The following is a 72089-nucleotide window of genomic DNA, read 5'->3' as shown; positions in this document are numbered from 1 at the left end:
CAAAATCCTTTACTGTTGCATCTGTATGCCACTTTGTGACAAAAGTTTTCCTGAAGAGTGCAAATTCAGGGGCACACATCTGGACTATTTTAAGATTGTTTTGATGCATGACTTTATGAAGGGTATGGCTCAGTGGTTTTACACATGAGCGTCCACATTTGCAAATCTGAGTGGATTTAAATTGTAAGCGTGGTGTTTTGCGTGTGTGTGTGTGGGTGGGTGTGCATTTGTGTGTGTTTGAAAATATGTGTGCTAAGCTGCTCTTGTCAGTGGGATCTTTTGTCTCAGGGAGCCTGTTCGTCCTTTCCTAATCTCCCCTTGATGCTGCCTTTACCCATAATCCTTTCTTTCATTAACTGCCCTCCTCGTACAGCGCCACCTTTATTGCAGTCTTTCACTTTCTAATTGCACCGAGGCAAGCGCAGGGGAGGTATGTGCGTCTATGTTGAGGGGGGGCTGCATCTTTTATATGAAGTTGTGTTTGTGGAGGCCAGGCCACAATCACAGGCAAAGGGGAAGGGCAGAGATTGGGCGTGGGGTGGGCTTTGTGCTTGATTGCTCAAATAATTTCACATGTTGAAAAGGGTTTAAAGAAAGACATTTTAATCTGGGTATATGACAGAGATAAATGGGTCATTGCTTTGGAAATTATGGACTGAATTGTTTTTATTAAAAAAAAAAGAAAAAGAAGAGAGAATAAAAGAGGGGGGAAATTTGACTGTACATATTTATACCACTCTTGTCAATCAAGCCTGACCAGAATTTATGATTACTTTGTAAAGACATCATTTTACATTAGACGTCTCCCTTTTGAGATTTACCAGAAGAAGAAAGATGGGATAAAATTAGGAACGTTCCCAAAACCACCACTGATGGGTTCAATTTTAAAAAATGTTGTTTCTGTGTTATGAATACCAAGTGTAAGCTTGAGAAAGGGAACAAGTTCAATTTGGAATACACTCCTAAGCGTTGCATAATGTATGAGTTTGCGTCACAAATGCACTTTATGATAAGGCAAATAATTCACAGAGCACATCACAAACATCAATTTAACATATTCTATAAGCAGAGTTAAATGCCTTGTTTGCCGATGCCATTCCACAATAACCCATCCGACAATACACACACACACACACACACACACACACACACACACACATTCAGTTCTTTCCATCCTCCCCACCTGCTTCCTCGGACATGTCTCCTTGTTCCACCAATGAACAGCAGCCTTAGAGAGGCCGAATACTTTGTTACACACTGGCCCCTATTGGCCAACATGTCACTTGGTCAAATCAGGCACATAGAACAATTGAATTTCTACAAATGGTTAAGCTTCTTTTTCCGTTTAAAATCGATTATTTACAAATGTACTTTAAACGAAATGAAATAATTATTTTCTGTCAGAGCCTTTTACCAAAAAGAAAATGAGAGGCAAATGTAACCAAATTATTGCAGCTGCAGTTATTAATAATTGTGCATTTGTTTTTTGTTAAAGGCCTTTACATGTCTAATTCATCTTTTTTTCCCTTTGCATTCAGACAGAAACATTAGTTCAGGTCTGGTGGCATAAATATTTCTGTCAGAAAACATGGAAATTGACCCCAGCTGTAATATCCCTTAATTAATGTTGGGAGTTTTCTTTTTCCAGGGAGAAAGAGCCCGTCTGTACATTTTTTGCAGCTAAATACATGATTACACTTAAACCCTCTGTAGTTACCAGCATTCAATTTCCACACATGAGCACAAGGTCACTCTGAGGAACGGTAAAATGGAGGACAGAATAAAGAATGGATGAATTTAGACACAGTTTAGCGCAACAAGATTTTTGCTACATTTTGAAGAGTAGGGTTTAAAAGCAGGATCCTTTTTTTTGTTGTTAGAAGATCTTTAGAGGTTTGTGCTAAAATGAATCAAATAGCACAAGAAAATTATTGAATTGACGTTATAATATATAAATGCCTAAATGTATTTATTTGTGCTTCAAATCAAATGCCCGAGCAAGTCACAGATTGTCTACTATGGCTCATAGATAGGCCCAGGGTTCTCAATCCTAACCCTGAATGAATAATTGAAAGTCATCATATATTTAGCCAGATAAATTTTAACTTCTTATCCAACCATTGTATACATTAAATGAATCGAAAGATATAAAAGCATAATGTTGACAGGACAAAATTCCCTTAATTGTATGTATTAAATTACTGAAATTACTTTCTCATTGTTTTAAATCCATCTTTTAACTCTCAATATGCCATTTTAATTTGTCATGACAAAAAAAAAATGCAACCAAGACTTTTTTTGCAGTCAAAACGGTAAGATGGAATCTGCCATCTCACATGTACACATTTATCGTGACTCTCAAAAAAATCATCAAACAAATACATCAATGCAGTCATTTGTTTGGTTAACTCTGACATCTTTTCAGGTGTTACTCTTCCCTATGTAAATGAGCTTACTCACTCCTCCTCCTCAAGTGATATAAACTGCCGAATATAAATGATGGGGAGGGGGGGAGTGATTGATAGACCATTGCACTTCCCGTCCTGCAAGACAGATTGAAATTCGGATGCACAAATTCATCCTTCTTCCCTTACGTATCTTTTTGTCTGTCTACCTCGTTTGCACAGCCACACCATGCTAAATCCAATCAGTACTTAATCACCCATAAATTAGAACCAATACTCTTTTGAGTCAATTATAAAAAATGGCATTTTATGATCAGGCCAGGTTTTAAACTGAAGCTTTGAGTGTAATAATAATTTTAAAAAATGTATGCAAAAATTTGAAATGTGTTCTGTTCTATTCTTGCCAAATTGAATTGAATCATTGATGACGTCACATTCCCTGAGAAATTGTAGATGGACAGAAGTTGATCAGGCTCCAAGAATACGTGGTTTCAAGAGGACCGTTCCACTTCCAATAAGTTACTCCAGCCATTTTAAATTCCTCCAGGTGTCTGTCACCTCTTCTCCAACACCTAATTTGAGCATGTGACAAGCCTCTGCAGAAGATTCCAGCTAACTAACAACCAGTGCAATGTGCTGATTGACAGCACAGCTCACCTGCATGTTAGCAATGGACTGCAACACGCAATGAAGAGACACGTATAAGAAGGCCACTCGGACTCAAACAGTGGTGACAAAGAATGACAATAACAATTGCAGTCCGAAACGAAGTAAAAAAATAATGCGGAAGGATAGGAATAAAATAATGGGCTATATGACAGGTCAAGGCAGAAAAATAACAAAATACAAAGGAACGTATTTACCGGGCTGATTCCATCCGTTTGCCTCTCCCTAGTCTCCGTCTGGCCAGGTGTGTGTATATCAGTGTATGTGAGCTTCTGTGTGCTATTTCTTTCAGACGGAAGACTGAAAATGGGGTAGAAGCCATTACGCTGGAAGAATAACCCAGAGCACCCCGAAATGAGGGGCAGGGGCCTGTCAGTAAGCGAGCATGTGTGTCTGCTTGTATGTGTATGTGTGTGTGTTTGGCAGCAGAAAGGGCCCAGCCTTTGTGACCTTCTTCAGGATGAACCCCCCCACAACACCCCCAAATGATTTATTTACTCTGCCGTTATCCAACCTCTCCTTGCACAAACCCATATAATAATCAAATGTTGAAGAGATGAGGTAGAATCAGCAAAAAAACAACTTTTGTTTGACTCAAGATAGGAAAAGACAGACAGGAGAAAATGGCACTTGGTACAAGGCGAACAGATCTCCCACCCCATCTTGCTATGTCGCAGCGTCTTATTTTCCCCTCCATTTCGCTGCTCACTTGAGCTCCATCTCCTGAGCCAATATGTCTACCTCACACCTTCATCCTTGCCTTACACGTCTTGATACAAGCCACACTGGTGAGGATAGATGCCTTCCCCTTTCTCTGTCTTTTCTTCTCCTCTGTGTTTCTCTGCTCACTTGGTCAATATGGAAGGGTGGGGTGAATAGCCGTTGTGGAGGAAGATGAATTACTGATTGCTGTCTGGTCGCAATGTAAAGCTCTCATTGGTCAAAGGCAAAACCATGAGAAAGACCTTTTTTTTTCCTTCTTATTGGTGGCATATGACCATAATTGCACCCTTTCTATTTCTCCCCTTGGTTTCCAAGTCTAAGCAGAGCAGCAGGAGGTTATAATTTGAACCACCAGAGCCAATTATGCATATTAGCTTGCCCCAGGTTTGACCAATGACCTTCTCCCCATTTTTACAATTGCTTACAATACAGAAATTACATCTAGGTTAAAAATAAATGCATCAGGTGTCAAAACAGCTTTGGACTAACACAGTAAAACCTCAGAATTGCCTCACCCTTTACTCGCATTTGAAGAAACAGAGTACGAAACAACACAACGGATACTGTTGTGTTCTTAACTTCAGCTCCCAACTCAACCCACCAATGTAAAATGTGACACTTGCTCCTAATTCTCTACATCCTATTCTCCAATGTCCCCCAATTGCTATCTTTCACTATGCTTCGCCTGTTGGTGTAGAGAAGCAGGCTGGTCTGTCTAATTAGCCGTGTGGTTTACCTTGGCTCAGTGGGGCCGGGCTGCCTTAGCTGGGTTTAAACAGGGAGATGGACGCTGTAACCGTAGACTGTAATTAGAGACAGGCTCACTGAGGGCACAGCACTGCTGACACATAGCCTCTTTTCCACCACACATACACACAGGCACAAATACATACAAGCTTTAAATGCATGAAGACAAAAGGTTTGCACATCAAGTGCTCCCATCCATGACATAGTCACTGGAATAAAGCCTACAAACATGTGCAGTAGTTGCATTTGTGTGGCTTTTTTTTTGCAGCAAGATGTCCCCAAACAAAGTAGCAATTATGTCCTTTCCCCTCACCTCATCTATTCTTACTGTCTCTTCTCAAAGTCTTTTTTTAAACACCGCCTTTTGCTTTTCCACATAATGCTGTCCCATGATTTATTACTTCTTTCTTCGAATTTCAGATCTCATTTTTTCATTACCATTGTTAGTTTTGCGGCAGGGCCTATTTCTATTTAGGACATACCATATAGCATTTGCCAAAAACAACACGCATCATCAGTGGCATTCAACACTGCAAATGCAAGTTTAGCTGTTTGCTCGTGGCAAAGTTAACTTCATCAAAGTAAGAAACAAAAAGACGGAGCTAATCAATGAAATTCGTTAATGAAAGAAGAAATGCATTTTATTCGTTTCTAATTACACGCATTGTAGCTCATAATTGAGTGGGGGGTGCTGAGATTAGTGCATAATTGCACGTTGATACTGTGTCTATGTGTGTGTGTGTACATGCTTTGTTTTACTGTATGTGAATGTATGCCTAAGCAGTGAGGAATACAAAAATGGATGTTAAAAAATAAGAGGCAGAAGATAAAATTGAAATGATCTGTAGAAAAAGCATTCTTGCATGGTATTACACTGCCCCCCTATGGTATTCAAGCAAACTTCATTGAGTTTCACTAACGCAATTGTGGGCATGAGGCCTTTTGTCCCATATCTTTAAAACAAACCACATTCGCACATCCCCAAACAAGCGAACTGAGTTAAAAAAGACATGCATAACTTTGATTGGAGTTCATTGTTAGTTAGTTCTGACAAGTTATGACTTTCCTGGCATCCCAAGGGAGAGATTTTTGCAGCGAGTTCAATAGCAAAGACAAGTGTTGTCACTGAAGACAAACATGTGAAATCGAAGAAGAATTGACTTGATTTTTCCTTCCGTTTTATCTATCAGGGAAAAAATGCATTGTTTTTTTCGTGAATGCATGTCAGCACAAGAGTTCAGTTGCAAAACGTCGATTGTAGTTGTTGACATCAGAACGGAGAGTGACAAAGAGTGCCTACATACATATGTGAGTGTTATTATCTCTTTTGACAACAGTGCCATCAACACTGAGGTTGAACACAGTATTGATCAAGTGCATATTCAAAGCTTCAGCTAAGAAAGACAGAACTTCAAGAAGGCCCAACATTTGGATATGCATCACATTATACCCCTTTATAATCATATTTACACAGCCTGTGAAACATGGTTGTTTTCACTTTAAATAGAATGGGTGTCTTATGATTATCTTCCTTTAAAAGGTCCACTATAGCCTCAGGGGGTACTTTACTGAATTCGATAGATTGAACTTCAGTGAGCCACAACCCATAATCCTTTTTTTGTTGCAAAATATACCAAAAAAAGCAAAATACAGTTGTATTCCCATTTCACCGTTGACCAGGAAGCCAGAGTCTGTCACCAGAAGTGATGCGTTGAAAGGTAGACACCTTTGCACACTGGACACTGTAAAATCTCTTCCAAAATCAAAATCATATTCTTAACAAATTACTTCCTCCTCTGACCAACTTTCAATATTGTAGTTTGACTGGTCACACAACAGGGATGCTACTCCACTCCAGTTTTCCACTGAGTCAAACGTCCTCTGCCAGAATCCTTGTCTTCAATTACACCACCGGTTTCAACTATGCAGAGGCAAACCGTTCAAGATTTTGTCTTTATTGTACAATTTCAATAGTTAGGGATCTGCAAAAATACATGGTAATAATCGATTTTGTAATAATCTTTGACAAGATTGTATAATTTAATTAGCAGTATGTAAAAAAATCATGATCAAGGTACTTAAAGGTTAGTACAGCTGCAGTAACAGACAGACAAGTGACAGTTTCTCTGTCATTGTGTAAAGAATTATTACCGGAAAGCTTGGATAAAAGCCTTAAACCTGAAACATTAGACTCAATGCTTTCTTGTTGTAATGTAGGGTTGTGTTTTTTGGTTTGTTAGGTTGTGATTTGTTATTGTACAAGTATGATACTTTTGGTGATGATTGTGCTTGCAAATGGTTGTTTGCTTCTTTGTGTAACCTACGATTGACTGCAGGCCAGTCCACGTTTCATCCCGAATCAGCTGGGATAGTCCCCAGAAGTGACCCTGACCAGGATACACGGTGTTGAAAATTAATGAATGGACATCTAAAATAGGATTTAGAAAAGCAGTGTGCGATCGATTGATTTATTTAACTGCAACAAAATAATCATTGTGCTTGAATTACTTAGATTTTGTCACCAATGCATATTTTAATCTTCTCTCTAATTCCATATATATCTGAGATTAGCCATCAAACTCTCTGTCACACCTTCACTCCCTGCCATCATGTTTGTGACTTCTCGCCACACTACCAACTGCAACTACACCATAAATACGATATCCCAGTAAGATCTTCCTTTTCTCTTCCTGTGCGCAAACACCATGCAGTGTTCTTATAAAGGAGAGCTGCCGGAGTGGAAAAAAACATGAGTAACACTGGAGTGGTTGTAAACCGAAGATGCCAACCAAAAAAAATGAAAATCAAGGTATAGAGTAAATATCCTCTTCACTAGAAAAACATATTGAAGAAAGGAAAGTCAAGTAAGTGCATGATAGGTGGTGTGTGCGCCTCAGTATGGACGAAATGTTTTTCATCTATCTAACCGGTGCTAACCGCGCCTTAGTAACAAATGTTCCACCTATATGATCGAACAATTAAAAGCAGCAGGGGTACTGCACCAACCACCGAATGTGCAACATCTATCATATGAAACAACCGGCCTCAGTGATTGAGTATATTGGATATGTGTGTGTGTGATGTGTTGGTGAGTGTCATGCCTATTTTTGTGTGTGGACTGCTGTAACCCAAGGCTGCTTTGTAGACTGAACTTCTATGAGTCATAATGCTCCATTACATCTAGCTTACAAATTGTAGCTCTCTTCAGAACAACACACAGTTGGTACTTTAGAATGAGAGTTTATCACTAGCTCATTTTGCCTTTCTCACCGCCAATAACATGTTTTTTTTAATTTAAATTATTTGGAGAGGAATTATTTTCACTCTGAATACACTACTAAAAGTATTTAATTTTTTTTAAGTTATAGATTATATTGATTATATACATTCCAGTCTTTTCATATGCCTATTACTGTAACATTTAATACACTTCTTGATAATTGTACCTTCATTTTTGTATAGGTGCGAAAACATATAGTATGGTAGTAATAAGGGCTGATCCTACTTAGTGGTTTTTCGATTATCACGGCCATGTCTGGTCTATCCGTGAAATTCAAGGGATTACACTAGTCTGCCTTTTGCCCGAAGTCAGCTGGGATGGGATAGGCTCCAGCAAACTCTACTCATAGCTTGGGCTCTGGTACCACTGCCTTCGAAGAAGGTCGGAAACTGGAAATCTCGAAATCCGGACTCACCCACAGTAAGAAGTAACGAGCAGGTATCAGCATACTAATTGCTCAGTGTCTGTACATTGGGTTTCACCCTGATAGATGAGAAGTTAGCATCCCTCCACCTTCATGTGGTGTGATAAGACCTGACTGTTGTATTTGCTTACAAAGGGGTGCTAGAGAGTACCCCTCCTCGGGACTCCATCATTCTTTTGGTCAGTGGTAAGGAATACCATCAGACTGAAGGAGTCCTAGCGGGCCATTTTGGTCCCCGGGACCTTGGGGGTAGCTGACGGGTACCGGTTGGGCACGCGGCTTACTTCCGGGTGGCTTCAAGGAAATTTTCGTCTAACATTCGACATCTCATTCTTGTTTCATGCCACAACATGCTTTTAAAACTTGTGTTCCTAAAACTCGATTACAGCAACAATTAATTTATAAGAATGTCTATCCGTTAAAGAGTAATTTTATATTTAAAATGTACTGTGGTTGTTTCTTAAAACAGAGTTCTAGGGGTTTTATTCATTGTATGTCCGTTCAACTTCTTGCATTTCCTGACAAGTGATTGCACTAACACATTTCTTAAAGGCTATTTTCAACAAAATAGCCTTTCTAGGGAATATTTACTTTTTATTTTGGTGTTTTCTAAACAAATTAATTTTTCTAATTAAGTGGAGAAAAGATGAGAGCATTTGCAATAATTAGCAATTAATATAGATATGGTAATTGGGATATAAAAAATGCCAAGAGATAAAAGTTTTATCACATTTTTTATTTAATTGTTGTTAATATTTTTTTATTCATGAAATGTGTATGATTTTATTCATTCAGCTATTATCCGTACTTCTTGTACTCACAGAGATTGTATTGCCTATTTCCGCTGGTCCTGGGCAGAAGGTGATGTATACCACTTACTTTCCAGGCAATTGGAAGAAAACTGCATTCTCAACATTAAAAAAAGCAATACATTGATTATCAATTTTGACCAAAGTTGACAAAACATGAAGCGAACAATAACTTAATTCCCATCCCTCGTTGAAACAAGAATATATTTCACAACAACAAAAATAATTTGCTGCATATGCTACAACAGACCCCTTTGCCATCAGGTTCAGAAGATCATTGACCTGGCAAGCATACACCATTCTGGATAGAAAATAGATAAGAATCACTCACAAATAACAAGGTGTGTTGCTTTTAAACCAGATTTAATTATTGACACTTCCTGTCAAAAGTGTCCCTGGAGAGACAACATCCCCCACCTGCAAGAATCAAAGCAGAATGCACAGCACTTGAGTGACAATCGTTGCTCTCTCGAGTGACAGGGTGACATTGAAAAAAGTCCGACCCCAGACTGACATTCAGCACTTAACTATGCAGCACAAAACTAGATTTAAAAAAAAAAAGATTTATCCAACAACTTGGAAAGTAGCTGACTTGATGTTTTAAACGTTATATCTGTCCTCTCTCATTATTAATTGCTTTTGTTTCATTAATAATTTTTGGCGTTGTTATGACTTGATGCAAACTCATAATATACATAGTTGGGTCTTGACTGTGTTGACATTGCATGCTTGCGTGGATTTTCTCCGGGTACTCCCGTTTCCTCCCGCATCCCAAAACATGCAGTGTAGGCTAGTTGACCACTCTAAATTGCCCCTAGGTATGGGTGTGTCCATGAATGTGTCCCTCTCCTCAAATGCCCTGCAATTGGCTGGCCACTGATTCAGGGTGTCCCCAGCCTGGTGCCCAAATTTGGCTGGGATAGATTCCAGCACCCCCACAAACCTTGTCGAGGAATAGTGGTTTGGAAAATGATTGAATGAATATTTGATCATGTTTACTCCCACCTAATTGATTGTATTTTAACAGCTAAAGATGTAATATCTATACTGTACATATGAAAGTGTTCATGTCCTATACGTCATACAAAAAACATATCATAATTACACATGTGAAATTAGTTTTTAACATTAAATATCAAATTCCTAAATAACCACGTGACTTATTGACAACAGATTTGCAGAAAAATCTAACATTGCTGTCAACAGTGTTCGCAGAGAATGATGAAGAATCTGAAATTAGTGCATTTGATCATCCAAACTTCTTTGACCAAGGGAAAAAACTGTCACAGTAAATGGGTGAGCCTTATTATAGGACTAAAAAAATAAGCAGAAAACCATGATGATGTGAGCCTATACGACTAATTTGACAAGTTTTATGTGTCTCTTTGGTATGCAAAATATGTACTATATTTAAATGAAGAGAAAAAGTTTTCCAGATACGCACTGGAAAGAAGCTAGGCATCAAAGTGGTGCCTTATTCTTAGCTGTTGATTGTCTAAGAGCATAATTAATACAGCAGCTAATCCAACATGCCATCTAGCCAACCTAGAAATGTCCAATCAAATTTAACATTTGCGCAGAGTCCACAGCTGAGGAGCTTTAAGACCACGAAATGAGCCACCAACCATGACACTATTAACTAGAAAAACACTTGGAATTAGTCACAAGAGGGGGAAAAGTTGTGATTTTCACAGCACTTTTGTTTCGTTAATTCCCAGTTGACAGCAAAGCGCTCTACTTGCCCTGAGAAACTTCATAGCATGGGAAAGATTACTTTTTTTTTTTATCCCTAATTAAGGCAGCTTATTTGCATAGCTCACCAAGTCATAATATATGCTAATGTACATTTACATTGGAGATTGCTTCATGGGCATTTAATGTGGCCTAAATATGTCCATAAATGCATGTTAATGGTAATTTAAGCTCTGATAGTCCATCTTCATTGGTCAGTTTAACTCAAAAAGTCTTTGAGTGTGGTCACATGTATACAAACAAAAAATATTACAACAACACTAACAAAATGTGATGCACGTAAAAATAATGTTTTTCAGAAAACTGATTATATACATAGATTTTGTTTTTATTCATATTACAATTTTGAGTCAATCCATTAATTGAATTTGGCAAGTTCAAAAACAAAATGGAAATCCAGCAATAGCACCATATCACATTAGTAGCAAATGGTGATCTATTTTATGCCCTTTTAGTTGAGGGCAATCATATATATGAGGCACGCAAGTTGGTGGAAAATCCATAAAAAGAGCTACCTTTCTAAATTAAAAAGAGGCAGCTGAGAATTGCAGGTTGGTGATACTAATTGACTCATTCTATTGCTCCCTCATCTTGGATTGTGGCTGCAGCAAAATGCATGTGAGGTCTATGATCTTTCACTTCTCTCTCTGGTCATTTGCAAGCCTCACTTATCCTTCCAGCCAGTGATTTCATTTGGCTTGAAGTGCTTTTTTTGAGAGGAGAATATCACCAGATGAGGTCAGGCTAAAAAACCATGAGCTTCAGAATTGCATGTGCTTCTTATGGATTTTAAGTGCAGTGATGTAAAACAAGCAAGGCTCTCGACATCCACTGCCAACGGTAAAAGCCGGGGGTCTCCATTTTTGTTGTCATACAATGAGAAAGAAATTCAGAACCAGATAGTGGCAAATGTTCTACAAAAAAAACAATAAGCACTTTTCTTTCAATGTGAGCTCATGTTAGAGTGGCTTTCTTCAAAAAGGGTTTTACAAAGAAAGTAAGATTAAAGAATCTAAAAAAGCCCATTGAGACATAATAACATTAGCCTTGAATTTTTTCCGTAAGTGGCCTCTTGTTTGATTATCCTGACTACTCTTTCACTTGTGAATTTCTCTAACTTGGTTGTGTAAGGATGTGGAATCTGCTTACAAATTCAGTTTAAACTTTTTGAAAGCAAAAGCAATTCTAAAACACAGAACGGCAACAGGAATCATGACTTTCATTAGAATGTTCTTGGCTGCTCGAACATCATGCCAAATGGATTTCCAAATGCAGGTGCACAATTTCTTCTTAAAGTCATTACATTTTGGGTTCACATTTTGGGTAACATTTTGGGATCAGTCACCGAGTGGTTTGCTTGTACAGATTTGAGAAAGAAACTTTGAAATAAAACCAAAGGGCCTTCTCACAAAACTTAAGAGATTAAGAAGGTCAAATGAGAGATTTTGTTCACAGTTCCACACATGGCAGCAAGCAAGTGTTAAGCAATATTCCGACAATCTGCTGATCGTGGCTGTTACTATGCAACCCAAAATCTTTAACTTTGCCAACATAAATACTAAATATAACAAGGAATAATGTACTAACATTACCAGGTGAAGCTGGGACAATCAAACTTTACTTTGCACTAAACCACATGTTCTCTAAGGAGAGAAAGGACTCCACCGCCTCAGCAGTTACAATCACAGGTAGCCACGGGAGTCAAAGTCAGGAATCAAGACAAAGCAAGTCAGCAAACCAACCTGAACTGACAAACAAAAAAGGTTTAAATAAGGACATGAAGTGAATCTTGATTGGAGGAGGAATGATGGGAAAGTAGTCCCAGCTTTGTTGGCCTGGGCAGGGCTTTGTCACAGGGGTGGAGCCACAGCTCCATGTACCTGTGTAGAAGAAAAAGAACCACACCCCTCCTACATAGTGTGTGTCCAGGCTGCCAGCAGGTAACAGTGGCAGTTGTCCTTAAATACCTTAAGCTTAATCAGCTGGCATACTATGCGTGTAAACGTTCACATTGATGTAATGAGCCATTTTGGTTTTGCATGCCATCTAAAATGTCGGACTATGTTGAAAAAGAGGGTGTTGCACGACTGGCTTGCTTACCTTTTAGGCGTTTTATATCCCTAGTGTGTGAAAAAAAACTACATACACATATTCCCACCAATGCTTAATTTAATGGCTTTAAATAACCTCAAAAGTGGGAGGAACTGTGGGATACCTTAGGAAAGCCATGCAAGGAGAATATGTTAACTCTACATGGGAAGACCACAGAACCTTGGAATTGCAAGACCAGCATAGCTTCCGCTAGCTCACAAAAGCTGTATTACAACTGTGTAAAAAAATGTAATGAATCAATGCATCTTTTTTTTAAAATGCAAGAAATATTATACTTAAATTACAACAAGAATACCATTTTCAGTTGCTGGATTTTTTGCATTATTGTACAATAGCCCAATTAATTAAAAAAAGGCTATTCTGGTCAGTGTCAAGTGTACTGACACAAATTCATGTTACAACCTGGCCGTAATTGAGCGTGATGTCCTGCCGCCACAGTCACATCACAGAAACACTGTCTCCTAATTAACTACAGATCTCCTGACAGCTTGGTGCCACCTCCATCTGGGCCCCACTTAAAAGGAGCTCTAAAACCTGAAGGTTCCTGCCAAGCCCACTGCTCTGTGCATGGTGGACTATGTCCCTCTTTGACATCACCATCTTCCTCTGATCAAGCACAAGAAGTCAGGAAGAGCCAGTGAAGAGACGGATAGAGTATGAGCTACAACAAGCATATGAAAAAAGATGGCCTACTGGAAAAATTAACAGGAAAGGATTTTATAACACTGTTGCTTCAGTTTCCTTGTTCTGCTTTATTATCTTGCCCAGATTATAGAGTATGTCTTCCAACAGAGTGAGAGAGGTGACCTAACACATATATCGTATCTTATTACAAACACATAATTAACTCTTCTCAAACGTGACAACATAAGGTCCTTGAAAAGGGGGTCTTTTATTTGTATACTATAACAATTGTGAAGATGGTAACAAGGCCTTTGCGAAGTCATGGTGTGGGGCTAAAAGGTTTTTTCAATTTAAAAAAAACATTCAAATCTTGAAAAGGTTGACACTAATATTTTTACCAGTAAATGTCTGACCTGTCGACATAGTGGAGGAGTGGTAAGCACCTCCGCCTTACAGTTCTGTGATCGAGGGTTCAATCAATGGTGATTTCCAAACTTCCTGTGTGGTATTCCAGTTTAATCCGACATTCCAAAAACATACATGGGAGGTTGGTTGAAGACTCAAAATTGTCCTTACGTATGAGTGAGCATGAATAATTGTTTGTTATGCCGGTGATTGGCTAAAAACCAATACAGAGTGTCTCAAGCCTATTGCCTAAAGATGGCAGCACCCCATCTGAGGATAAGCAGAATTGAACACAGATGAAGAAATGTCTGACCTATAAGAATGTTGCATGGTTAATTAATCTTTGTTAAAGCGTTACAACTTTGAGTATCTCAGATCACATTGTCTAAGATCACAATTTCAATTAAATTGCAAAGCATTCATCCATAATTGACTGAGTAGTCAAAACTCTTTCGGAATGCATAATTTTAATCAACTCATTATTAGCTTGTCTTTTTTTTTCAGGTCAAATTTTAAATTTGCAACTTTACTGTTCATATGTTTTTTTAATGTTTCTACCTGCCTTGGTGATCTCTGGTGGGTGGAGTGTTATTTGTTAATTCCTCTCCGCTGCGCCTACATCAAACAGATTTTGTTTGATTTTTACTTTAGTCCCATATTTTGCATTTGTAAGTTTATTTCCATTATTTGCCATGCTCATTTGGTCATAAATTGTGAGCTTTGTGTTTATTAAGTTTTTATTCAATCCCCATTGATGTTGTCTGCTGAAGGATAAACACGTATGTGCTGCACACTCTTTGCAAATCTAAACTTGCTCATTAAAAAAATACTCATACCCACAATCATAAAGGCATCACGACAGGCTTAAACATAGACATATTTGAAACTGAGTACAATTCTACCATAAACCGCATACAGCCTATAATTCTAAACACATTTTAAAAGACTTTTGTCCTTGTTGAAAGCTAACCTGTCAATTACACTTCACTAAACCTTGGATTTACATGAGGACACCAAACTGCAGTGATATCCTGCAAGAAGGGAGGTATTTAGTGTGTTGCACTAAATCTCTGGGCCTCACCACGGGATCTGTCTTGTTTTGTGAGGTGCGTCACAATCAGGCTAATTGGACAGGTGTTTGCTGCCATTATGAAGTAAAATCCACATGTCAGAAAAAGACCCCAAAAACAGCGTGATACCTCAAAAGACCTGCTAAAGGATTAGCTGAGTGTGTTGGATGGGCGGGAAAGCTTTTGCATGTCATAGTTAAAAGAAATTTAAATGGAGGTTAAAAGAGAAAGAGGGGGCGCTAGATTAAAGAGGAGTAGCGAACACAGTATGTGGTAAGCGGGAGTCATCTCTTGTCAGCCACCCCTGTTGGGCTATGAGCCCCATACAGAGAAACTGAGACAGACACTGATGTGCTTTCCACCTCACAACGACACTCATTTACCCAAGGAAAAGGAATATAGCGCAAAAACAGCGGGAAACTGGCACTTGCTCCTTTTAAGTTAATACCATGCAACTCCAAGATGTCAAACAGACCTCTAAAAGAGGGGAAAAGGGCAAAAACACAACAACTTTCCTAATGTTTGATTAGATGGGACATAATAGGGTTGAAGTGAGACGTGTCTATTGATTTCACCTTAACTATGAGAACCTGCTGGGCCACTCGTTCATAGCTCTATCTACTTTGTGAGCACTCATACCAAACGCAAATCGCACATCTCTATTCTTAAACCTAACACATGAGCATACACATGCTGCCGAACACTTGAACCTCTCGTAAATGACCTCAAGAGTAAAGTGATGGTCATAAGATTACTACAAGGTGACAACAGTGCACAGCATTCTCTCTTTGAAAGGTCGACAGCACCCAAAGGTCAATAAGCGGGTGTTCTTTGCTGGGTGGCATGTGATGAGGCACCCTGGATGAGTTTACACATGTTCTCTTACCAATTATTATGGAATAGAGTATAATCATTCTTTAGCCTGGATTTTTATTGCAGAAATGTCACTATCCATTCATGATCATTAAAACTGTTACTATTCAATTAAATTGTTCTTCGCCGTTCATGGAAGCTCTTTTTGTTGCGCTTCTGCTCATTGACAAAAATGCTCAATGATCATTTTTCTTGCACAAAAATCTGTACATAAATATGATCGAAATTGTAATAGACATCCATTTCTTCTTGCTTGTTTTTCGGCCAGGTCACAACTGGCCCATCACTAATCAGTAAATCTACTACCTGGTTACAGTTGGTGTAAACCCAACTAAACTATATGTTCAAAAAGAAAGTACAATAAACAAATAGTATGCATGTATAAATGCTTATTTTTCTTTAAATCAGATTTTTATGAATTATTTTTTTTGTATATTTATAGTCCACTGTGTTTTCGAGGGGGCTCATCAAACACATCAATCTTGACATAACAGGTACATCCGATCTTTTCGTTTACACGATACTCGGATCAGCAGATAAATTATACATATTGATTTTTATCCCCACATGGTAGAGGCCTGATTGCAATCTGAAGTTATCAGATTAAATGTGTACCTTTCTCCTCATGCTCCAATGAGACATATTGGGTATTTGCCTTTGGAGAGCATGACGAATCTAAATCACCTCATGTGAATTATGCAATATAAATCCATCCTAAAACAAGAGGCCCTCACACTTGGAGTTCATGATGGAAGTGAAATGTTTTAAGTAGGTATGATACTGAACTCATCATTTTGGTATTATTAGGTTATTAATAGATTTTGAAATGTACTCACTCGTTGATGTAGTGGTTCTTCCGTCTGACTATTGTGCGGGTAGTCTGGGTTCGATTCCCACTCGGTGGAAGTGTGATTGTGAGAGTGAGTGGTTGTCTGTCTTTCTGTGTGCCCTTTGACTGACTGGCGACCAGTCTAGGTTGTAGTCTGGCTTTTGCTTTAAGACAGCTGGGTTAGTCTATGGCAATCCCTGCAAGCCTTTTGAAGATGGGTGGTATGGAAGATGAATGAATGTTGAATATTCTTATCAATCGCATAAACATGTGACATCCAATTCACTATTTCTTGCAGGATTTAGATTCCATATATCATGATGCATTCATTTATTTAAGCACAAGTAAACACATGGGGCTGTACTGTGTGTGTGCGTATGTATGTGTGCATACGTGTGTGTGCATGTGTGTGTGTGTGTGTGTGTGTGTATGTGTGCACATGTGTGTGTGTGTGTTTGTGTCACTGGGGTAATTAGAAAAAGGGAGTGTAGGAGTGATCAAAGGATGCTGTTTGCACACTTCTTTCTGTTACAGTAGTGTGTGCTTGCAAGTGTCTGTACTCCAAGCTTTGATTCAGTAAGCTTCATGGGTTAATGTACTAGGGATAAAAATACTACAGCATGTAATCTGGCATTTATCCCTCGAGAGCAGAAGCCAAAATGTGACACATGTCAAGAGGAAGAAGGCGGGGTATGGGGTGGCAAGTTTTACGAGATGAGGAAAACAAATACAGGTAAGAGATCCAGCTTGTTTGGAATTACCTTTGTGTGCACAACATACCACTACTTAGAGAAGTATGTTATAAGAAATATATGCCTTTTTTCAAAATTTTAAGTAGCTTTTTCAATTCCGTGAAATGCTTCTGTAAACAGATCCCATCCCTATGGATAAATAAACTTGAAAAATGTATGCATTCTGTTATTTATCTTGCATAAATTAGCCAAATCAAATGCTGAATGTATAATGGTATATTTTATTTAAAAAATACTTTTTATTCATTTGTTCCTTTAGTTATATATTGCACGTATATCCTGACGACAACAAATTTTTGCTCATATTTTTTTGTGCGTTGTCACCTATTTAAGAATTTCATACAGTATAAACAATCTTGCATTCAAAATCCATCTTTGGCTTTTTTCATGTGGATATAGTAAATGCCTTATCATGTTAATGTCCTGAATCAAACTCATAAAATATGGCAGCAAAAACAAAAGTGTTGTGTTTATATATTCTCAAAGAGAGTGACAACTGAAATAGAAATCATTTGAATGGGTACATTTTTTTAAATCATATTGTATAGGGTGGCCCGGTGGCACATCGGCCTCACAGCTTTGGGTTCCTGGGTTCAAATCCAGTTCATGTCCATCTGTGTGGAGTTTGCAAGTTCTCCCCGGGCCTGCGTGTGTTTCCTCTAGGTACTCCGGTTTCCTCCCACATTCCAAAAAACGTCCGCGCCCTGCAATCGGCTGGCCACCGATTCAGGGTGTCCCCTGCCTCTGGCCTGGAGACGGTTGGGATTGGCTCCAGCACCCCCACGACCATAATGCATAATGAGGATTAATATCTCCTCTCATCAGAAAAAAGATTAGATGAGAGATTGTCTGGCTTCACACCATGACATTCATTCATCTTCTGTACTGCGCATCCTTGAAAGGGTTACTGGAGCCAATCCTCGCTGACAGTAGGCGAAAGGCAGACTGGTCGCCAGTCAGCTGTAGGGTACACAGACAGACAACCATCCGCACTCACAATCTTACCGCCACCGAGTAGGAATCGACCCTACAATAACAATAACAAGACTTTGCATCAGGCAGAAACTCCATTATTTCTTAACATGCATCAACTGCAGAAAACTTGACATCTTTAAAAAGGGAGGCTCAAAATACATGAAGTATAAAAATGATATTATGGAGAAAACCTGAGTTAATGAAGAGTGGAATCGGCAAGTGTGTGGGTGTTTTGAGGACATAAGAAGGCCAGTGACTACATGACACAGATGTGTGATTGTAAGAGAAACTACTTTGGTCTGAAGAACATGTGTCAGAGGGCTCTAATTGTGCACTTCTTTCTTCTCGTCTCTGACATCAACTTAGTGCATATTGGGAGAACGCCAGATTCACATCATTTTGGAAATGAGAGCAGTGGATGACACTTGGTACTTTCCTTTCTACAGCTGTTCGTCCTCTAAAGGTATAATATGTCCAACTTTTTTGAAAAAATAAAGTTGATGCCTCACCCTTCTCAATTACTACAATTGGTCATAGCTTCAAGGTTGGAAAAGATGTTTATTGGCTGGATCAACTGTCATATAGGGCAGAAAATACGGTGGTGCACTTGTAATGAAAATCTGAGTAAGATTCTGACACACAATTGGCCTGTTCTATGATTAATATACATATAAAAGTGTGGATACAAGGAAATCACTAAAATGCTTTATCATAATTACAATACTTCAATTATAGATGTACTTGTTCACTACCACCATGCGGCAAACACAGGAGTGTATTTGACGTATGGTCACCACTGATTTGATTGGCTCATCTCAGCGGCTTATCCTAATTTAGGGTTGCACCTGATTCCATCCGATCTAACCATGAACTGGAGGTGAGGTACAGCCTAAAATGGTTGCCAACCATTCATGCACACACTTTTGTTCAGGCCAATCAAAATGCTATGCATGTTTTTGGGTTGTGGGTTGGAATTGGACTCCCAGAGAAATCCCACATAGGGGGGAAAAGATGCAAACTCATCACAGGAGGCCTTACTGAGATTGAAACCTTGATATAAAGAAAATACAATGACAATACAGTGCCTCTACTTACGAAATTAATTCTTTCCAGACTTTTTAGGCAACTTGAAAATCTCGTAAGTAGAGCAGTACTTTATATGTAAATTATCTAAATCCGTTCCACTATCCTCACACAACTGGCAACTAAACTCTTTAAAATTGGTCAAAGTGTGCCAATTTGTTATGAAAGATGTGAGAAACACACAAAAATTTGAGAAAATTATAAGAAAATGATTAAATAATATCTTAAAATTAATATAATGGCCAAATATCCTGGTGAAAATGTGCCCTACGCCACTAAAATATATATTTTTACACAAGGACCAGGTGATGTGTCCAGGGAATGCTAATAATGATACATATACGCACATATATACACACACATACACACACACACACACACTCTCTGAGAACCATACAAAATGTTTTGTCCCCCTAGGTAAAACCGTCAAAAGCACTCTGATTTTGAATTAGCACTGATTGGCTGTCATTTGCAGCATGGCCTGTGCAGCTGAGACCACTCAAAACTACCCACTCGCACACACTTACACGCAGACAAAAACTTGCTCACGCACACACACACGATCAAACACTTATGGTTAGGGCATCATGTTTCTCTAAACTGCTGAATTCTCCAGGCTGTGTAGCTGTTTTAAGAGCAGTGGTAGAGGTTGGATGTGTGTGTATGTAACGTGCATTTGTGTGTTCACATCTGTCTTTATGACTGCGGTTGAGAACCTACCCAAAAAAAATCATATTTTTGGAAATGATGCGGGGGTGTGCATAGTTTGATGAGTCCTGTTTCTAATTTACATGAAATAGTGATCTGGAAATATGAGACATTTTGATGTTTGAAAAACTAAAAATCCATTCTCTTGCATGTACATTTTGTGTTATTATGTATTCCTTCTTTGACCTAATCTGTTTTTAATCAAAATGTTTTTATGCTGTCAATGATGATATAGTGTTACATTAGCCTGACTTTGGCAAACACGGCACGAGTTCAACTCTCATGCAGTCAAATTGTGAATGTGAATGGTTGTTCATTACTGTATATGCTATGAGACTCATTGGTGACTATTTCAGGGTGTAGGTTCCCTTCCAACTGATGTCAGCTGGGATAGGCCTCAGCACCCTGCGACTTTGACTAGGATAACTAGTGTTGAAAATAAATCAGTATTTTCCTCTACCCCATAAGAATGTATTTCATTACCAAAGGCTAGAATGGAGTTGATTAAAATCCTTTAATATAAAATTGTCTAATACTCAAGTGAATTATGCTTTAAACATGCGAATGTCAGTTCTTCCACAAGTATGTAGTATCCCAGAAAGAGTTGAGTTCAAACAATGGTCAATTACTGTGTTATTTTTGTGGCTATTGCATTATTGTAACTGGATTTTACCTTTTTGCATCACTCAGAAAGAACTGCAGTACAGGGCTACATGGTACAGGACTAACTGTTAATTGCTGGTACATGATTGCACTCTAGTGGAGAACCCTAAAAGTGCAGTATCAGATTTTTTTGCTACTTTTATATACTAGTTAGTACATATATAGGTCCTTCGGTATGTTTTTCATATGGAGAGGAAAAATACTGTGTATAATTGGTTTAATTAATATATGTAAGAAGGGTTTCTATTAATATCTTAAGTAATTTGATCTATTTAAAATCATTACAAATTAAAATATGAAAAATATATGTACAATAACAAGCTATGCACGACAATTGTCCACATTCAGCGCTGAGGTCAATAATTCCCTGGAATTGCAGTATTAACGCTATTGCCACACAAAAACATTTAGTATGCATAAGGTGAATATAATGAATCATGGAAGATGCTTTCACCATGCATAATCAGCATGTGCAATGGTTCTGGGGAAATGTGTGATTCCTGCACATTTGTGATGACATGGCAAAATAAGGCAGTTAATCGTTTGACCCAAACCCTGGAACAATCATTTTATAGAACACACAATTACTCATTAATGGAACTGTTGGCACCACTGGAGATGGTCTTGTGTCCTTGAGATATTTTTGTTGTTGTTGTTGTAGTTTTGCATCTCAAGTCTGCAAACACTTGTCTGCCTTATTTTTCTTTTCCATGCTTGGGACGAACACATGCACACAAAACACAAATGTTGAGTGAAATTTTATAGATTCTATATAAATTTCAATAATGCCAGCTCCTATTAATTTACACTGTTGAGTTTAAACAAGTAGCAGATGTTTGAAATAAAATTATTTACCAATAGTTCTAAAATAATGGCATATTGTGTTCCTTTTGTGTGAAATTGCGTCTATTTCTTCAGCTTCTCATGTCATCTTGGTGGCCCGGCCAATCGCAGGGCACGGGGAGACAAACAACCATCCACACTCACTCTCATACCTAAGTGTAATTTAGAGTGTCCAATCAGCCTACCAAACACATCTTTGGAATGTAGGAGGAAACCAGAGGAGCCGGAGAAAACCCACACAGGTTGACCGACCTGGATTTGAAACCAGGTCCCCCTCTGTAAGGCCAAGACGCTAACCACTCATCCACTGCCCTTTTTTCAGGTTGTTTGTGTTTTTTAAATGAACATCAAAGAAACAAACACATTGATACCATCAGTGTTTGTAACTTCTGGGATGAATAGTCTCACTATGTGATGAGTACAGACACAGTACACACATATATATATATATATATATATATATATATATATATATATATATATATATATATATATATATATATATATATATATATATATATATATATATATATATATATATATATATATATATATATATATATATATATATATATATATATATATATATATATATATATATATATATATATATATATATATATAATAAAAAATATATTTTTTAAATTAGTAATGTACTGAATCTGTGGCCAGCAGATGGCAGGGCAGGCATCGTTTGAATTAATATATATATTTTTTTAATAGCAAGGATATAATATGAAATTATGTGAGAATAAGAACAACAATATCGCAGTGCAGCTTTCCTGGGGATGAATGAAGACATCTGGCATCCACAAGAAGAATACATTTGTTTTTCATTTCCCCATACCACTTTATCCTCATTAGGGTCGGGGGGTGCTGGAGCCTACCCAGCAGACTCCTGGCCAGAGGATGGGGACACCCTGAATCGGTGGCCAGCCAATCACAGGGCACTAGTGGCATGACATGATTGTAAAATACTAGTGGAGAAAATGCATGGAGTTGCTCATAATTCAGTTTCATTCAGCAAAACTAACGTAAGTGCTTGCAAAATCCTTGAGGCAATTCTTTCAGTCCTACAATATAACCAACCCACTACCCCGAAAACACCAGTAGATGACAGTATTGGTCTATACAGGCTTTCCTTTTCCTCACCGACTTTACTTTTTGAGAGTGGTCTCACTTCACTGTGTTATTTATTTTACAATCATCACTATAGATAACCAATAATAAGTTATTTTTATATTATTCAATTCATCCGTCCATCTGTCCATCCATTCATCAGTTCATCCGTCCATCCGTTAAGAATATGCCATGGTAAACAATGGTGATTTTTGGCCCTGATTTAAGGGAGCTAACTGATGGCCACACTTTTGACGTTCAGGTAATTTGTTCCAGAGGTAGGGACCATAAAACCTGAATGCTGACTCACCCTGCTTGTTTTTTTTTTCTGAAACCAAATGCAGACCGGGTCTAGATGGTTATAGGGGTCTAAATGTCTCATAGAGTCAAACAAATTAAGTGTATTTTTGTCCAAGGTAAAAGTCACTGGTAAATTTTAAAATAATAATGGCTGAAAATAAAGTCCTGATTATAGATTCACATTAAAAAAAAAAAACTGCAAGCATAACTACACATGACCCTTATTGACAGCCCAACCCTCTTTTATACTCTATTGTTACGTCACATAATGGAGACAAAGACAAGCTGTTGTGTTGAAGGGTTATCCTCATTTTGAGTTCATTGAACTCTTAAACACAAATCTGGTATTAAAATGTGCTTTGGTGTCCATAATCTGCACTTGTTAAAATTGCATATATTCATTTTGTATGTGCACCAAATCAATGAATCAATTTTTGATGACATGCAACTTTTTACTTGAACTATTGTTATCGGGTCGTTTTTTAAAAATGATGATAATGACGGAGCTGCATAAAGTCACAAGCGTGTATGTCTTTAAATTATTAACAAGTGGTATGGTTACAAACCGATGTACAAGAGAGGCTCTCCAGTAACTGTCACCCAGGGTCACAGCTGCCGCCACTATGCTGAAAAGCGTCTTCCAAACCTGTTCCTTCCCAGCCCCCGCTTTTCATTGGTTGACCTAATACAGTTACTATGGAAACCAATGTGCAGGGACTTCCATTGCTAGGTTTCAGTGCAGTTTTCAAATTGAACAAGCACACACGTTGCAGCAACAGAGGGAAACCCCAGCAACTTATTATAAATATTATAATTGAGAAAAAAATCTTATCATATGTTACATTTTCTGCTAGATTCATTACATTGAATCATTCCCTGCCTACTGCCAATGTGTTTAGGCTGTAGCATCTCTCCAATCCTCATGAAGCGGCATATAAGATGAATGAATGAATAATGATGAAACACTACCATCAAATAATAACTCAATGCTATCATTCATTGTAAATAAAAGCTTTTAAAAGCTTCCTCAATCATGCTTAATAATAAGATAGCAACAAAAAATCAACTGTACAACTTGTCTGAATTTTTTAAATCAGTGCTATACATTTTGATACAACAGCATAATGATTGTATAATTGCTTATAAAACCAATTAATTATTTGCCAAAAAATCTCTGGGCAAAATGAGATGAACAAACTTTCACGCTCAGACTCATGCCTTAGGATAATTTAGGGTGTTAACTCAGCCTACCCCATCCCACATCCATCAGGACTCTAAACTTGCGGCAACACGACACAGAATCCCTTCTGTGTAATAACTTCAGGGTGAGGTAATATGAAAATACGTTGGGCTGTGATCTGCCTCCTACTGGCTGACTGAAGGTAAGTGATCCACTTGGGTGGGTGATGCGATGTATCCATAATGGCAGAAGACCAAATTACGAGTCTGAAATTATCACTTTTTTGGGTCTTTTGCCAAGAAAACGCACCTTATGGAGAAGCACTACCTATTTCGTCAGACGCAGTTTCTGGGTATGATGACAATTAGGCTTTTGTTGTCGATGATGACAACAAAGCCTATTTCCAATTATTATCATTATTATTATTATTATTATTATGTCTTTTTGGACTGTGGGATGTGGAAGGAAACAAGAGTACCGTAAGAAAACCCACACATATATAGTGAGAATTTTCAATTTCCACACAGGACAGATGGAACCTCACAGTGATTGAACCCTTGATCTCAGTAAAATGCCGCTCTACAACTTGCATATTAGCACTAAAATGTTTTTTGGCCATAGCTCAATCCAAACTGATGTAGAAACAGTCATAGAAAAACAACTATTAGATGTGGCTGCTGTGCAAAAACAACGCACACAGAGTCCTTTTTGTCACCGTCATCCAGCTTTGATTTAGTGGACCTGTTACAAGTGATTGTTATGGTGTTACATAAGCTTTTTACATAAACTTCAGTGTGCAGAAACTGAGTGAGTGTGAGAGGGTGGCAACCAGTGAGGGATTGCAGCACCATTACAAAAGGGATTTGCACTGCACCAATTCTTCTCCCGCTCTACCTCCAACCACAGCAATGAAACTTTATAACAATAGAACTCAATTGATTTATATTCATGAATAGCACATGCAACAAATTAATCATCTGGTAAAATATTATTGCTGTGATCATTAAGGCCTTGATAAGAAGTTTGATTCCAAATGTCTCAGGGTATTTTTTGCAGTAAATGGTGGTGGCTTTTAAGAGCAGAAGGCAAACTAAGCTTTAGAAGAAACATGTTTATTATGTAAAATGGAAAGATTTCAAATATAATAAAGAAGAAAATTGATGTGCTTTTCATTTCATGATTACACAATGAGGATTATTTTTTATTTAAAGGGGAGTGAAAAATATAAAACTCCATAGATTTGAGTTGTTTTCACAAACGTACTGATTCATTGAAGAAAAAGAGACTCACGTGGTACCACAAATAGAAGAATTATATTTAAAGATGAGAAAATTTGTTACGACACTAACTGAATAGTATTCATTCCTTGGAAAGTTACAATTTGATGTGGTGTTTATGGAGAAAATTAAGTTTTTTTGCCTCATTTAAGGATATAAATGCTGTAATTTGATACAAGTATAAATATATATTTTTTTAATTATAAATGCCAAGCTACAGGCATCATCCAAGCTGTCATTGCAACCCTTTCCTGTTCAAAAAACACACAAATGAGAATAACAATGGCTTGCATACTAAGCTTCTGTTACCAGATAGAAATAATACTCTCACAATGGACAAGGATTCAGGTTACATTTTGACCATTAGGGGAGTAAATGTTTTGTGAACTTAGTGCTTGTGTCATGGATCAATAATCACAATTGTGATGGAAGGGTAAAGACCACCTACACAGAGAAGAAAATGTGTGCAATCCTAAATGGCTTTGCATATAAAACCCCTTCTGTTTAACTGAGGGCTTTAGAGAAAAAAATGCTCTGTGTTGCATTGCGTCAGTATTCAATTACAATTGGTGTTCTTTATCTTTAAAACAAGCATGACCTGCTGATATAACAGGATTGACCAAACAAAACAAAAAAATACAGTCATTTGTCTTGCTACTCTAAATGCTGACACACACAAAAATATATACAAATCATTGATCTACAAAAATCCAAAGCTACATTCGTTTTCCATGCTCACCGAAAAGGTGTTTCTAAGGTGTTTATCCTTTTTCAGCAACACACAATGGCTTTTTTTATGTCCCAATTATAGAAACAGTTATGTAAATCTCAAAACCCTGATGGAATTTTATTGCTGCCTATTTGAGTCACTAAAGCAGAGGCAAGCATATTTTGGAAGTAAGACCCCTATTTAAACCATTCATATTCTCTACAGTGCGTTAGTAATAAAGAACGGGTACATTAGAAAAAGATGCAGTCACAGTTTTAACCCATACAGCAAGGGGTTAAGATATAAAAAGCTGTGAAAAAGGTTAAAAAACAATCCTGTTTTTTTTTTGCAAGTAGGGAAAGCGATCCAGTGGAGCTGCAAGTACATATTTTTAATATTTGTGCATGTGTATTCCCTGACCTTTGTGCTTTGCACGTGTAGTTCAGAATGCTCTGTACCGAGTGAAGTGTAATATACCAGTGTTTATACATTTTGATTTCAGTACTGACACATCATTTTGAATATTCATGTGTCTGAACACCTCCTGAAGCAATCGGTTCAAAGGGAAGTTATGATGCAGAAGTCAGACTAAAGCAATCCACAATTGAAGTCGTTGCATGCAAAGAGCTAAAGTGTGACATTTCGTGCATTATTTATGGCTTAAAAAATAGAGGTATCGCAAAATCCTTCTTTTCGATGTACTTTTTTTGTTTTTGTTTTTGAAGATGCTTAATCGGTGTGCAAATTCATGTTTCAAAGAAACAAACAAAAACATTTCAGTTTTGAATGACACTTTGGTTCTAAAATGGGACGATTCAAAGGTCATTTTGTCATGGATGAGATGAGCCATTGTGAAGGATTTACATATGTAACATCACAAAAAGTTTTATAAAAGTAGCTTATTTTTGCAGTATGCAATCACGAATTGAAACTTTGAAATCCGCCAACTCATAGTTAGGCCTTTTTGCAGGTAGGAGAAGTTGTTGGATTGTCATAGGTCAATCTTGGAAGTTCCAGTGAGTGCTAGAAAACGTTAATCCAGTTTTTGAGGGTCTCCTTGTTACTTTTCCCACATTATTTGAATACCATAGCGTTGAAGGAAGGAGGGTTTTTAAGATTCAAAAATAATTCAAAGGGCGTTAACTGCACAGCAAAACATTTTTCTTGCCTTTGGAAAAACTTTGGCTCTGTAAAGAAACAAAAAGCACAGGAGGGCCAGCCTCTAGCGTCCACGGATGCATGAAAATAGGTAAGGAGGAACTACTTCTTGGAAGCCCCGGATGTAGGGCCTGGTTTGGTTCCTGGGCGACGCACGGGTACCTTGGATACAGGGATTCTGGTGCGATTGAGAGGAGGAGCTTGGGTCTTTGGTTGCAACGATTCAACCTCCACGACAGACGAGAGAGCTGACTGGCTTGCGGACTGGGCCGGCGTTGTTTGTTTGGTGCTTACTGGAATCTTAGATTCCCGCGGAAGACTGGTGCTCCCTTTCATTGATCGAAATGAAGAGGAGGAAGAAGAGGAAGGCGGGCTGATTTTGTATTCGGTTGACAAAGAGGAAGAACTGTTTGGGTCGTCGTCACCCTCCGCTCCTCCAGGGTCGTTGTAGAGGTCATACAGGTGGTCTCCCGAGCAACTGTCACGTGACATTTGATGTTTATGCCGAAGTCCACTTTCTTCAGGTGTTGCTGTGGGAGTCGCAGAGGGCGTATCCCAATAGCCTTCATCACTGAGTGGTTCCTTGTCTCCAGGTGATGCTGGATAACGACCTTGAGTTAAAGGAGGTTTCGTTGCTCTATTTCCTGCACCGCCGACAACTGGAATTTTACTGAGGCCCAAAGATTTCACCTGCTTCAGTTTATGATCTGCAAATGCATTGGTTGAAGTTTGGCGACAGCTAGAGTTGATGGTACGAAGCGGGTAGGTGGAAGTGGCAGTTGTGCAGGAGGGTTGATGTGATCGGGGTAAAGCCGGAGAGTTATCGTTGGTCGAAGGTAGCATATGCCAAAGCCCCTGCATGTCAGCATCGTCCACTCCCTCTGGACTTGCCATTTCCTCTCCACCACCCATGTAGGCAACCACCCCACTACCCACTGTGGGTGTTTGAGGCCTGAGAGGAACTCTGGCATGGTCAGGAAATGAAGTTGTGCCAGATGATGTAGTGAACAAGGATTGTGTCAGCTTGGAAGATAGATGGGCTTTCGAAGGAGAGGCACGAGCTGTGGCGCAGGTGACACCAAGCGGTCTGCCAACACCTGATGCCCCTACGTCCCCCATTCCAGCACCACCGCCACCACTGCTGCTGCTACTAGTAACGCTGTCCCCATTTCCAGCTGTCTCTTCATCTACTACATCAGCAATAATGTCACCGCAGCCAGTGAGTGAATCAAAACTCTTGAGGGATGTGACATCATTGAAGAGCAGAGAGCAAAGGCGGTCCACCGAGGGTTCCGAGGGTGGGTCACCTGTACTACAATACTCCAAAGGGGGCGTGGCGAGGGTGGGGGTAAGGCTGGAGACTGAGTATTTTACTATCTTGTCAGCAGGGTGCAAAGGGGAGTCATTGGGTGTGAATGGAGAGGGGGAATCTGGCTCACCAGATGGACCAGGCATGGCTACACAGTGTGAGGGTGTCAAAGAAACAGTCGTGTGACCCTCAGCCGCTTGAAGATTATGTTCTGTCTCAGTCTTCCCAGGATTCTCTTGTAGAAAATGTGGTGCTGGTTCAAGAGTGAGGGTGACATCCTCGGTCATTTCAGGGTCTGCAACATCCACATCTTTTTCCGTTTGATGTTCCGGCGCTACTCCATCTCCTTCGCTTGTTTTTTCCCTTCGTCGCCAGCGGATGCTACTGAAAAAGCCCTTCAACCCCTTCCCTCTGCGCACAAGTCCCACACCATTTTCACTTGACCTAAGACTCCCACGTCGCAAGAAAGAGAAGAAACTTAACGATTTACTGAGAGACCTCACAGTTTCCGTCTCCAGAGCCGACAGCACCTCCCCTTTCTCTCCATCAGCATCGTTACTCGACCCGATGAGTCCATCGTGGGTTTTGCTTCTCACCAGCTCGACTGACGACATTGAACTATTCCCGTTCATGGAATTCCCAGGTTCAGAATGCCCATTGGTCCCGCTTAGTGTAGTTCCTTTGTTCCGGAAGGAAAAGAAGCTAGCCATTCCGGAGCCGGGCCGACGCTTTCCGAAGAGCTTGAAGGCAGCTTTGTTGATCTTCCCGGTGGGCTGGGGGTCACATGGAGGGGCCGATATAGGATCCGCACACTCCATCTGCACCTCCATTATGTTTAAATTCTAATCCTGAACACTTCTCACTCTCTGGTCTCCCACTAGCACTTTGCTTGCTCCCTATGGGCTTTCCCTGATTGCGCATCCACTCTCCCGCTCGATCCCCACGCTACTTCCATTCGCTGTTTCGCCTGTAGTCTGGCTGTTGTTACCGCTTGCCTGCAGCTTTTCTCCCTCTCTTTCTCTCCCCGTCTGTGCTGCTCCTCACAGTATCCATGGCAACAGGGTGGGCTAAGCAGCTTTCGTCAATGTTGGCTGACTGCCAGAGTCGGGACTCCCTCCCACCCCCCATCACCAATGCACTATTGCTCCTTCCCCCCAAACTAGTCATTAGATTCCAAACCATTCCATCCTGTTTATTTGACTTCTGTCTACTTACTTCTATGTATGTGAACAGTGATTCTAAGACCAAAAAAATGCAATTCAGGAAATAAAAAGAAAAAACAACTAAATTTATATTCATGAAACTGTTAGAGATAGGTTAATTTAACGTTTTTTAATAAGTTTGCAATGATATGTAACAATGGTGTGTTACAATGTGTCTGTTATAATTTTCAGTTCATAAAACAATAACCCATACCTTTTTATTAATTTTACGACAATTTAATTACATAACTTTTTAGTTCAAATGTATAAATAATCAGGGACAGAGCTCTGAGTGTTTGGCATACAGTTGTGGTCAAAAGTTTAAATACACTGGTTAAGAACTTAATGTCATGACTCTCTTGAGTTTTCAAAAAATTTCTACAACTCAGATTTTTCTCTGATAGAGTGATTGGAATAGATACGTCTTTGTCACTAGAAACAATCATGTAGCTAGTTTCTTTTATGAATTTATTATGGGTGAACAGAAAAAAGTGCTCAAATCTGCTCAGTCAAAAATATACATACAGCAGCGCTAATATTTGGTAAAATGTATCTTGGCCATTTTCAATTCAATTAGGCGCTTTTGTTAGCCAACCACAAGCTTCTGGAAGAATGTTTGACCACTCCTCTTGACAGAATTGGTGCAGTTGAAACATTGCCAACATACATCAAAAAAGTTCATTTTTACGATTATGGAGGCATGCATTTTTTCCCTTTAAAATTGGGATTAAATGGCATAGGATTTTGTGTGTGAACTGCCGACACCAAAGGACGTAAATAAATTACTGTCGTTCATGCCAAAGAGACTTAATCAGAGGGTCAAGGCACTCATAGTAGTGGTGCTTATCAACAGTATGAGCAGGCTTAAGCTGGGATATAGATTTAGAGACATTTTTTAGCACTGTTGGGCTCAGAACAAGTGCTCAGACTTACCTCTTGTGCAGTTTGGGCCTAGCATTTATTACCGAACATATGGTGCTGAACTGTCCATATGGACTCATAGAGACAAGTTTTGAGGAGCTTCGACTCATCAACACATCTAGTTATTTTAGTTTTAAAGCAGCAAGAAACACATGTATTTTAAGTAATAATTTTATGCCTATGAACTGAACCAACTGTGAAATATAATTTTGCAAACAATATGATGAGTGGTATGTCCCTTGATGTATTATTGAACGTGAGAGAAGCGAGCTGTTATGTGGGTAGAGCTGTCCAACCTTTACCGCCTAACTTGAGCAACCAATGACGTTCTATAGGCATGGAGAACAATTAAAGCCTTATTATGGTCTTATCTTAGTAACCACATTTCTCTAAATGGCGAGCACTAATCGACAATATGCACCCAGTAATTATCCACTTGAGACAAACACTCTATTTCCCCTGTTAAATTGTAACAACTCTATTATTGTCTCAGATAATAGAAACTATTTCTCTTATGAGAGCATTAAAGATAGAACTTATTTTTATCCCAACACAATAATAATGACTGAGTCAAGAATAAATAGTTTTTGTGTTGGGTAAATATTTTATGTTTGTGCGTTTCATTTGCTCCATATTGCTCTATGAGGCCAGGTTTTTAATTCTGAGAGCTATAAAGTAACTAAATAATTCTGCTTTGCATTGTAACTTGCCACTTTGCCTAATTTCAACTAAAGGATGATTTTATATTGTATTTTTAACTCTGGGTTCACTTGCTATATATTGTAATGTACTGTTAAAATTATGCAATATTACAAATATGAATTCATTCATTCATTTTCTGAACCGCTTTATCCTCATTAGGGTCGCGGAGGGTGCTGGAGCCTATCCTAGCCGTCTCCGGTCCAGAGGCGGGGGACATCCTGAAACAATGGCCAGCCAATTGCAGGAGACGGACAACCATGCACACTCACTTCCATACCTAGGTACAATTTAGAGTGTCCAGTCAGCCTTCCATGCAGGTTTTTAGAATGTGGGAGGAAACCGGAGTACCCGGATGAAACCCACGCAGGAGAACATGCAAACTCCGCACAGATGGACATAATATGGATTTGAACCCAGGACCCTAGAGCTGTAAGACAGACGCGCACCAATAAGTTGGAAGCATTGAAATGCCTTTGTGAAAAGACAAATAAACTCAAAGGGGACATAAGGAGTCAAGTCATCCTCGGATTGATTTACATTTTGATTTAGAGTTGCGCTATTGTCACCCAGTGTTCTCTTTTCAAGCCTGAAACCTACAGTTTGTGCTTTTTTCCCCCTAACGATTCCTCCCAACCCCCCATGAATCTTGCTTATACACCGACCCAATTACTACCATCCTTCTTCTCACACCCCAGCTTCTTTTCTCTTTTCCTCCACCTACTCTGTCACCATGGCCACCATGGGCTCTCTCTCTCTCTCCTCTTCCAACCCACTGCTATCTAACAATGTCTGCATTCATGCACCCCTGGCAAGACACGGCAAAAGGGCTTCCCCAGAATGAGGTATCTTGCCCGTGAAGCATTGTCACCTGCCCACACAGTTGACCAGTCAGGCTCAGAGCAGGCATAATGTTTCTCAGGTAGTTGTAATGTTTGATAGTGGAAAAAAGCCCACGGGCATGCTAGCAGGTCAGCTCAATGCTCAGCAGCAGATGGCTGATGGATTGATGAGCGATAACACAATGAAACAAAGGATCCTACTCAGGTCTCAATGTTGTTATCACTCTAAATCTACACTCCTCACAGCAATGGATTGATTCCTCCAAATCTAGTCTTGTAGAGTCTAGGATATATGCAACTGTAACTTGTTAAAAAAATACCCAATGTGTTCCTTGCATTGATAAATTATTGATTGTATTGTATTCATTATTTTCTTCCTGGAACTGAAAAAGAGCAAACAGATGAAAAACAAGGCACATTTCTCAACCCCCCATCTGTCTAAGTGGGGTTCCAATTTCAGCCCCTTGAGTGAAGCTCAGCGTTAAGTGGGACAGTTGGAGGACACTCAGTCTTATTTCGTTGTTTTTTTTTTTTTTGGTCTGGTTGCATGCAATTTGGCTCTCAAAAACTCAATGCAAGTAAGCCCTAGGATTCCAATATTGAAATGTCCTGGTGGTACCTTTGGATGTATGTTAGTGTATGAACATATATTATGGATATTAGAGTGCATGGTCTTAATGGAAACCACTTAACATTCGCCTTAAAACAAACATATACATTATTCTGAGTTCATCGGCATAATACGCAGCAAGAGATAAGTTATTCTGACGAACCTAGTTTTCATGGGAAACCTACAAATACAAAAATAAACATGTTATGTAATTCACTTATAAAGTCTCAACATGGATTTTTGTGGGGATAAAGGATAAAATGAATTTGAATTTAACCCTTCATTGTCTCAATACAGTTTTTAACTGACATATGTATGCGTGTATGACACATATTGGGTACTATTATGCTCAAGACCATATTATCTAAGGCCAACACTTGTGTGATAGCAAAATTCATCTATAGAATTCCTTTGGAAAGTACAGACCAAAACCATAAACATTCCATTTAAAAAAATAATGGGCTGTGATTATATGTTAGGCGTGGTAACAATGATCCTTCCATGTCCTTAAGACTGTTCTAACAGTATGGCGTGCAGTGCTCTACTGAAATTTTGAATGATTCAGAGCCTAAGGAGAGACTGCTAAATCTTTCATTTGAAGTATTGTAAGACAAGAGAAGGCCTTCCGTGATGATGAAACTAAATAAAAAAGAATCATATAATGTTTTTGCAGAAAACCTTTTTACATTTTTTTCCAGAGGTTCTGCTTTTTTTTATATTTTTTTATTTTTAGAAAGTAGCAGCCCAATAAATAAAACTATCAACTGCAATCCTCCACAAAAGCCTGTTCTAATACCCAGCAGTTTTTTGTTGACAACTGATCTGGTCTATCATAATGGAGCTGAAATCTTAAGATCACAATTTACTGGGAGACCCAAATCTGTTGTGCTCAAAACCACAGTAAACGAGACCAAAAAAAAAAAAAATGTGGAACACCATGAACGTATAAATGTTTACATTTTAGTGAAGTCTCATAAGAAATCAGTTGTATTTTTTTGTTTTAGATACATAAAATACATAAGAACCAATTTATAAATTGAACCAATTCTTTATGTGCTTTTTTATATACACAAAATATATAAGAACCAATATAAGTTGATCCAATTCTTTATGTGCTTCATGTAGAAATGTAAATAGATAGTAATATACAGTAGATATGAATGTCTGCATGTATTATATATATGTATGCAATTAAAATCTTCATTTGCAGGTTTGGCATCAGTTCCTTGCCTTCACTGATTCTGCTGGTGACACGTTGCCCTTGTCCTGTGGCTCTTTTCGAGCATAAAGATTGGTGTTGTACTAGGCATGCATCACTACCATCCTATCTTTACTGAAAGAAACCATAGCACAAGAATGACTGTTTTCTGGCTTTGTCTAACAAGGCTGAAGGTCACTTTGTTTTAGAGTTCTGTGTATCAGTGAGTGTGCATGAAAACCAGAAGAGCACTTGCGTCACTGGTGCTTTCAAATATGTAGTTCATTTTTGCAAGTGCACATTCAATGAAGTATTTAGCGGCTGGGTGAAATAGTGAAATGAAGTGTGCTCTGTTCTCAGCCAGGTTGAGCACTATTGGGAAGCAGCTCACAAATAAAACATGACTACTTTAATTTGCATGCAGGATGGCTCCACACATGACATGCGTGTTTATCCGGATATCTTTCAGGTTTTGCAACTTGTAATCTGATTGGATGAGTAAATCCCTTCTGGTGGCAAATCTCCAGGGTGCAGTTCTTTAGCCCGAATACAAATGCAAGAGATTTGAAGTCAAAATGTAAACAAGATTTGAAGCCAAAATGTAAACAAAAACATTGCATGATTTCATTAATTTAATTGTCACTGCCTATATATTTACTATCTGCAGTTTTCTGCACTCCAAAAAATACAGACATGATCAGACGTCTTTTTGGTATTTAATTTTTTTACCTAGGTCTACAATGTCTTGTGTCTTGTCTCTGTCTTGCTACTGCAATCAAGATAGTTCCTGAAAAGTTAAAGGTTCTAACCTAACCTGACTTGAAAGCACTAAATGGTACATGACCATATTGTTGATATACATTGTTTGGCTGTCCCGGACGGAATCTTTTGTCAACACATGGATTAATTAGTCAAATGTTTTTAAAAAATGATCCTTGGCTGGTTGGTTTGACTCTAACTTCTGGGGTGGAGCTGTGTGAGCTTCAGGTTTATTTTTGGCTGCAACCTACAATCAGTGCCATCCATCATAACCTTTTGTCTTGGCCGACAAGGGCGACGATGGGATTTGGGATCAATTCACATTAGCAGGTCTGCTTATCTGATCAATGTGAGATGTAAAATAGGCTCAAATAATCACTAATGGCAACTGTTGACAGCTGAGCCTCTTCAAGGTATTAACGCCATAGCTGGTTTATCCATAGCCATGTAAAAGAGGGTGGAACAATGAGTAGGGCCAATTTTTTCGGTTTGGTGTGATTTCCGCTTTGAGGTTAAGATTAGACTGGCTCCGGGCCCTCAGTGGGGATGAAAGTGCATGCTTCAACATAAAAAAAAAGGATCTGGAAGGATTATTGACGTAACATGATTAATGTGCCATTTGTCATGAAATATTAGGACACAGCCATATTTTTCAGACCACTAGTCCTGCTTTATTATTTTTTCATGCAATCAGACACATTGAGGGTAGGTGTAAAGGGATAAACAAGTGAAAGCAGATATTTCACTGTGGATTAAATTATTTCACTATAGTGCGTCCCAACATTCATTAAAAAAAGAAAAGAAAAGCAATTGCATTACTATAGGTGCAATAGATGACATGATAATGACCATTTCCATAGAGATTTAAACTATACAGACATAGACAGACATTGCCATTCAGGACCATTTTATCATCGGCATGTAATCACATCAAAAACAAGAGCTTCTCCCCACACACACACACATTCTCAGTAAACTGTTAGATTGCGCCAGTCCATTCCTCATAATGCCCCCTGTCCTCAGCAGGTCATGCGTGCTACTCCAAACTCTAGACTCACAACAGCCGGTTCCTCTTTGACCACATCATTATTGTAGGTTTCTTCCAGCTCTCCGTAGCTCTGCTTGCGGCTCTCAGTGCCACTGCTCCCCTCTACTGTCCGCTCCGTGTCGGTGCTCTCAGTGGCTTCCTCACCAATCTCTTCGTGCTCATCTTCCTCCTGCAGCCGGCGCACTTCCTTATGATTGACAGGAGCCCCCAGAATGAGGGAGTCGGGGCGCGGCGGGAAGGGTTTGGCAAGTGAGCGATGTTCCCTGGTGGGAGTGTCTAGCGAGAGCCCAGCACTCACGACAGGTGTCACGCCGAGCTGTTGAAGCCTCTATGGGCAATAAAACACGATGAGAGAATTAGTACCGTTATAATTACGGAATCTTTGCAGTCGACATATCAAAAAAAAGGATACAATTCCAATTCATTTGTGGAAACAGAAACGCTCAAACACTAAAGTAAACTAGACATTCCGAGCTCAGTGACCATTTACTTCAGCTTTGTGCTTCCAACTGGTTATATTATTTAAAGGATGTGTTTTTTTTGTGAGAAAATGTATATTAGAAATACCATATAAGAATGGATGCACAATCCATTTTGACCGAGAGGGATGGCATGCACCATTTAATGTTCAGGCCTTGAATAAATGTTAAAAAAAATATTTAGAAAACAACATTGCAGAAAAATATTCAGTCAAGAAAAGTGAAAATAAAAATATTAGATACATTTATTGCTAATCCCCTATTTCTGACTCTTTCCAAGTCTATGAATAACATTCACTTTATTTTTATTTTCTTTAATGTTAACTCTCACTTTATCTTCAGTTCTACTTATTGAAACAGATCGCCCTATTGCTGAAAGGTAAAAGTCAATCTAACACCTCATACAACATGCCAATAAGTTACAACAGTATCTTGGCGCTGATGTATTGAATTAATAATAGACAGTCTCTGCAGGTCAGCGTAGTTGTATTCAATGGCAAGTCGTTTTGAATACAGAATTTAAAGTTGTTTAGATGTGTCGTTATGTCATGTGTTCGTGTGCTAACATTAGCTTCTCCTTACTTTGCGCTGCATGAATAGAATTTTTTTGTATGCTTGATATTCATTTTAATACATTAAGTTTCTATGTTTCTCACATCTTTTATACAAAATTGGTACACATTGATCATTTTTAAACGGTTTCGTTAGTCATTTTTTTTGAGGATCGTGTAACATATGAGAGAATTTACATATAACGTACTGCTCTACTTACAAAAACTCCAAGTTACGAAAAAATCCTGGAACCACTTAATTTCGTAAGTGGAGGTAGGACTGTATTTTTTTATAGTTTCGCATTATTTAGTATGAGTTCACTTACACTCTCTAGTGCTTGCAGCTTGCTCTCTGCCTTGCGACAGTTCTCCCTACCAGTCAGAATAGTTTTCAGGATGGACTGCCGAGGGTGCATGGTGCGGTCGAACTGGTGGTACATGTTTCTCCAAAACCTTGTATACAAACACATGAAAATGAGACTTCTGGTAAGCTGAGAAAGCTATAAAAGGTGGTACAAACTTGAAATGGTAGGGCAAAGTGGAGGGTTCGAGCACAGGGTGTGTTTCAGAGTATTCAGGGCTGTAGAACGGATTCAAGTAGTTCTGTTTTTCACTCATTAGATCTGCCCACAATGAATGAGTCCTCTCTCTTAGCCTAGGACAAAAGAAAATAAAAATTGTCAAAAGACTTAAAAAGGAAAAATTGTGACACAAAAGGACGCTGTAATAAAAAAAATTAAAAGACCACTATTTAAATTGACAAGAAGCATTTATATTGTGCTTAAGAAGTTCAAATAGTTCTATTTATAAAGTTTCCAATTGTTAAGGCCAGTTGTACTGTAACTTTTTCTGGATTCCGTGCACTTCTTTATTAAATATTATCAGTTAAGAGCACCGGAAACTCACCGAAGCTCTTCTCTCTGCCTCTGGTTATTACCAAGGAAGTTTCCATATTGACATGAGTGCACATGCTCGTGGATCTGCAGCAGGAACCACTCGCTAAATTCAAATGCCTGATGAGGGGGGAAAAGATGCTGGTAAGCTCTGGTCTTTTGCAGGTGGGACACAAAGATGCAGACACAGACCTGAGGGAATTGCTCAGATAGCTGCCACACACACTCTAGGAACTGAGTGAAGATAGGAGAGACTTCCTTTGGGTCTCCATCCAATTGGTCACACCTATATTGCAGTTTATATTGTAGTCAATATTCATTAAATGGTAACGACAAAAATGCTCCTCTACTGTTGCTGTATAATTTGGTCATCTCAATAGGCTAACCGATTTTAATAACCCCTGTGATTAACGTGCAGTGCAGTTCAGCACAACTGATTACAATAGCGTTATCAATGAATATTGCTATATATATGTATATTGTTAAGCACTTGAAAATGCCATCATCTAGGATGTCAACTAATCCCGTAAAGACTTAGAAAAATCAGCATTTTTAAATGACCACTTGTTTTCAAAAAGCAATTTAAAGTTAAGAATTTAAAAGGAAAAAACAAACAAATATTGCCTTTACTTTTAATAAAGGCGTTATGATGCAGGCAATTTGAGTCTGAAACAATGCTGGACATTTAACTTGACATTTCAATGGGAAAAATAAAGTCATTCAAAATGGTTTCAAACTACATGTATTTTTCCCAAAAGGAATCTTGAAGTGTATTTTTAAGAATGAGTTCAAAGAAGAAATAAATCTCCTGGCAACCAAATCTTACCTGTCTGCAAACTTGTGGCCAAACGAGATCCAGTCTTTCTCTATCAGAACCTAAAAATACATAAATTCAAACGAGAAAGCGGTAAGTAGAACGCAAGAACATACAAGGAATATGTTGTTGGTACCATGAAACCCTTGATGGTGCGATAGTAGGGATCCATAAGTAGAGACCCGAGGGAGCAGACTTGCGCTGTTCGGTCCCACCCATCAGAACAATGAACCAAAACACTAGCTCCTTCCTGGGTCACTGCCTAGCGGTTGGGTGACACACACAGTGACGTAAGAAAATCCACTCATTGATTGACTCATATTTTTAAGGCTCTCTTAGCTTTGATCCCGCACTGGAAGTTACCTTGGACACCAATAAAAATCCACATTTATAAGAAGGACTGATTTTATACTTAAACAGGCATTTACTTCATGAGATGAAAGTGAGCGTGGAGGCGGGGCAAATAGAGTCAACCCGGGAGAAGAAAGGTATAAAAATTGAAAACAAAATTAAAATTAAGTTTAGTGCAAGAATAGATTAAACTCATTTTTGAGTGTCTGCAAAGTAATCCAAGTTTATTTAAATTTGTTTATGTCCACACGATTTCATTTAAAATCTTATTCAACACAAAACAAAATGCAACGATTACTTTTCAAATTTACCTTAGCAAGGAAGATCGCTGCATCGAGAACAGCTTTAATATGCCTCAACCAACCGCAGCTTTCCAGTCCTACCAGATAGTCACTCATTGAGAGGGACCGAGAACCAATCACTAAGGGGAACAAACAAACAGGCTTTTTACAGAAAAACAGTTCAACAGTGAACCTTTGATGCAGCGATATTCTACCTTCTAGCAATTTCTGTAGACTGGTTCTCATTACATGGATGTTTTCAATGCCCACAAACTGGAAGCGAATGTTGGAGTAGTTGTCTTCGTTCTCATAGCCTTTGCCTGCTGCTCGGTTGGCGAGTGCATTGAGCTGCAAGATAGTGGTAGGAGGGGCAGCAGTTTAAAAGGGAAAATTATTTTTTTTTTCTGGCTGGTGTACAAGTACAAGTGGCCACCCATCAATGGTGAATTATAGTATTTATTCATACTTATTTCAGTTCTGAACTTCTGTGTTTGGGCAATTTAGGCTTATACTTCTAACTCATGCCCAGAATTCACCAAAATAGTCTTGTTGTTATCTTTGAGTGGATCACAGTTGGAACTGAATATTCACATGACACATAGTAGAGTTTTACCTTTGGCCTTGTGTCCATGACGTAAACAAATCGGCTGTTGTGGTTGGCTTTGCTGATGGCTTGCAGCAAGCTCTCATCTTCTAAACAGCGTGCGCTAAACCCAGAAAGAGGCTGGCTGCACCGGCATACTGCCGCCTGTAATGTACACCGAAAAGAACGATCCGAATAAGTTAAAATCATTCAAATCCAAAAATCACTGAAAAATGAAGGCAATGAATGATCAAAACAACAAAAAAATCACAAATCAAATCAATTGCCAAATTATCAATCAAAATACTGGTAAGATAAGCGAAGCAGAAACTAACAAATATAGCAATAAACTCAGGTAATGATAAAGAACTACTAACCTTCTTCTCTTGGTAAAAGTAAGTAAGTACTGGAAAACGTCCTTTGCTCCTGAATTTTGAACTGCCCACAATAATGGGCTTACTGGCCGTAATGGGGACGTACAGGTCACGTGGATATGTCTCACAAATCTATGAAAAAAGGCATGATTAGATTATTAGCTTTTGAAAAAAAACATGTATTTTTTTCTGGTGACGGAAACCCCTTTCAAATGAGAACTTAAAGTAAGGTCGGACTCAAACCCAAAATATAAGAAAAGATATTGCCATTATTATTAATGTATAATTAAAGGTACTGAGTAAAATAGTTCATAACTTGTTTTACTTAAATACGGTAGATTTTTTGAGTGCTGTTTAAAATAAATGTTCTCATCATGGATTAAATATTTTGGATCACTGTTGAAGTTTTAACTTCCTCGTTTGGAATCTTAGGTACTTCTGGTGTGTATTTTATTTTCTTGTCAATTAGATAGAAATGTTTAACTCTGTATATACATAAAAAAAATATTATAATAGTAAAAAAAAACATTAACAAATTCCTTGCAACAGTATTCAATACACAACAGTTGCCCTAATGCAGTCTACCAGTACATAACATTTTCTTAGGTCAGAACATCATGGACCTTGTAGTCTCTGTTCACATCTGTGAGTTGCCATTGGTCACAGGGGACCCCCATTCTCTCGAACTCTGCTCCTAAGTCAATTAGCTGCCAGCCTTCCTCGCGCTGCTGGTCATTTTGTTTGGGATTGTAGGAGAACGCGTACAGCTCATCATACGACACTGTAAACAAGAAAGGAAATTACAGAATATTGTAAATCTGTCTATTAACGTGCAGGAGTAGATGCCTACACGGTCAGGAAAAGTTAAACTCACCGGGCCGAAGAAGGCGCAAAAGCGAGCTGTAGATGTCATGGCAGTCACGTTCTCTCTGCACCACAAAGTGAACCAGTCTGAAGTTACGACACTGAATAACCAATGGACAACCCGAGGTGGTGAGAGAAAGCTTCTCCACAGATGCTATGTGGTGGTGCAAAATCTGCAGAAAAGTGGAGATTGTAAACATGTTCAGACTGTATAAACTCAAAATATCACAAATGATGCAAACTACCGTATTTTCACGACTATACGGCGCATTGTATTTTTAGCCGCAGTGTTAATAACGAGTGGGATTTCTGTATTTTACACACACAAAGGACGCAACGTTTTTATAGACACAGCCAGGCATGGCAATACAAAACATACGCGCTAAAAACACGTTTTTAAAAAGGCAACGGAAGCAAAACTGAGTTAGGTTGTATTTTATTTAGCCATTTTACAACGTACTCACGTCATCAGCACCCACAAATCCATCATGTATACAGGCCACAATTCATTGGGTGAATGGACAAAAGAACTACATATCCCAGCAGTCACCGAGCAGTACTTTTTCTACTGGAAAATAGTAGATTCAGGGGCTGCTTGCCATAGTTGTGAGAACTGTAGAAGATGGTGTACCCTATCGACTGATGTATTTGATTTTATCGTGATAACAATTTAAGTATTGGTCCGTATATAAAGCGCACTGGATTATAAGGCGCCCTGTCTATTTTGGAGAAAATTTAAGACTTTTATGTGCGCTTTATAGTCGTGAAAACACGGTATATGATTTTGGCCCAATGAGAAGTGAATAGGCAGGGGTGCAGTGTAAGGGAAAGTGTTGATGAATTTTAAAACACTGTGATCACTCACCCAAACCTCTTCTACAGCAGATGTCGAGTTATTGGAGCTGATCTCCACAAAGATGAGGTGCGTTGCTGTGAGGTATAGTGTGCCACTTTTGGATTTGTTGCTGAAACGATCCAACAGACGTACCCGCTCCACCTACAAACAGATATTTCAAATAATGAGCATATAAATCTATTGTATTTATCGTATATTCCGTACTATAAGTCAGTTATTTTTTCACCGTTTGGCTGGGGGGTCGAATCCATTGTGACTCATACGTGAAATTATTCACACAATGTTAAATCATTTCCCATTCTAATTTTAACAGTGATTGATAATATCAACATTGGCAGTGGGTAGGTTTTTTCTTTATCCCCTAAGGCACGTGTGTCAAAGTGGTGGCCCGGGGGGCAAATCTGGCCCGCCCCATCCTTTTGTGTGGCCCGGGAAAGTTAATTTAAAAGTTTATTTTCTATTTTATCAAATAAAATTCCCCCAAAAAATGCAACATACTCCAGTGCGTATTACGTGTTTCTTTTTCCCGTTCTTAGTGTATTTTTTGGCTTGGTGATTTATAATCTGAAAAATACATCTTTAGGATGAATATTATACGCCACTTAGAGCTGACCACTCAGTGCTCTACCACAACCTAAGACACATAATTAATAACCATCCCTAAATCTTATCTTGCCGTCATTAAGGTTGTGAATGAACGGAAGCCTGGGACGTCTGACTTTGTCCAAGTGTCAGGATATAATGTGAATTGGTGACTAATTCATTTTAAAAAAATCAAATATATTTTAACAAACATCAAAGTTGCTGACTGCATGAGAAACACTGATTATTCTGAAATAAAAACCACAAAACAAGGAGATTACTTAAAAAGCAACATATCTGAGATTTGCAGAAGAAATCCAGAAAAGTAAGACACTTGACATTGAGACACTTGATATGTTTGGTTTTATTTGTACTGAAGAATATAAGTACAAAAAGTGATGTTCCTTTTCCAGCAAGTTATACGTGCCATATCTCAATTTCACCGAGCAAATACATTCATGTAGTAGTGAGTAGATTATTCACCCGTGTCACATGGTGGGGGTTTGCTTTTTTTCCATAGCAAACGGTTGTGACCATAAACTAGATAGATTGTTGTAAACAGGTTATGGATGCATGTTAGTAAACGGTTCTGTCGTCAAATGCTTATTATCTATTTTGTAGCCTGCTGTCACTAAAAGCCGTGCAAATGATGAGTTATCATTAGATAAGCGGTGCAAGATTAGTTCTAGGCGACACATACATTCTTCCCCAGTTTCCTTTTTCCTGTCTTTTTCACAGAAAAAGTGATGACAGCAGCTATGCTCAATACAGGAAGTCAGCAGCATATCATCTACGTTTGGGGAGGCAGAAAAGTCAATCCATTCCCCACAAGACATTTTTCTTCCAATGTATGTCTTATTTTAATATAATGGTAAACATGAAGTGATCTCATCTAATGTTTTGAACCGTTTTATCTTCACTAGAGTGGTGGGGGGTGCTGGAGCCCATCCCAGTGAGACGGAGGACACCCTGAATTGGTGGCCAGTCAATTGCAGCCTTTGGAATGTAGGAGGAACCCGGATTACCCGGAGAAAACCCACACAGGTCCAGAGAGAACATGCAAACTCCACACAAGTGGACCAACCTGGATTTGAACCCAGGTCTCCCACTGTGTCCAACCACTCATCCGCTGGGTGTAGTGATATCCGGGTTATTATAAAGGAGTAATAATTACACCCATTTGCGAATTCTTTGCAAATAAACAAATGATTTAAAGACTTTTAGAGAGCCTCGTGAGAGTCTGTTTTCAATCTGCAACGATCAGTCTGATCTTCATTAAATCTGCAACAATCAGTCTGATCTTCATTAAATGATTAAGTTGGAGGTTGCAGATTTAGACAAATCCAATTGTGCAAAAGTGCTAGTGTAGTTTTTTTAAAAGGTTGGAGTCATGTACATATAGTATGCTGGCAGGATTTAAAACATTTAGGACATTAAAGTTAATTGTCACCTACCTTTAGAAAATCGTAATTACAAAATTTGGACATTGTTGACAGCCCTTTTATGTCAATCAATACAATGAGGGCGTAACATTTGAAAGAGGGCGGATAAAGTGGTGCAAGATGTTTTAAAAAAACATTTAAAAAAAAACCTTCCGGGTGCTTGTCACGTATAAAACGACCAAGAAAGCACCGTCTGCACAGATGATTTACATTGACAATCGCATTGGAAATGAAGTAAATGTAGCACAAGTGCATTTGTTGTGAAAGCTGAGGCCGAGCCCGTTTTGCTACCCATCCACTGCAATTAGCTTGAAAATATTAGCTACCTTCGGCGTTCGGATGTGTTCCATGTCTCCAAGGCGTAACAGCTGTCAGTGACTTCAGAGTTCACGCAATACCTTCAACATATAACTCTACCATTGATACAATCGTATCAAAAATGTATTACGCAAACAGGATGCTACGATCTTGAGCGGATTCAGTATGTTTATAGTCGTTTACTTCCCACTCCAGCATCCGCGTAAAGTGCGAGAAAATTAACCCATCGCTAAGTGCATTGCTTTTCAAAAGAAGAGCCCTCAAGGGAACCGTAAATCAAAGTTGTGGGGGATGTAGATTCTTGATGGATTCAATTATTGAAATGATGTATATAATTAAATTAAATGTGGTTTATAGCCATAATAAGAAGTGCGTGTTGTTATTTTTTGTTGGGTCCAAACTTACTTTGAAAGGAAATTCTACGGTCGCGCATGTGTCGAAAACTTGTGCGACACGTCACGCAAGTAGGAAGAAGGCATGCTAAGTAGTATAATGGAGTTATCGCGCAGAGATCACATTTAGTGGGAGAGCTAGATGCGAAAGTCTGAATTGGCGGCGTTAGGAATCAGCGGCCATCGTAAAGGGTATCTAGCGCAGATATTTGTGAAATCTCTAGTTGAATAATATATCTCCCAAAATGCAACAGCGCTTCGTTCAATTCACATAGCAGGCGCGGAAAGGAAAATCCACACTATAAGCGGATTTGGCAAGTTTTCGTTATTTAAAAGGGATATCTTAGGTGGGAAGTACATTAAAGAGCAACGGGGCCCCACTATAATCATGTTTAAATAATGGATTTTCTAGAGAAAAACATTATTCTCTATTCCGATTGAACGCCTCTGGCCCACACGCGGTCATTTTTGGGAAGCTAACTAGCATACACTGTGGCGATGCCGTCTGGCTCGCTGCTCATGTGGCAAAAGTACATAATAGTTTGACTTGTAGATGTTTCATGCTTGAGGTACAATGTCTGGATTTAACTTCGGGACGACACTTGGTGCCACCACCACCACTGTTGGTGGGGGATTTTCCTTCGGTGCAGCAACCAGGTAAATAAAAACCTATGCGGCTGAGATAACATTAGCATAGCATCAATAGACAGCGTCTTAAAAACATCACTTGCCTATATTCGAGACGCTGTACTATTTAAACGTCATTCTGTGTCATTTGCTTTTGACCTAAGATTATTTTCTTTTTACCTTGGCTTTAAGTGCACCTGCGGCTAGTACCGGTGGTTTCTCGTTTGGCAACGCATTGGGGGCTACTGCTGCTGCCGCCCCTGCTACGACCACCCCAGCTGCATCTCTTGGACTAGGTGGAAGTCTTTTCGGGCAAAAACCAACCGGAGGGTTCTCATTTAACACTCCAGCCGCTGGTAGGTCACACAAGGCATAGTTGTGGATAAATCCGGGCAACTGTACTCTTTATTGCCAACTTTCAATGCACAATTGAGCAAAAAAACTGTATTTTTTGGTAAATAATTATGTTATTAATGTACGGCCAAAGTGTTTCTGGTCAATCCCAAATCTTAATAAATGCTAAAACTATCATTGTTTGAGCTTTTCAAATAAGATAATTGGTTTATACACCATTATTTTGTTATGTGACTTTAGAATTCATTCATCACTCTCAATGTTTACAAACAAGGGGGCCCAGCTTTGCCGTCCCCACCTACTTGTTTAGAACCAAAAGACAATTGTTGTGCTATTTAGACAATAAATTCAATGATACCTGGTAACAGATTGAGAAGTCAATAAAATGTAATGTATTATTTCCAAATGGCTACAATAACTTTTATCATATTTAAAGTGACAATAAATCTATGGCAAATGTTGTATTTCACCAAGAAACAAAATCAATGCAAATGATTTGCCACACCAACTGACAGTTTGTAAAATCGTTGACGCGAGTCAAAGATAAGCATTTTTTATAAATACAAAAAGTGAAAAGTGACATTTCATTTTGTTAAGGCTAAACTCGTGTATAATATAAACTAATCTAGATGTAATTCTCTACTGGAAATTGTACCAGAAGCAATTACACATTTCTTTTCTGCAGGTGCTGCTGCTCCCACTGCTGGACTAACATTAGGTAGACCTGGTTTTTGATCCTGTTCTTTTCAATGTGATTTTGAATACATTTTCCGAATGTTTAGAGAGACTGTATATGAAATGGAATTCCTGTATGTGTTCAGGGGCCCCAGCTGCGACAACAGCCTCAACTGGCTTCGGTCTAACCTTCAACAAACCCACTGGCTCAGCTGCACCATTCTCCCTCACCGCTGCTACCACCACCCCTGCGTCGGTCCCTGGGGCAGGTTTAACATTTGGTTCTGTCTTGACATCGACCGCACCACAGCAGCCAGCAGCGACAGGGTTTGGGCTCGGGCTCGGAAGCACGACAACCACAGCAGCTGTAGCAACTGTACCATCATTGGGCCATGGTCTTTTTTCCAGTGCGGTCACTACAGGTTAGCATATATGCAATGTCTGTTGCAAAGTATTTATGTTATTCATAATGCCCATTTTAACTGTATATTCCAGGTTTGGGTCAGCCAACTTTGGGAGGAGTAGGGGGGGGATTAACATTAGGTTCTTTATTAAGTACTTCAACGGCAGCCCCAGCTCCCAGTATTGGCCTGGGCGGGATTGACTTCAGTACCTCCTCTGAAAAGAAGAGTGATGCCTTATCTGGAGCCACCGCCCAGTAAGTCATGTTGATACAATGGTACAATCATCATTCCCTTGTTCGACCTTGATTTAAGTACATGACTATATGTACAAATAAGTTGTGCATCTACTCAATTAGATGGCTAAATGTATATATTGTCCCTGTTCACAGTTATATTAATTAACAGGTTATAATTTACACTAAATGTTCTTCTTTAAAGGGACAGTAAAGCTTTAAAGGATGAAAACCTGCCTCCATTTATTTGTCAAGATGTTGACAATTTCCAGTAAGTGTAAATCACAATACAAAAATGTTTGCAAGCCATCCAATCTAGATTATATGCCTTTTTTTAAACCTCAAAATTTGTTTTTTTGTTTTTTTTTCCCCCCAGAAAATTTGTTAAAGAGCAGAAACAGGTTCAGGAAGAGATCAGCAGGATGTCATCTAAGGCGATATTCAAAGTCCAGGATGACATTAAGACCCTCAAGCAGCTAATCTCTGTCAGTGCCAGTGGTCTGCAGCGTCAGGCTTTGGCCATTGACAAGCTAAAACTGGAAACTGCACAGGTAGCTGATAGACAAAAAACATTTTGTCTCAGATGGGCTCATTTAACCTGTGCCAGAAAGGACTGTATTCAAATTGATTTCATTTTAAATTATGGAATTTTCAATGTCAATCCTCACTCTGAACTTCTATTCACATCTTTAGGAACTTAAAAATGCTGACATAGCACTACGTACACAAAAGACGCCCCCTGGACTGCAGCATGAAAACACGGCTCCATCAGAGTATGTAGCCAATCACAAATTTCTTTGAATCTGTTTTATGTGAGGACGATTTTTTAAATGTCCTTATTTGTTTAGTTATTTCCGCTGCCTGATAGAGCAGTTTGAGGTCCAACTGCAGCAATACCGACAGCAGATTGAAGAGCTGGAGAACCACCTGACCACACAGAGTAGTGGCTCTCACATCACACCTCAGGGTCAGGAAAAAGTCACACATTGCATGATTTCTTTTTTTTATTCCATAAGAACCTTTTTATTTAAAACAAAAACATCCTGTTTTCAGACCTCACCATGGCTATGCAGAAGTTGTATCAGACGTTTGTTGCCCAGGCTGCCCAACTCCAATCTGTTCATGAGAATGTAAAGGTCAGCACAAACTGTATAAAATGACATGTTCACCCTGATACTAAAATCTTTATGCAGACATCTGTCAAAATATGATTTGTTTAAATTGTGTTGCGAACTATTAAAATCTACGTTTATTTTTTTTGTAAGTAACTTTTCTACAAGTTTAAATTCATTTTGAAGGTTTTCAGGAGTCAAAAAAATCAAATTTATAGTCTCTTTTGGTGCCAAAATGGACCAAATACAGATTCATCATTGTACAAATTTAACATTTTATGCATATAGTGAAAACTAGAGGGACAAACAGGTTGAGCATGCTTCTTTGTTTGCTGGGAGCAATAGGGAGGGAGCCGATCTCATTGGTTCTCGCAAGATTTCATGTAAATGTAACCAATGACACTGTAAAAAAGAAAAGATTACATTTTTCAATAATTTTTAATTTGCATTCATTCCTTTTCTGAGCACTTTTCCCCACGAGTCAGGTCAGGTACATCCTACTGGTTGCCAATCAATTAATTGCAGACTACTTTTCAATTTGCAAGTTTCTCCAAATTTTCTATTTTGTTTTACAATTAAATCTCAAAGAATTAACTGATGGGACTTCATGATTGTCTTTTTAAATGGGGCTTGACTTCATGTGTTTTGGTGTTGTTTAGCAATTACGTCATGCCCCGGTTTGTTTAATTGTTGTCGATTTCCTCTTGAATTTAGTTTCAAGCCGTCTTCATAAGTCTTGAATTTACAGTACATTTCCTGAAACTAGTGATAGTTCTAATTATTATCATAGGGAGCTTTGTGGTATTAGCATGACTTGTACCATAAATGGGGATATGAGAAACAATGGAATCAGGACTTTTTCTCCAGTTCATTTCTATCTGTGCTGCTCTCAGAAAGAAAATGCCAAGCAGACACTTTCCCTCATGATTATTTTATCAGTATGTTTTCACTCTTGATAAAACAAGTAGTGTAACTTGAAATTGTTCTGCTTTTTTTGTTTCAATGTATTTCGGGGTTTGTATATAATATTAATGCCTGCTGTTCTTTTTTCCCCCCAATGTTGTGTATTTTAGATTTTGAAGCATCAGTACCTCTCTTATCGCCGGGCGTTTTTGGAGGACTCAACTGATGTTTTTGAGTCCAAACGAGCGTCAAACAGGAAATGGCAAAGTACGCTGCGTGTGACCACCGGTCCAGCCCCGTTCTCAAGTGTGCCAAATGCTGCAGCTGTGGCCATGGCAGCGACTCTGACCCAGCAACAGCAGCCGAACCCAGGTCTGACTGCCTACAAATTTTAGAATGTTCTCGGCTAGTTTGGGTGCGAGTCATTCATTGCATTTTATTTAATTTATAAATATGGTGATATTGAAATCAAACTGAATGGAGGAAAAATTATGTTCCTTGTAGAAAGGGGAAGAGGAGTGATGGTTTCTCCTGATAGAAAATATTTATTGTGGCCTACTTTCACATTTGACTAAGCTAGATTCATATATCTAATGCTTCTTCGTGTGGAATACATAAGTAGATATTGATGGCTTTGGTGCCAACTGATGTCACCTAAACAAAGCCAAAAATATTTGAAGGCCACTCAAATATCCAAGAATCTAAAGCTTGAACGGAGAACTCCACGTTATTTTATATTTTAATAAAGCCCACACAATCAGTATTATGAGAATTTATTGAAATGAGTATATATTTGGCTCGTAAAAAAAGTGATTCTAGATGTAAACTCCGTGTGGAAGCTGCTTTACTTCCTAATTAAATAACTGATTTTAATACAGCTTGGAAGTTGGAAAATGAAGAATTTATTTTTAAATAATATTAAAACTGGTGGTTCCCAAGCAAGCCATTTCTGTTCTACAGGGTAATAGGCAGCACTCTTTAGAGGCGAAAAAAACTCGTAGAAATGAGTAAATGTAGTCGTAATCATGCACTGTCAGTTATTCTTTTGAAACCATATCAATATTTTAATCAAAATCCAGAAACTTATAATACAAGGAGTCTTTTACTAAGAGTAAAGGATTCATGTTTATACACTGACCAGTAATTTTCTGCTCGCTGAGCACTTCACAGCACAACTTGACAAGCCAAACCACAGCAAGATTTCTTGCGCAATATGCCAGATAAGTATTAATGTGTATAATTTATAGTGAAGAAACAGCAATCAAGGTGTAGGTTCTAGAGCAATACATCACCTGGGAATGGTTAAAAAAGGGAGCACCAGGCATCATTGGTCAACTACCTGATCAAATATGGGTCTTTTTGTAAAAATCTGCTGCCAAAGCTTACTATTACGACTGAACATTGTACTATGTCATCGAACTGTTACCCCGGCGAGTACTGTTGAACGATTTCAGTGTAAACTTTGCTATGATTTTTCAGTGATTTTACTTTAGTGACACAAAGCTGCTTTCTCTCCTGGTGCCAAGTAAAATGAAATCTTAGTGAGCATTTTCTTTTTAATATTTTATTTTGTTACAAGAGCACTTTGACTACTGAGTATTTCATGACTTAATATCAACACTGTTTTTGCTAATTTGTGTTAGGGCTAGGCTGGAACCTATACAAGCCAACTATGGCAGTATTTAGGGGACACCTTGAATGTGTCAGCCACTCGTAGGGCACAAGAAGTTTAACAACCTTTCACACTCATAGCTAAATATAATTTAGTGTTCAACCAGCCTACCATTCATGTTTTTGGGTTGTGGACTGAACCTTTTGGCCTCAGAAATGTGAGGCGGGCAAGAAAAACTACTCATCTTACCCAACCCACGTTAATTTATTTAGGGGCCGACATAAGACGTTCTCATTTTGGATTTAACAGGATTTGATTAAATAACTAAATGAAACATTTTTCTTCATATTTCCTTTTAATAGAACAATCATTTAAAAAATAGATTAAGATTGTTTATGACAAAACAAGTGAGTTTCCATGTCGCATGGATGCTTTTGATATAACTATTAGATAATTTTTTTCTCTGTGTATATGGAATATATCCCAAATTGGAATATTGATGACATGACATTAATTGGCTTCAGTCCATCTTCCAAGCGTTCACACTTGCATTTTGTTGTCATTCACGTCAGGTATTTCCTCTGTATAGCACTAATATGCAGTTTTTTTTTTAGTATTGGGGGTGTTTTTGAGGGTTAAAAGCACCGAAGGCAAACGAAAGTCAAATGCCTCGCCACTCCACCGAGATGTTTTGAATGGATTTACCGTAATGCTTGGAATGCGCAGGGAGGCTATTTTTAGGCTTAATGTCCGCTGAGTTGATCGAAATAAGTAGGGTGCCCGCAAGAAATAAAACCAGTCATTCAAGCGATCAGGGACATACAAAAATTTGGTGAATTTAGTGCACAGACAAGACGCACCGACCGATGGGGCCCATCGACCATTTTAGAGAAAATTGTACACTTAAGTCCTCCCTAAAGATGTGAAAATACGGTACTTTTATATTTAGGTATATTTGACTGACTACTAGTAACAACATATGCTGCCAACAGAGTCCCAGTCTTTTGTTCTCACTATGTGCCGTTATTGCAGGATCTTGATATGAAAATATTTAAGACGGGTGATGCTACAGTTGCGTGACAGGTTACTACACTCTTCATTTTGCCATTGTTGTGAGACATCTCATAGGCATCTCTTTGCACCAAGTTTTCGGGATTCCACCACAACATTTCTGAAACGAAGAGTTCATATTTGACTCTTTGGTTTAATAATAGTATTCAGTATGTATCGACCTACCAGTATCTGTTTGCATATGCAATGGAACCATGGATTGTTTGGAAATGTTGCAAATTTTTCTCTGGCCCAAAACATCTCCATGTGTGGAAGTCAGATGTACCAAATGACTCAGGTCTCTAAAAAAAAGATAGCTTTTTGAGGGGCTAAATTGTGCAAAAAAAAAGTTGTTTTCCTTTTTCTTTGCACTTGCTTGAAATCGAGATTAGTTTTTTAACATACCAATACGGGCTCGGAATAAGAATTTAAGAGTATGACCTTCCAATTCGTCCTACAGTGAGTGCTTTAAAAATACTTAAGTCACCTAAATGTTAAAAAAATCCTCACAGAAAATCAATAGAGTACAAGAGCATCAGCAACCATTCAGTCAAAAATATACGAAACGCTCACCAAAAATTTTATTAATTTACGGGCTTTAAGGAGCCACACAATCTATAGCAGGTCCAAATAACTCAACTGCAGAAGACAAGCTACAGTTGTGGTCAAATACTTGTGAAGAACATAATGTCATGTCTCCTGAGTTTCCAGCTATTTCTACTGCGCTGATTTTTCTCTGATAGTGATTGGAACAGATACTTCTTTGTCACAAAAAACACTCATGTAGTTTGGTTCTTTTATGACTTTATGGTTGAACAGAATAAGTGATCAAATCTGCTGGGTCAAAAATATACATACAGCAACACAAATTAGCAATTTGGGGGACTTAGAACGTTGTCAGTGAAATGAGCTTCATAGCATGGCCTCTTAACTTGAATTATTATGAGTGACTACAACTGATGACTTCTCTGAGGCCATTTAAATAGGTCTTATTGGATGCAAACGCTACAATGGGAAAGTCAATGGAGCTCAGCATGGATTTGAAAAAGCGAATCCTTGACTTGAACAAGTCAGGAAAGTCACTTGGAGCCATTTCAAAGCAGCTGCAGGTCTCAAGAGCAACAGTACAAACAATTGTTTATAAGTATAAAGTGCATAGCACTGTATTGTCACTGCCTCGGCCACGATCAGGAAGAAATCGCAAGCTATCACCTGCTGCTGAGAGAAAATTGGTCAGTAGGGTGAAGATTCAATCGAGAATCACCAAAAAGCAGATCTGCCAAGAATTAGAAGCAGCTGGAACACAGGTGTCATAGTACACATGTCTAGCGTGTTTTGCATCTCCATGGACTGAAAGGCTGCCAGGCAAGAAGGAAACCTTTGCTCCAAAAGCGGCACCTTAAGGCTCAAGTGAAGTTTGCTGCTGATCACAAGTACAAAGATAAAACCTTCTGGAGGAAAGTTCTATGGTCAGACGAAACATAAACCGAGCTGTTAGGCCACAATGCTCAGCAATATGTTTGGAGGAGAAAAGGTGAGGCCTTTAACCCCATGTACACCATGCAAGCACAGTGTGCTGTGGGGCTGTTTTGCTGACAATGGAACTGGTGCTTACAGAGAGTAAATGGGTTAATGAAGAGGGAGGATTACCTTCAAATTCTTCAAAATAACCTAGTCATCAGCCCGAAGATTGGTCCGTGGGTGCAGCTGGGTGTTCCAACAGGACAACGACCCCAAACACATAAAAGTGGTAATGGAATGGCTAAGTCAGGCTAGAATTATGGTTTTCGAATAGCCTTCCCAAAGTCCTGACTTAAACCCCATTGAGAACTTGTGGCCAATGCTGAAGAAACAAGTCCATGTCAGAAAGCCATAAAATTTGGATAGCTACCATAAGCATCTACTTGAAATGAAAATGGCCATGGGACATGTTACCAAATATTAGCGCTGCTGTATGTATAATTTTTTTGACCCAGGAGATTTGATTACTTTTTTCTGTACACCCAAAATGAAGTCATAAAAGAACCAAACTACATGAATGTTTTTTTGTGACAAGGAAGCATCTGTTCCCATCACTCAGAAAAAAACATAGTTGTAGAAATAACTGGAAACTCCAGAGAGCCATGACATTATGTTCTGTAAACTTTGACCACAACTGTACGTACTTCAAAAAGACAAATGAACACAATGCCATTTCTTGGATCACATGTTAAAAATGTTAACATGCTTATTTCACTCAAGTAAACTACCTCATAAATTCCTGGAAACTATTTTAGGCTTAATTTTGTGCATGTAATACATTTGTTGCTCAAGGTTAAATTGGGCCATACTAATAATAAAACTGGGAACTAATTGGTAACAAAAAGTCCACTATTATTTAGACCTAGGCCTTTAAAAATAAATATAATTAGATTGTTAAGTACGGATTCATAAAATATCCCCACCAAATTTCACTGATTTGTCGATAAATTACGGAATTGCCTCTTTAGTTCGCGTTGTCACCAAGAAAACCAAAGCGAGTGATATCTTGGGCCCTCCATGCACGCAGTCTGATAACTACCCAAATGAAATTAACATTCTTTTGGAAAAATATCCAAAACTTGCAGCTGTCGAGACACTTTCCTTCACATGGTTTTTGATGTCTGCCCTATAATGCATAGCTTTGGATTGAGGTTGTTATCCGCTGTTTTGACTGGCCAGTTCACACCATACTTTGACTATTGTTGTTTAAATGTCAAATGGAATTAGTTGTATGGAAGCTTTTTGATCTAGTTTTCCCTTTGAGGCATCTTTACATGGAATGTGTTGTAAGCTATAAATTTACATCGCCCTCAAAATATTGCTTCTGTTCCACATAGGAGGCATTTTGTTTGGGTTAGTAGCTGCTGTTTGTGCCTGAACTGTGTGAAGAAAAGGAGCCGAGGGCATAGTGACCCAGAATAAAGCTTCCAAGCTCAGTAGGTGTCATTTGTGAGGATGTCGTATTCCCTGAGCAGGACTTGTAGGCCGGAAAATGTTAGTGAGTGTTTTTTTGGGGGGTTGATAATAATAGCATTGATCGGTGATTAATCATCAAATGGAAATCGATTAATTGTGATCTGTTGCAGATTGATGAGAGCACCTATACGAAATAGATTTGGTGCATTTTCATTATTAGTATGGCTTGTTCAATATTCTCATCTAAGGGCTCAAAGTTTAGGCATGGAATTTATTTTAAAAATCAAATAGTTGGCAGCCAGAGGAGTCAGGACAAAGTTGTACTTTGGTAATCTTTTTGAACATGTCTTCCTTTTGTAGTAGGCTTGACAGTTACCTTGATTTTATGTAGTAACACTGGTACTTCTCAACAAGAGTGCAGTACAACTGTGTTTTGGCTTTTCAAGATTGGTGAAAACGTCTTTTATTTTAGCTGTCCTTTTTACTACCTATCTTACATGGTTTCTTGGGGGGTCTATGAGGCAAATGAAAGAACTGTAGAGATAATTTAACCCAGTCAAATGTGCTTGAAATACACACGATAGCTGTAAAAACACTGTCGAAGAGCAATCGATTTAATTGTTTAAATTACTGGTTAGAAAACATGCAATTATTTCAACTCTAACGTATCACTAAATAGTGAGTGTGTGGTTTAGAAGTTTACAGTAACTGGCAGCCCTTAAATGCCAATCTTTGTCTTATCACTTCAGTGCTTTGACTTGTATTTAATCATATTTAACCAATGCCTGTTGATACAGTGTATTTAATATATAATATGGTGTGCCTTTTAAAAAAATATTCAATAACAGTGTGATGATGTTTTGGTTTGGTTTTTTTTTTTAACAGGAGCTAGTTCATTCACTCTGAAATCTTGAATCTTTTGAAACTTTTCAAATGCAGTAGCAGATAGGAATAATTTTACAATTATGTTCTAAACTTGTTTGTGTCTGTAAATTGATTTGCTTATCAATTTGACAATAAAACGATTTTTAAACAAAGAAACCGTTGTCCTGGTTTATTTTCAACTGAGACTAATTCATTAGATTTTGATACCATAGACGCAGGCAAAAAAGACAAATTTTGGAGTGAAAGAACTAGCCACATTTTTTTTAAAATCATTTTTGAGCAATTGCAAATTAATGTGTAACTTTTAAAGTCAAACACTCCCAAAGTCTTAAAATTGATCTTGAATTATCTGTAGGAATATTTTTCTGCCACAAATCTTAAATTGACGTCACACAATACCTCAAATATTTGATCTTTTCTGTTGCTTATTGTGTTTTCTGATTCCACCACAACGGAGTGTTAATGTATTAACAATAGAACTAAAATTCAAGCGTACTGTGACATTAGTACCTTCTCTCGCGAATTTATGATACAAATATTAATTAATTACAGTGCATAAATTACCATAGACTGACTAACAGTTTTGCTATTACGATTATGGTTTGAGTTTTTCAATAATTCACTAAAGACATCTTGGAATGATAAAAATAGAGGGGTAAAACAAGTTTTTAATTACTTATGGTACTTTGTGCATAATTCAAATTGGAAAATGTTCAGGTTTATGAGTATTTTTATGATGATTTTTTGAGTAAAAGGAGGTGGTCTATCAAAACCACGCTTTAAATGGAGTAAAGAATCTCTCCGTGTGCCATAGGGACCCAGGCATCCTTGGGTGGAGGGTTTGGCAACCCCTTTGCCACAGCAGTGGGTGCTAATTTGGGCTCGACCACTTTGGGAGGTATTGCCTTTGCTTTTGTTTTTTTTTTCTGAAAGTTTGGTAGTCTGGGGTTGAAATGAGTGTTGACTCTTAAGCTTGGCTTGTCACATTCGTCTGTATGCAGTTTGTGCGTTCACATCACTGGAAACCTCCATCTTTGCTTGTGTTCGTATGCACGTTTTACAGCTGTGGACTTTCCGCAATTTCAAAAGCATGCCCCAGCCAAAAATAAACTAACCAAGTGGCCAGTTTGAATGCAGTCTAAACATTTTTTTTCTTTTCCTCTTTTTGAACTTTGCCATGCTATGTGCTGTCAGTACAGTCCATGTTAGCTTGTGCAGGCTCACCAAGTTTAATGAAGCTGTGCGCCAGGGTCTGACTGACTCTCGTCTCACTCTCCCACAGGTTTTGGTGCAGGGCCAGGATTTGGTGGGGTGGGGACTGGGGGTTCCTCTTTTGCCTTCACCTCCACCACTAAGCCCACAGGAGGCAGTCTGAGTGCAGGTACATGTTGATTGTAACACCCTAAGTATGATTTGCATGGATGAAGGAATAGATCTATGTGTGTGTTATTGATGCCCCCACCCCATCAAAATAGTTGTAATGCTTAAACCTTTTTGCAAATGGTTTGAACTTCAAATTGAAAATATATACTAGTACCTCTACTCACGAAATTAATTGGTTCCAGAATATTTTTGTCAGTAGAGCAGTACTTTATATGTAAACTCTAATTTGTCCCATGGTCCTGTTGGATTGGATAAGATAACTTTATTCATCCCGTATTCGAGAAATTGTGTTGTCTCAGTAGCAAGAGGGTGAGAATTCCTCACACAACTACTCCGTCAGAACTCTGTGATGATGAACGGTGGTCAAAAGTACATAAGAGAAAACCTTGGATAGTGATTGTTGTGAGACAGCCAATGAGAGACCAGTAGAGTGCAGCTAGGTTCTAACGTGAGAATCAATGCATTCACAACAATTTTCAAATTTCATACCTGGAGGCATTTGTAAGTAGAGGTTTGACTGTACCTGAATTTATTTAAAAGAACCACATTTTACTTTCCTCATTTTGTGACTGACACTTTAATATAGTGCCTCCCTCAACCATGCATGATGTATTCAGTCTGATTGTATCAAACCCATTCATAAATATTTGATACTGGCAGATTATGGTGAATCTTAACACTATGTAAAACATGGAACCTGATTTGTTTTATTAGCTGTTTCACCTGGCAGCCTGGCATGAGTTGCAGAGTGCAGCTAGCTCTAGACCTATGATACTTTTTAAGTTAAATGTGCTTCTTATTCTGCAATAGCAAATTAACTATCAAATGTTTATATAATATAGTTAATTTTGCGTCGTGTTTAGCGCGTCGGCCTCACAGTGGGAGACTTGGGTTCAAATCCAGGTCGGTCCACCTGTGTGGAGTTTGCATGTGCGTGGGTACTCCAGTTTCCTCATAGCAAAAACATGCATGGTAGGCTGATTAGACACTCTAAATTACCCCTTGGTATGGGTGTGAGTGTGAATGGTTGTCCATCTGCTTGTGCCCTGCCATTGGCTGGCCACCAATTCACGGTGTCCCATGCCTTTGGCCCGAAGTCAGCTGGGATATGCTCCAACACCCCCGTGACCCTAGTGAGGATAAAGTGGTTCAGAAAATGAGATGAGATGTGTAAATTTCCACTGTAGAATTTACAATTAAGGACTATATTGCTAACATACACCGGTTCAAATGTTTTTTTTTTTTTGTAAACTTTCCATTCTTTGTCTAGGATTTGGTGCTACCAACAACTCAGGCTTTAACTTCAGTAACCCTGGCATCAACCCCTCAGCAGGACTCACCTTTGGCGTGTCCAACCCACCTGCGACCGGTTTTGGCACCACTGCACCTTTGCTGCAGCTAAAGAAGCCCCCTGCCGGTAACAAACGGGGCAAAAGATAAAAGACCCAAAGAAGTTTGTATGTTCTGCAGTTTTTTTTAAAATCTAATTTCCCAAAAGAATACTAATACCGGACACATTTTAGGGGTGCTTAAGCACTGGAAATGTGCTAGTTTTCCTATCCATTATTTCCCACTGCCTTCCATTCCATCCTAGTTTAACTAAGATCTGTAGTCTAATAGGTCTGTTTGTTACCCAAAGTGCCAAACACTGGGAATCCCCATTTAGGGAAAATGATCATTACTCGAATAAATAAACATCGTATAGATACCATCTTTGAGGTAGGACCAAATTCATTTTAGACATTCACTTTAGGTTAATGATACACATTAACTTGCATTGCTTTTGGGAAGGTCAGCTGTAGCTTATAAAGTTTGAGCAATTATCGTCAAAGTTTGGTGACATTGCCCCGATCGCCGTCCAGAAAATTTAATTAGGGGTAATAGAATTTTTTTTTAAAGGCCTCAATTGTTGAATGCTTGGGAATTCAGCTAGGCATAGTACTTTTATTTTTGTAAGAGGTACAGTGATGGGTGAAAATCATTGTTAGTCATTGACTCTTGAGAAGTTGTTTTTGTTTCAATTTATCATCGGTCAAACTGCAGTGCATCTCAAGGTAATGAAAACTTAGAGATGCATTGTTTAGTGTTTTCATGCAAATGTTTCTGTGCTTTTTCAGTTCCATGTGCACAGTTAAATATTTTCTTTGTATTGTTCTTTTTGTCTATTCATCAATGGTTTAATGTTGTACTTTTATTTTTCAATCACTATCTGTACACGTATTTTGAAAAAGCTGTTTGATAATAAAGTTTCATAAATGATGTTTTGATTGTTTCTGGCATTTGAAATGTTTTGAATGAAGTTCATCACAGATAAATTCATTTATTATTTTGCAACTATTTTAAAATAGGTAATTTGGGGCAAATTCTGATGTAAAAATAGGTTGTAATAAATAAAAACAGCCGAACATTTTGCACTGAAAAAAATACAAAATTATAATTATTCAGTTAATTAGTTTCGCTGTCAGAATTGTGGATAAACATTTGATAAAAATTTAACCATTCGTTCAAATGAATGCTTTTACACAATATGGAAATTATTTGCTGAATGCAGTACTCACCAGGCCGCCAGGGAGCAACATTGCGCCGGACGGAAAAAATGTTTGGCCCGTTGCTAGGAAACCGTGCTGCAAATGGCCGGTTAATGTAGCAAAAAGAACCTCTTCACGCCAAAGATTTATAAACGTATCATTATCCTGTCAAAATTTCCAGCTCAACTATACACGAGGTAAAATATACGTTCCCAGAGTTCTCTGTATTGAAACATAGGCACCTGCCGTACCTAACAAAAATCATTTAAAATGCTTTGTGTTTTTGTCATTATTTCTACATAGCATCTGCAGTAGGCGTGATTCTTCACTCTACGAATTCATTCTAAAGTCGTCGACGGCATAAATTATTAGTAAAAACGCCTTTTTATAATCAATCACCAGAGCTAACCAAGATAGGTCGACGCAACCGTGACATCATCGACGAATTATTGTTATTCAAGGAGTTCGTAATATTGATTGATTTTGGATATGCAACCTAATCAATGTCACTCTATTCATTTCAAGTGTTCCTTGCGTAGCAGTACCACGCTTCAAGTAAGTTATGGATGCACGCTTCGGTGCGTTAATTGTGTTATCTCGCGGTGGTTGTGGTTCATTGGAATACGATTGTGTTTGCAGCCATGCCTCCACCGGAGACCATGTTCTGTTCCCAGCAAATAAACATCCCAACGGGACTTCCGGAAGTTTTGAAGAATTTTTCTAAAGCAGCCATCCGAACTCAGCCCAAAGACCTATTGGTGTGGTCTGCAGCGTAAGTTTGTCTTACTTTTTGATAACACTGTGCCAGATTCTCTCAATGAAGACATTTTTAAATCAATCAATTCAGAATGCGCACCGCCCACTGCCATTGTTGGCTGCATACCTGTCAACCAAGGCCGATTGCTTCCCTTATTAATGATTACAATCCCCCTTATTAAGCAATAATACTAAGAAAACGTACAAATGCAACGCGGACATATGTACTTATAGAGTGCACTTAAAAGTCTAACATTGTCTCCAAAGAGTGCCCAATCATCTGCAATGGTCGGCGTCTTGGCTGCATTTAATGTTATTTGGCCAATTTCACTTTGATTTGGTTATGTCAGCACATCGTATACAAGGACTGCTGCATTCTGGATGAGTTAAAGGCGAGTTCTTTTATTTTTTTTAGAACTCTGACAAAATGTGAGATATGAATCACTTGGTTTTATTGATTGTTTTTTTTATTTGGAAAGTAAGAGATGTCTGGACTTTATTGATATGCTTCTTGAAGGCTAAATTCAAAATTATACACTTAATCCCTAGTTGAAATTCTATCAAAAAGAACCAAGTCTAAATTTAATGATGTTAGGCGTATTTTGCGAGTTCAAATACTGTATGATATTCTTGGAGCTTTTTCTGCCACTGAAATGATTTTTAAAAAGTACTTACTACAGTATTTTAAACACATTTTTGTTCAACGGAATATCAAGAAGAGTGTTCATTAACCTTATTTTTTGTACTTGTAACTTGTATTTGAATTGTCTATCTTATAACAGCTGATCGATCACCTTGTGATCACCTTGCATACACCAAAATCACCCCTGATTTCCCCTAAACAGATCTGATTTATATTAACAACACTAATTATTCAGATAGTCCTTCATTACCTCATTGGGTGGTGATAATATGAATTTTTGTACTAATCATGTGTTCATATTTTACAGCTACTTTGAGGCATTGGCTAAAGGAGAGACTCTGCCTGTCAAGGATAGGCTGGAACTGAATTTTGGCAACCAGAATAAAGATGCAATGTTGACTCCAGGCCTGTTGAAGACCCTTCACAAACAGGTACGTTAGTATTGTATTTATCATATACTAATGAAAGTGTCAGACTTGGCATTTGTTAGAGTGCAAAATCTATATTTGTACTATATATTTCCAATATTTTGATTATGGTTGGACTCTCTTACTGACCATATTTAGTATTAATCATTACCTCAGTGATACTACCTACACCTTGTGAACCATTTAGGGTTTAATGCAGCATGAAATTATCTTGTTTCTTCTTCACAATATATATTGCCATACTACCCCATGTTTCATTTTATTTTTCTGCTCCAATGTGTACTGTAGCTTTCTACTGCAGAGACATGTGGCAGAGAGGATTTGCAGGACAAATGGAAGGCACTGTGTCTGCCCATGGAACAGTTGGAGGACATGTTGATACTGGGAAACTTTGACATGGAAATCAATTGGATGCAGTTTTTCGCACTGGGCTGCAGTGCTCTGGGAGATGTGAGCTTATTTACATTTTATTTTGTTTGAAGAATTTAAAGAGGGTTACACATACATTTACAAAAAAAATCTTTGGAGCAAAAAGGCTACACTGGACGCCTCACAGTGTAGTGCTTCACTCGCCTAATTTTGCTGCGGGCAGGCGTGGGCTCGATTCCCACTGATGGGAGGTATGATTGTGAGTGCGTATGGTCATTTGTCTCTCTGTGCCCTATGGCTTACTGGCGACCAGTCTGGGGTGTAGTTTGCCTTTCGCCCAAGGACAGCTGGCTTATGCTCCAGCAACCCCCGCAACCTTTTTGAGGATGTGCGGTATCGAAGATGAATGAATGAATGAAAGCTATACTGCAGTGGGAGAGTAAATTATTGCTGTCAAGGCGAGCATTTGCAGATAATCCTCACTATGACGCTGACACTGAGAGACAGTAAACTTCAAGCTTGGAGAAATCTTGTGAATGGTGTCTTCATTGACAATTACTTTGGGGAAAAGTTAAAAGTAGATGTTATTCCACACCTTGACCACATGGGTCCAGTAAAGCTATGTATTCATCTTGATCTGCTGTGTGTTCATACCTCGAATATATATTGTCGTTTTCAAGTCTCTCAAGGCCTCCCTCAAGGTCGCCTGTGAGATCCTGACCGAAGATGAGGAGGGAGGAGCTGCGAGGATCCCTTTTGAGATATTTTCACTACTATGCATGTACCTTGCTAACCTGGACCCCGATATGCCACGGGGCCACGTCGACGGCCTTCTCACAAGCCTGGAGCCACAAGTGTAGGTTCATATTTTGTGTATATATGTATTCATTCATTTTCTGAACCTCTTATCGTCACAAGGGTACTGGAGCCCATTCCAGCTAACTTGGGGCACCAAGTGGCGACACCCTGAATCGGTAGCCAGTCAATCACAGGGCAGAAGGTGACCGACAACCACTCACACTCACACACATATATACTATATATATTTATATATACTGCGCCTGTCTCACAATTCTGAGATCAAGGGTTCGATTCCAGGACCCGGACCTTCTTGTTCGGGGTTTTCATGCTCTCCCCAAACTTGTGTGGGTTTTCACCGGTCCTAAAAACATGCAGGGTAGGCTGGTTGAACAATATAATTGCCCCTAGATGAGTTGTGATCGTGAATGGTTGTCGATCCCCTTGTGCCTTGTGATTGGCCACCAATTCAGTGTGTTCCCCGAAAACAGCTGGTGGAGGCTCCAGCATCCACTGCAATCCTTGTGAGGATAAATGGTACTGAAAAAATATATATGCATGTGTGTATATATGTATGTGTATATATATGTACATATACACTAACGTGTGTATATGTATATATGTATGTATGCATGCATGCATGGGTGTGTGTGCATGCATGCATGCATGCACGCCCGTGTTTATTTGGGCGTCGATATAACACCGTAAACGATAAATGGATGTATAGAGAGTAGTAATCATGAATGCAAAAATATATATGCCCAATAGTGGTAAGTGGTTTTTCAACTCTACAACTGAAAACTCTGAACCTGTGGCCCAAGTTGGCATTGTGAGTGTCCTAATGCGATGCTTTCTCAGTCCTAAAAACAAAAGGCAGAATGGATTACTATGCAGCCCCACCCACCTCCCGAGTTTGTACATTAGAAGAAAGGACGAAAAACTCAACAAAATGACAGCATTCCATTAATAAATTGGTTGAGCAGTAGTTCTTCTAGCACATTACTCCAAATTGTTCCCAATTACGAATTAACATCATTAGGATTGGCAGGCTCAGTGGGGCTTTATCCAACTAACACTGTTCTGTTTAAAGTAGGTTAGGGCATTTTAATGAACAGCAACAGACATACAAAACAGATGGATCACATTTTGCCTTTCTCTACTGGCAAATAAGAGCATGTTATAAACAATTTTCTTGATGTTGCAACTGTAAAGTAAACATAACAGAAAATCTGTCAGTTTGCTTTCAAGGTTGAAAAGGACACGCACACAACACCCGGTAAACTTTTTATTTTTATAATGACCTTGAATTTTTAGACAGATAAAACATGAAGTATTCCATTCATTTATTCTATGTCTACTAGCAACCCGTGTAAACATTGTAAACAACCTCTTGCTTTTTATTTAATTACTATTTTAAATGTTTTCATAACATTTTTGAAATACCACCAATCATTATAAAATGAAATTAACAAAGTACTGTGAGTATTTAGTGTATGTGTTAGGAAGAAACTGTTCTAGTTTGGTGAGAATTCACAGCAATGAGTTTCCAGGCAGTATGAAACAGTTCATCTACCGGAAGCATAAGCACTCCACCCTACTATTGCGTAGTCAGTCACCCTCCCTGAACCAGAAAATAGCATGATTCATAAACAGATGACAAAAGAATATAAACACACTTTTCTATACATTTTTCCCTGCCTTTGTTACTAGGTCAACCGTGCCAAAGGTCTGCTCTAAACTCAATGGAATCAACGAAATAAGTTTTATTTGTGCCTTTTGTGTAGAACTTTATTAACAGTTTAAAATCTGTCATTGTATATATGAAATAATTTGAAATAAAACAAAAAATCTTTATACAGATCAAGATTAAAACAAATTCAAAAACTTTTTAGTGGAGTTGCTCTATTGTGCCTAGATTTTAGAAAGCATGACATCATGGTAAAGATGTAGCGGTTTAGGAATCTTGGCTTTAGTGAGGACTTTGTTGCTCAACAAAATGGGGTTGTGTAACATGATGTATGATTGAGGCTTTACTTATCTTACAGAGGAGAGTGTGTAGAGAAATACATATGGTATTGCTGAAAATAATCGGACATATTGCTTTAGCAGACATTTACTTACGTCCTAGTACTGGTAAATTAAATTAAAAACAACTGAGATAATGTGAATGTGCAAGTGTATATACATGGTCGTTACTATGAATATAGCAGTGCTCAGATGTAACTTAACTAGCATAAGTTGACTTTGACTCCCTAAAATTAGTGTGACAAGTATAGAAACACAAATATACCTTATATTTGTGTTTCTATACTTGTCACACTATTTTTAGGGAGTCAAAGTCAACTTATGCTAGTTAAGTTACATCTGAGCACTGCTACATTCATAGTAATGACCATGTATATACACTTGCACATTCACATTATCTCAGTTGTTTTTAATTTATATCCTTAAAAAGTCCATATTTTTTTAAATATCACACTATGACATTTAAAAAGCTCTGTGTATGCTATTAATAGTGACTGAATTTTCATGGGGGTTAAGTGTAGGTTCATGTTAATAAAAAGTTTTGTATTGCAGGAAAGTGCAGCACGGGATGATCAAACCTCTTGACTTCATCCATCGGGAGGATATACAGCCACCTTGTAACTCATCAGACTGAAATTGGGCAAAATTGTGCCATGATATGAGTAATATGTAAACACCTCACTCAATTTGCTGAATGACATTCAGCTAAAATGAATTCTTAACTGAGGTAAGTACATCTGGATGACTTGATAACTGAGAGCAACTCCTATAAATACCGGTTTTAACTGTCAGTCAAGCACAACACCTCCTGCCTCCCTATTTATCTTATTGAACATACCGACATCATGGCCAAAGAAGATGCTTAATTAATCACTGGGACAGCACTAATGCTCATTTATTCAACAATTAAACATTAATTTCCATGAATTCAATAACTCTATTGAGCTGTTGACATGGATGTTATTGCTCGCTCTCATGTCCACACGAGGTGATAGCATGCAATTATGTACTGTATAATTATTTTTTATTCAGCTTCAGGAAGATGCTAACAATAAATTGAGATACAGGTATGTGTTGGCTACATTGGTTTGAGACACATGACCAAACATCACTAAGAAATTATATAATTAGTAAGTGACGTTGTAGACTGATTGAAATTGCTTCATTACTGTCTAGATTGCTGCCAGTGGAACATTAGACTTGTCTTTGTTCACTTGGCAGCTCAATTGAATTAAATGGCCTAAGCTTGTCAATAGGCCTTTTGCGATCAGTCCCTAATGTGAAAATAGTGATAGCTCCGGTTAAATCTTAAAACAATCAGCACTTTAGCCTTTTGTGGCAAATGCTAAAGAGGAAAAAAAATATATTATGAAAGAATGACCAAAGACAAACTAGCATCTTATACTGCAGATAACACTAGTACTAGATTTTTAGACGTGGGGGAAAGGTCTTACAAGGTCATGTAACTCACCGTCATCTCTGCCACGAAAAGTTTTTTTGGTTTCATTTAGAAAATGTCAAAGTGCAAGCACTGGATGTAAAAGCAACATGGAGTGACATTTTGTTAATTAGGGTTTGTGCCCAGGGAATGTCATTACACACTTTTCAGTGAATCCAAGAACGATTAGGTAGAGCTGCACAATTTGGAATATAATACATAGTAAATTTCTCTGTTGCTGTTGTTTGGCCATCATACAAACATAAAGTGAACCTTAAAGACATTTTCGTTACAACAACATGCTATGAAACCTATATAATGATTTTAATTTACAGTCATTTTATTGCTTATTGTTTTATAATTCTACCTTCCTCTTGCTCTCTGTCATACTGTGGTTGATTCACACGAAAGAAATAGAAAAGCTAATTTCTACATAAAGATTTCAACCATAAAGATTGCATATGTAATGATCAATTACCATAAGGTAACACAGTGAGTCCATTTGTTAGACCTATCAGCTATCCAATAAGATGGTACGAATCTACAAACCTAGTGTCCATATACAGAATGATGACACAAATAGATTAGCAGGGCTGCCAACTACTCCGTAATTTCAGGAGTTTCACTGGAAATGCAACGCAAACTCCAGGACACCAAACAACCTGCCTAAACTCCGAAAATCCCCCAAAAATTCACACTCTTTTTTAAACAACAATTTTGGAAAAGTACGAAATATCCAATTTAAATGCCTCAGAATTGTGTGCCAGTGAGTTGGGAATCATCCGAGTTACATGTTCTGACGAAGGATTCGTCTTGCGCGACTTCAGCATGGCAATGACTTCGAAATCGATTTAACATTAAGTTTTTGTTTATAAGGGAAGTAAGTATAATTAAAGCTAAACCAACAGTTTATCAATATGCCTGCTTGGGTTAAGTGCAAAATGGATGGCAATTTGGATGAAACTTCTATTAAGAAACCCAGACACTTACAGAAGTTTATTGGTTCATATTCGACAAAATATCCCATGTTGAAGCCGTTTCCAAAAGAACTGACATTTGCACATTGCACAACATGCTAGTGCAACTTCAGTGTGACATATGTTGCAATTACTAACGCATGTAAAATGACCCAAACACAAAGATAAACGTGCTGTACTTTTTAAATAGTTTGCAAAAACACTTTCAATTGATGTAAAAACATGATAACAGTTTGATTTAAATTGTTCTACGCGGATTTTTACATTTTATATCAATTTTGTGTGAATCACATTCACTTCGGAAATACTCCGGAAATGGGACAAGGGCACTCCTGTAATGGGGTCGATGGAGGTTGGCAGCTCTGGAATAGGTTGTGACTTGTTCCAAAAGAGGTTGTTGTTGGCCCCCATAAATAAATTACAGCCTCCTACTTATGGTTAGTATGTAACTAGTCCGTAAAGTACAGATTTGTTTGTCCACAAAAAAAGAGCCAAGTGAGAGCCATTACATTTTATAACACCCTGTGTCCCATTGAATCACCCTACAAAATGACTGGTTTGCTTTGAATATCCATGAGAAAATTGTCGATCATTGTTTAATGCAATATTGATGCTGTCTAAAATTGTGGTAATTGCTACTTGTTTACATTATACATTGAATTGTGTGCATAAAAAATGTTTTCTTCACTCAACATGTTTACTTTCAATTTATCTCATGTCTCCTATTCGGGCTTCTTAACGGATAAAAAAAATCTCACGCAAAATAGAAGGTAGGTACTCAGTCACCAGCTGAGCGTGAGTGCCACCTTTTAAATGTGTCAGGGGCCACCGTCATTGATTGGGAATGTTTTACAATAGCAGTAGAAGACTCAACTGCCTTTTCTGAGTATCCTCCAATTTACCAAGTTAGTATAAATGTTTGCATTAATAGAATTTACAGTACCCAGAGAAAACCCATGCAAGCCTGGGGAGAAAATGCAAGGAAGGGCCAGATCTGGGATCGAGCTCAGAAGTGAGACCGATGAAGCAAACCACTCGTCCACCGGGCTGCCATTTTTCCACATGAATTAAATATTACCGTATTTACTATAAGGCGCACCTTCAATGAAAATTAAAGTTTAGTTAGACTTTACAATGAGGAATATACATTTTTTATCTTCATTTCTCCAGGTAATCCGTTGACTTCCTACATCCCATAATCATGCATAATAGGCTGTTTGAACACTTTAAATTGCCTCTAGATATGCATGAGTGTAAATGGTTGTTTTTCTTGTGTCTTGCGATTAGTGGCCACCAATTCATGCCTGGGGTCCATAGTTAGTTTGGATAGGCTCCGCCTCCCATGACCGTTGTGAGGATAAACGGTTTGGAGAATGAATGAGAAGTCGCCTTCTGTCAGGATATACCAATTACACCAGACAAATTGTTGTCCCAGCCAAAGCTTGTACGAAAGATTTAGTTGCCCGTTCAATGCTGCTGTTGGAGACTCGGGAATAGCCTCCTAGATTAGTTTTGCTCGTGTCTTCACATCATTGTAAAGGATTTCACTACCAACCACACTAAGTACACCAACTAAACACTTTTACAATGGTAAAATTGCCATCATAACAAATTCCAGGACACTTTCAGATCACAGTAGATAACATCTTTTAACACAGGTACAGACCTTTGCTGTCAAGATTTCCTGGGGGCAAGGCATTCAGCTTTAAGACAGTTCGGGGCAGTGAGATCTAACTCCTGCAAGGGCACAGGGCAATCAAACTGAAAAGTAGAAAGTGGAAACACAGGACAATGATACTCAGTGGGTTTGGCAGGACGTGCATCACCTGACAATCCACTAGGGATATGCCTCCAGCAGCCGCATTGGCAGGATCTTGACCATTTCTTTGCTCATTTTTTAGGTGCCCAACAGTATTCTTCCAGCCTTTAAGCACGCACGGATCAAGAACACTAGGTTGTGTGCACAACTGGGGACCAACCCAGGAAAGGTGCTTCACGCATGCACTAACCTCTAAAGGTCTTGACTGGGATCTTCAACTTGGCCCTTTTCTGAACTAAGGTCCTACCCCACTTGAAGTCTGCTGCTATCATTCTAGTGACATCAGAAATCACCTATATTGGCCCAAATGACTAGCTCAGTGGTACTGATGTGCTTTGAGATGCTTGTCCTTCAGCATCTAAAGCAGGGGTGGGCAAACTGGTCCTCGAGGGCTGCTGTGAGTGCAGATTTTTGTTCCAACCGATCCAGCACAAACACTTTGACCATTGAGAGTTCTACAAAAAAACAAGAAGCACCTCACTGGAATCCACTGCTTGCACTTGTAGGAGACCAGATTGGTGAAAAGGTGTCCTCTTTAAGGGTTGGAATGAAAATCCGCACCCACTGTTGGGCTTTGTGGAATAGATTGCCACCCCTGATCTAAAGAGACTTAACTGACCAACCAACCAAACAGAACTAACCAATTTAAACAAACCAATTCACCATTAACTGTTTGCCTGCTAGTCTGGATTTTACCCGATATTGTTAGATTGACAGGCAAACTTAACAATGATAACTGCATTTTATTTAAAAATGTGTGTTTGATCTGTCTTTTTACAGCATCTGCTGGGCACCAGACTTCTGATTGTTGATGATAGACATGGATGATAAAGTGCTTTATTTTTATATTTAATTATATTTCTACTATCATGACAATGTGCTATCGATGAAACTTTCTGATTCTGAAAAAAAGCTTAACCTCACTAGAGTCGCTTGAGCCTATCCCAACTGACTACGAGCACAAGGCGGTAGAGACCCTGAACTGGTGGTCAGCCAATTCCAGCACAAGGAGACGGACCACCATTCATGCTCACACTCATACCTAGGGGCAATTTATAGTGTTCAACCAGCCTATATGCATGTTTTTGGGATGTTGGGGGAAACCAGAGGACAGAAAACCCACGCAAGACCGGGGAGAACATGCCAACTCTACACAGTGGTGACCAACCTGGGATGGAACCCTTGACCCCAGAACTGAGGCCAAGCGCTAACCATTCAGCCGATGAAGAGGTAAACAGCATGCAAATATGTACCGTTACTCCTAAAAGTGACTGTCGCTTACATAGCAACAACCCAGCTGGTACCATAGCAATGATGGGCGAGCCACAGGAGATCAATTTCAACCCTCAGCGGGGGCATAGAACAAGGTAGGATGTTAATAGGCACAAACTGGAACTAATGTACTTGTATTTTCCGCTACAGGTGTTCAGTCGTGATGCACTTAAAAGGGTAAAAGTTGTATTCTCCCTTAATGATATGGTAAAGTTACAATGGGTGGTGTCAAGGGTTATTTAGAGTTCACCAAACAAGTTAGATCACTTTATTGCAATTTTCTTCACTTTATGGGAAAAAAAACACTTTTCTATTTCGATTTTCTATATATATATCCCATTTTATTCATTCAGTCATTTTCTGAACCGCTTTATTCTCACTAGGTTCGCGGGGGGTGCTGGAGTTTATCCCAGCTGGTGGACCAACCTGGATTTGAACCCAGGACACCAGAGCTGTGAGGCAGACGCACTAACAACCAGCAGCCCTATAAAGTATTATTTACATACTTTTTGAGAACATGCGTGACTTGAGTAAATAAATCGAGTATTTATGAAATACAATTGTCTTTCATACAAATTCGAACATGATGATTTAGTAGTGCTTCAATAACAAAGATCCTAAATCGCAGTCGTAGGACCGGGACAAGGTCGTAAACCGAGTACAACTGTACTTTTATGGGAGGAGGACAGAAGGAGGGGAGGGGGAGAGGGTTGTCGTCCCGGGGCCATCTAATCGGATTAGGAGACGGCATGTTCTCTTTTGTGTCTCTCTACCCGTCCAACATCTCATGTTTGGATGCAGTCTTTTCAATTGATACTTGTTACAAATGCTCTATTCATTTATTCATTGAAGGCTTCACTCACTCGCAAGACTGATGGACACCCGGGCGATATGACAGCGGACCACCCAATAAGTGCATGAGGAGTGTGCACTGTAAACTTTTGGGCCCAGACATTTTGGAATTGGAATTGAACCTGGTGGAAAAGGCCAGTCCTATGACAGCGCCCAGATCGGGGTTAGATGGTGCTGATCACGGACGACAGGGATGGAGGAGTCGCAGCGTCGCTCCGGGTCAAGCAACCCCAGCAGCAGCAGCACAAAGCCGGCGCGGGCATCGCTCAAGTTCACCCGATCATAGTTGAGGAGGAGGACCACCACCTTGGCTTGTGTGAGGATGACGAAGAGAACGATGAGGATGAGGAAGATTTCGAAGAAGTTGACTTTGAGGACTTGGACGACACCAGGAGCATCGCGTCCGATGACTCCTTCTACCCACCCGATGATGATGCGTTCGCGGACTCCGAGCACTCCACGTCCCCTCATAACCCGGAGCCCGTGTCGTTCTTCCGGGCGTGCTGCACTAACAACGCTTCTATCGTTCGGATCATGATAAGGCATGGACTCAGCGAGGACGAAGTTAATCAAGAAGACCGAAACAACAGGGTACGTATGTCGCCCATAAGTATGTAATCACTTTTATGATGCCCACTTCACGTATGCACAGTAGTTTTGTTAGAGAAAAGTCCATGTGGATTTTTATGGGTGGGAGTCTAAGGTAAATTTTGCACCGAAACTGTTTTTTGACGAGACACTGAATAAAACTTTCAATAAAATAAAACAAATCAACTAGAATAACATTTTTTGAAAATAAAACATTGAAATGAATGAAAAAATAAACTTTCATTCATTTATTTTCTGAACCAGTTAATGTGGGGGTCCTGGAGCCTATCCCAGTTATTAATAGAACTAGAATTGGGTTAATCATTATTGTTAAAACATTGAGTGAAATGAATGAAAATGTAAAATTACATAGTTAATACATATTAATGGGGTGGCCCGGTGACCGAGTGGTTAGCGCGTCAGCCTCACTGTTCTGGGGTTCGAATCCAGGTCGTTCCACCTGTGTGGAGTTTGCATTTTCTCCCCGGACCTGCGTGGGTTTTCTTCGGGTACTCCGGTTTCATCCTACATTCCAAAAACATGCAATGTAGGCTTATTGGACAGTCT

The 72089-nt window shown here is 38.7% G+C and overlaps 5 protein-coding genes across 8 annotated transcripts in view; 3 read left to right on the top strand and 2 right to left on the bottom strand.

Moving 5' to 3' along the window:
- Positions 1-27190: 27190 nt before the first annotated feature.
- On the bottom strand, positions 27191-29811 carry amer2 (APC membrane recruitment protein 2). The gene has a single exon (XM_077736346.1). It carries the CDS (start codon positions 29623-29625, stop codon positions 27589-27591), a length of 2037 nt encoding a protein of 678 aa, XP_077592472.1. The 5' UTR covers positions 29626-29811; the 3' UTR covers positions 27191-27588.
- Positions 29812-35672: 5861 nt separating this feature from the next.
- mtmr6 (myotubularin related protein 6) lies at positions 35673-44710 on the bottom strand. Its single transcript, XM_077735662.1, has 15 exons — positions 44471-44710; positions 42130-42261; positions 41275-41437; positions 41024-41181; positions 40404-40532; positions 40057-40191; positions 39659-39791; positions 39474-39583; positions 38948-39073; positions 38824-38873; positions 38190-38283; positions 38011-38117; positions 37625-37759; positions 37431-37557; positions 35673-36402 (listed from the first exon to the last, which is right to left on the bottom strand). The coding sequence occupies exons 1-15, from the start codon at positions 44492-44494 to the stop codon at positions 36046-36048; spliced, it is 1980 nt and encodes a 659-aa protein (XP_077591788.1). The 5' UTR covers positions 44495-44710; the 3' UTR covers positions 35673-36045.
- Positions 44711-44963: 253 nt separating this feature from the next.
- On the top strand, positions 44964-59288 carry nup58 (nucleoporin 58). 3 transcript variants are annotated; one of them, XM_077735663.1, is made up of 14 exons: positions 44964-45511; positions 45674-45837; positions 46521-46553; positions 46657-46932; positions 47006-47168; positions 47353-47418; positions 47524-47698; positions 47841-47920; positions 47996-48114; positions 48201-48283; positions 49333-49534; positions 56461-56544; positions 56929-57027; positions 58300-59288. In XM_077735663.1, exons 1-14 carry the CDS (start codon positions 45429-45431, stop codon positions 58467-58469), a joined length of 1797 nt encoding a protein of 598 aa, XP_077591789.1. In that variant the 5' UTR covers positions 44964-45428; the 3' UTR covers positions 58470-59288. The 3 variants fall into 3 exon arrangements, with proteins under 3 accessions (XP_077591789.1, XP_077591791.1, XP_077591790.1); XM_077735664.1 differs by lacking the exon at positions 56461-56544 and having other exon boundaries at positions 44967-45511; XM_077735665.1 differs by lacking the exons at positions 56461-56544; positions 56929-57027 and having other exon boundaries at positions 44966-45511.
- A 342-nt stretch (positions 59289-59630) lies between these two features.
- ropn1l (rhophilin associated tail protein 1-like) lies at positions 59631-65646 on the top strand. The gene is made up of 7 exons (XM_077736536.1): positions 59631-59754; positions 60083-60112; positions 60197-60329; positions 61264-61387; positions 61673-61834; positions 62434-62609; positions 65129-65646. Exons 3-7 carry the CDS (start codon positions 60199-60201, stop codon positions 65208-65210), a joined length of 675 nt encoding a protein of 224 aa, XP_077592662.1. The 5' UTR covers positions 59631-59754; positions 60083-60112; positions 60197-60198; the 3' UTR covers positions 65211-65646.
- Positions 65647-69934: 4288 nt separating this feature from the next.
- ankrd33ba (ankyrin repeat domain 33ba) overlaps positions 69935-72089 on the top strand; it is an 11616-nt gene continuing 9461 nt past the window's right edge. The window contains exons 1-2 of one of the 2 annotated variants that reach the window (XM_077736343.1): positions 69935-70040; positions 70935-71525. In XM_077736343.1, coding sequence (XP_077592469.1) covers positions 71103-71525 — 423 coding nt within the window. In that variant the 5' untranslated portion in view covers positions 69935-70040; positions 70935-71102. Of the gene's footprint in view, positions 70041-70805; positions 71526-72089 lie in introns of those variants that run through there. The other variant, XM_077736342.1, reaches the window with a different exon arrangement.

Source organism: Stigmatopora nigra, chromosome 16, assembly GCF_051989575.1.
Source record: "Stigmatopora nigra isolate UIUO_SnigA chromosome 16, RoL_Snig_1.1, whole genome shotgun sequence".
In the NCBI taxonomy this organism is placed as follows: Eukaryota; Metazoa; Chordata; class Actinopteri; order Syngnathiformes; family Syngnathidae; genus Stigmatopora; species Stigmatopora nigra.
The sequence above is the reverse complement of the archived record's forward strand: the minus strand, read 5'-3'. Positions and strand labels throughout refer to the sequence as shown.

Excerpts from the sequence above, each read along its gene's own strand:
- amer2 (XM_077736346.1), bottom strand. The coding sequence starts at position 29,625 with ATGGAGGTGCAGATGGAGTGTGCGGATCCTATATCGGCCCCTCCATGT.
- nup58 (XM_077735663.1), top strand. The coding sequence starts at position 45,429 with ATGTCTGGATTTAACTTCGGGACGACACTTGGTGCCACCACCACCACT. Across the intron at positions 47,169-47,352 it reads TTATCTGGAGCCACCGCCCA|GGACAGTAAAGCTTTAAAGG; the intron begins GTAAGTCATGTT and ends TCTTCTTTAAAG. Across the intron at positions 47,921-47,995 it reads GAAAACACGGCTCCATCAGA|TTATTTCCGCTGCCTGATAG; the intron begins GTATGTAGCCAA and ends TTATTTGTTTAG.
- ropn1l (XM_077736536.1), top strand. The coding sequence starts at position 60,199 with ATGCCTCCACCGGAGACCATGTTCTGTTCCCAGCAAATAAACATCCCA. Across the intron at positions 61,388-61,672 it reads TGAAGACCCTTCACAAACAG|CTTTCTACTGCAGAGACATG; the intron begins GTACGTTAGTAT and ends TGTGTACTGTAG. Across the intron at positions 62,610-65,128 it reads ACAAGCCTGGAGCCACAAGT|GAAAGTGCAGCACGGGATGA; the intron begins GTAGGTTCATAT and ends TTTGTATTGCAG.
- mtmr6 (XM_077735662.1), bottom strand. The coding sequence starts at position 44,494 with ATGGAACACATCCGAACGCCGAAG. Across the intron at positions 40,192-40,403 it reads ACTTTTACCAAGAGAAGAAG|GCGGCAGTATGCCGGTGCAG; the intron begins GTTAGTAGTTCT and ends TGTACATTACAG. Across the intron at positions 39,584-39,658 it reads TCTACAGAAATTGCTAGAAG|TGATTGGTTCTCGGTCCCTC; the intron begins GTAGAATATCGC and ends TGTTCCCCTTAG.